The sequence below is a fragment of the Embiotoca jacksoni genome, unplaced genomic scaffold (genome assembly GCF_022577435.1).
Source record: "Embiotoca jacksoni isolate LCO1_2020_lvr unplaced genomic scaffold, fEmbJac1.0.p SCAF_32, whole genome shotgun sequence".
Classification (NCBI taxonomy): Eukaryota; Metazoa; Chordata; class Actinopteri; family Embiotocidae; genus Embiotoca; species Embiotoca jacksoni.
In genome coordinates, this window is record NW_027185384.1 from 910,985 (window position 1) to 971,932 (window position 60,948).

Here is a 60,948-nt window from a genome sequence, read left to right on the forward strand (position 1 = left end):
GAGTCTGCTGTTCACTCAGACAAAACAGGGCTGTTTCATATCTTGAAATTGCTGGTATTGGTCTTTGCTGCTGATCATCAAATGATGTGTTAAACGGTTTACCTGAAAGTGGATATTTTTTCCTAAGTCATATGGTTGCGGTTTCGATCAGAGGGGAATGATGTATCAACTTAGATGAAACCACATATCTGTACTTGTGATTTCATGGAAAACAATACCCCTGCTGTCCAGAGGCGCTGTGATCGAAAACAGGATGGGGTGAATATGCTTTGTCCTCTACAAATCCTGACGGTATGTGATGAATCTTTCTTACAAGATTCTCTTGGTGTGTACTGAGATATTTTGCCAATGAATTTACCCCTTGCAACAGATTTATTGTTCATTTTTTGTTGTTCAAATCAACAAACTAACACCTAAAAAATAGATCATTCCAGTACTGTAACTGTAAAATAAGGACTTACCACTTTGCCTGTTTTCAGACAATACACTTTCACGTGAATAAATGTAAAGGGAAGAAGGGACTTATGGAAATTGTCCATGCCTTGTGTCTTTCTTCCCTGATCTCCCCCTGAGGGATGAACTGTTAACAAAGCCAGAGTGAATGCTGCTGAAGTGCAGAAAAAAAATTTATGCACCAAATCCTTTTTCGGCTTCCCTCTCCGTCCGTAATGCCGTTCATTTCGCCTCAACTTTTTCTCAGAGAAATTGGGTGATTTTCATATTGCTTTCGTGTGAGGAGCTCTGGGAACACGCCTGTGTTAATCTCTTCAGGATTCCCTCCGTTTAACCCAGCGCTGTGGCATCCTGATGAGAGGATTTCTCCCTTTTTTTCCTCTGTTGCGTTGAAATAAATCATTTCACCTGGCATAAATGGAATATACTTTCGATATGGAAAATCATTATCCTTGTACTCATTTACAGTGGTGTGAAAAAGTGTTTGCCCCCTTCCTGAATTTCTTTGGATCTCGGCATGATGTCTAGCTTTTGAGGATCTTTTGGTCTACTTCACTTTGTCAGGCAGGTCCTATTTAAGTGATTTCTTGATTGAGAACAGGTGTGGCAGTGATCAGGCCTGGGTGTGGCGAGAGAAATTGAACTCAGTTGTGATAAACCACAGTTATGTTTTAACAGGAGGGGACAAACACTTTTTCACACAGGGCCATGTGGGTTTGGATTTTTTTTTTCTCCCTTAATAATAAAAACCTTCATTTAAAAACTGCATTTTGTGTTTATTTATGTTATCTTTGACTAATATTTAAATTTGTTTGATGATCTGAAACATTTAAGTGTGACAGACATGCAAAAAAATTGGAAACCAGGAAGGGGGCAAACACTTTTTCACACCACTGTATTACTGCGGGAGTCAATCAGCTTTTCAGTGCCTTTGAATTTATTCCTGATCTATGACAGTCAAAAGGATTTATTAGCAGCAAAAAGTAGTTTACAATGAACCACGGCAGCTGGCTTTATATGTGCAGTATAACGTGAAAGGGTTGATGAGCTATGTCATGAACTGGATGTGAGTCGGAGTTGACGATGGTCAGAAGTGACAAGTGTGGTTGTTTTTTGTGATGGGCTTGATGCTATTCACCAATGACAGGCCCAACGATTTAAACTACAATATGTCCCCCGGAGGCTCCTGCAGTAGATGGTTTAGGGGAGGGAGTGATAATGTCTGAGAAAGACCCAGGGGCTGTGAATAAAAAGAGATAGATAAAAAAAAAAGACAGAGAGAGAGAGAGAAAGCGAATTCCACCCGTGATGCAAACCCCAGCTCGGGGCACGCATCGCTCACATGTCCAGCAGAGAATGAAACTGCAGCGGCCCTGATTTGTGCCTAATAAAGTTGTCACATCCTATCAGGAATCACATCTACAACAGAAAGCACAGGCCCCCAGTCAGGGCTAGTCAGGAGTGATCAGGGGCAGCCGGTAGTGGACAACACCTCAGAGTGATGGATGGTGGGATGAAGCACTGCCTGATGGAAGTTTAGTGGGGGGGGGCGCACAGGTTGTTCTTGCTCAATTTATTTGGGGTTGTAAGCGTCCAAGAATTATAGGGATGATCCCTGAGTCTCCTGGTAAGCAACTTCATCACAGAAAAACACAAGTGACTCTTTGGAGATCCGTCCACTTTTTTTTCGAGGCGGCAGAGAAGATGTCTTGGACTGCAATGTCTTTGAAAAAAAACGCTCACATTCACTGTTGGGGAGCCATGAATGCGGTTCACATCAGCGTGGCTCTGTGTGAAGACAGATCATGTCCTGTGCCTTGCTTATTTCCTCCTGCCCACGCTTCCATTAAGGGAGGCAGAGTCTGTGGCCTGACCTCTAGGGGGAGGTAGCGCGTGGAGTCACAGGGAGGCAGCACACGTCTGCCCACTGAGGCCACGTAGACAGATCCCTCTCACAAAGACAAGTCAGCCGCAGATAGATGAGACCGAAAAGGATATTTAGAGAATTAGCTACTAGTGGTGTCCATTTGTTGAAAATGCTACCCAGAGGGCTTCAGGTCCTGAAAAGTCTCAGGTCCTCTTTAAGAACACTCAATCACAGCTTCTACGCTTCTTCTAAGCAGCCAGTTAGAGCGAGTGTTGCTTTGTAGCATTATGCCTTTAATGTGCAGATGTTTCCAGGAGCTGTTAAATGATATCGCCTACAGTAGTTATGTTATCAACTATCTGGGATGACTGTCTATTGCCTCATGAAGTAATATTCCTTTATTTCTGCATTGCAGGCATCAACAGAGATTTAATTTCTCTTGCGATTACACTCCATAGCTTGTAGGTCTATTGGATGGAAAATGATTGACTACTAATGTTTCCTCTGCTTTGAAAACAAAGCGCACTCTCCTCCAGTTACCAGTTTTATTACTTTTCCAAACTTCTTTTTTTTTGCTGCTGTATAAATTCATCAGAAAGAGCTCTCGAATCTCCTTTTATCAAAAGTTTTTGAATCACAAAGTGGAAAAGCCAGATGATGCTCGCCCTCTCTATCATAATCTATTTCCAGGTTAGAAACCAAATTTGCCCCGCGTGCAATATCTGAGAACAACAGGCTAGCTGTGATTGAGAGGTTGGAGGTCTAAATCAATTGTGGGTGGCATGTTACAGGAAGTTAGGGAAATTGCTCGCTCCCTAACTTGGAGACGGTTCTTTTTTGCATTAAATCTGTGATGCAAAGCAGATGTTAGAGCACCAAGTTCAGTTAAATAAGCTTTTGTGTACAAAAAAAAACCAAAACTTAATAATTATTCATCATGCTTTTCCTGTGTGCTTGGGTTCTTTTAGTAATAGCACACCTTTTCTTGTCATTTCTTTTATTTTAATTACACAATCTTTGAGGGCTGATTGTTCCAGTGGTAACAGGTAAGTACATCTGCACTGTCAATTGAGTATAATCCTCAGGAATGGTTTGAATTGCTGGGGAGGAGAGAATGTGTTTTCAGCCGAGCTCCTTCTGGACTTTTTAATGGACACGGTTGCATAGTGGAGTTCTGCTGCCTGAGCACTGCTAAGAGACTGAAAAATGGAGGTGCCATGCTGTCGTGCCTATGGACAGAATTACTTTAACATTTGTCAGGTGGAAAATTTCTCTCTGGCTTTTGTGCATTAGAACAAATGTATCGTGCTGTTCACTCGCATAACAGGGGCTTACTTTTACCACAGTGTCCGCTGTACTTTTTTGTATTGAAAAATTCTATTTTAAATCTGCACTACAAATAATAACATGCACATTCAGCTGCGAGAACTCATGTCAAATTAATTACTCATTTTCTAGTCAGCTGATAGTCATTTCGATGTAGGTTTGAGGATATGTTATGAAGCACTTGAAGAACATTAGCATGCACATGTCAATATTATAGTCATGAATATTTGCATTTGAATGCAATTGATTTAAGCTTCATATGGATTTATAGTTACCCATTCTGGGAGTCATTTAAGATATATCATATGAGCATAAAAAGCAGGAGAATTCTGGGTTGTAATCATCTGTGCCCTTATTACCATTTGGGTGTAAAATCTGCAACATATATTAGCAGGACAGTGATGATAGTGCGACAAGACTTCAGTCATCACCTCTGTTTCACAAGGAGAGGCTGCAGAGAGGATGAATAAGGCTCCATTGGAGGAATGAGATTGATGATTGGGGGGACAGGTAATTAGAGAGAGCAGATGTAAAATCTCCTAGTGTCAATGCTGTGGCAAAGAGACCGCTGTATGGTTTTGAACTTACAGCTCTGCATATGATCCCTTACAGATCAAGGTGAAGTAATTATTGTTTCTTCCACGCCCTTCTTGTCGTGTTGCTTTCTGCAGCTGATCCTATTTATCGGGGACTGATTGAGCAGTTCTTCAAACGGCATATGACAATAGAGATGGCCCTGAAAGTGATGGCCTCCAAGTGCGGCACTGAATGCTTTGCTTCCACGAGTGCCTTGAAAATAATGATGCACAAGCCAAGCTCAGCTGTCACATCATTCATAAGAACCTCTGGCTGGATTATTTATCTTGGAAAGCACGCACAAAACAGGTACTTTCTTTATTTACTGAGGTCAGAGTGGGAATTGATCTTCAGGCGCTGAAGATATTTGGTGTCTTGTTAAAAAAAAAATTGCCACAGCAGAACGGGCTCTTACAGACCAAAGTGAAGTTAGTTTAAAAATGTTATATTTGACAGATGTTCACTGCAGTAACTTTTTTTTTTGTTTTTACTACACTGGACAAATAAGACACAAACAATTTGCATTGGATTTTATTTCTTCTAAAACCCAAATCATCCGATAAAACAAATTTGATGTTACTATACATATATTGTTGTTGTTGTTTTTTCTGTTTCATTAGAAAAAGTAAAGCTTAAAATCACGAAAAGATGCTCGCTTTGAACTCGTAATACAAAAATGCGACCAGAACCCAAACAGTCTGTAGAAACCGCAAGCATTAAAGTTTATAAAATATAAATAAACACGTCGATATTCGGCTAATATGCCTTCCGATAAGAATCTCCGATGCCCTCGTTTCCACATTTGCACCTAAACGCAGCATAAACCACCGTTTAAATAATAACTTCCGGGTAACGGCATCGGAAACACTTCTGGTTTGCAGAAAAGGCGGATCCGCGTCTGTTACTTCGCCTCTCGGAACTTCTCTTGAACCCAATTTTTGTTATTATTATTATTATTTAAAAAAAAAAAAAAAATTATTATTTTTTTTTTTTTTTTTTTTTTTATTTTTTAAATAAAACCTCTCACTCCTCGACGGGGGTCGTAAAATCCAACAACAATAAATAAAAAAATTTAAAAAAAATTTTTTCCTCGCTGGACTGTTGAAAACGGAACACCGCAACCCGGTCGAGCGGTTCCGACGCCGCAGTCACCGCGAACCACAGGGCGAGTTCTCTTCCGCTCCGGCTCAAGCGCTTTTAAACTTCGGTCGGGGAAGATGGGCGATAAAGATCTGATGTGGGCGTTGAACACCGGGGACCTGGACGAGGTCAAAGCCAAGCTGGTAACGGTGAGATTAAAAAAAAAAAAAAAACAACAACAAAAATAAATAAACTCATTTTGACAGGTGTGCGGCTGAAATGCTAAAAAGGTAACGGAGGCTAGTTAGCCAGCTAGCGGTAGCTGCGGTGTTTTTTGGGGGGTAATGCGGAATTGTCACACCGATGGAGCTCGGTTTGATGTTTTTTTTTTTGTAAATCTACGGACACGTAACGGAGCTCAAGTTCTCGGCGGAACATTTCGACCTTGTGTTTTTTTTTTGTGTTGTTTTAATGTCGGATGGATTTAAAGGCTGTGACTACGGGACCGTGTGTAGCTCGGCTAGCAACCTGTTGGTAAGCTAGGCACTAGTAGCGTCCGCTGGACCAAGCAAATAACGTTGTTTTTGTTTTTTTTAGTTTTTATTTTTGTTGTTTATTTGTTTTGTAATGTCGCCTTATACAACAACGTAAGTTATTTGAGAAATTATATATATTTTTTTACAGTCGGTGTGACGGCTGACCGCTGTGAGATACGTGTAGCTAACTGTTAGCGGCTAACGGGGCCCAGGATCCAGCGGTGTCTCGCGGGGGGGGGCCCCTCGGAGGTGTAGGTGGAGGTGGTGGGGCTCGGCTACAGCAGACCCACAGGCACCTTCAACTCTCCTACGTCATCTATTTGGAAGATATTGATTAAAAAGTCTTTTAGGCCACCGTTTAGCTGTTTTTTATTTTTATTTATTTATTTATTTATTTATTTATTTCATAAACGCGTTATCTAAACAGTCTTATCTTGAAGTTATTGTAAACATAGGCTTCATGGTTACTTTCATAGTTGATTTTTCAATCGCTTGTGCTCATTACATTTACTCTGATGAAACGTCTCCTCACTTGTCAATAAGGCTGCAGTTATCTTTACAATCCAACTTCATCTGTTTTCACACCTTAACGGAGGCTAAAGCTGCTTCCCCCACTGGCACGGTTCGGCTTAACTCGGCTTTACTTGGATAGTACCTGATCCTTTTTGTAGTTTTTTTTTGTTTCCTCTACATTCAGGTCCCGAGTTAGCTCAGAAGATACTAAAAGATGATGCCAAAAATAATGTCGACCACAGACGCAATTGTCTCTTGAATCATCACCGTTTTCATTGCCATTACTGAATCAGACTCAACATGGCGAAATCATCACACGGCTGTACTTTATTTTATTGATTGAACTACGCTCTGTCAATTGAAGAGATTCAGACCTCCCTCTGACTGGTTGCCGATGAAAGGAATAAGGTTGATACACGGACCTCGGAAAAGTTTGGGGTCTATCTGACTTTTAAACCACCAAATGTTTAATTCTACTATATGATTACAGTTGCTGCATGTTGAGTGGAATCTAATTTTATTTATTTATATTTACACAAGGGGTTTTTCCATAGGAGAGTGCTGAATTTCCCCTTGGGGATTAATAAAGTATCTATCGATCTATCGATCGATCTATCTATCTATCTATCTATCTATCTATCTATCTATCTCTCTCTCTCATATCTGTTGTAACATGTGGCCATTTAATTAATTCTGGGTATAAACAGCTCCAGTGCCTTATCCTTTTCTATTGTGACTGTGAACCACTCTCTTATTTTATCAGCCACTGGAGCTACAGCCATACATTTAAACACTATTAGAAGAGGTAGAGGTTCGTTATCCATCATTGCTAATGGATTCAGTGGGTTCGGGTGTGAAATGAAGAATTGTTCAGCACGTTGAACTTGACCTTCAGTGGAGTTTTTGATGAAGGTAGGCAGGCAGGCAGGCAGTGGTGCAGCCTGGATTAGGGTGTTGTTTCTGAATTAGTTGGTGGTCACAGAAAAGGCTTTTTTGCGCAACCGGTCTTCACATTCATTCGAGGCCAGGGAAGGGGAAACGGATAAAAAGAAACACGGGAAATTTATAAAATACCACTTGCAGGTTTTTGCCCCTTTCTGTTTCCATTCATATTTGATTTATTACACTTGTATTACAAACAAATCAAATGTATACCATAAGTGATGGTTTCATTTAACGGTCCATTAGAAATGAATATGAGCAAGAGCCAGCATCCAGGGCCCAAGAACTCACCCATGTAACTGGACCGCTGGCTTTGTTAACACATTGTGATTTCCTGCCATACGAATTCAAACTGAAATGAACACTGAAATCCTCAACCTTCTGCAGATCTTAATCTGCCTTTCTCACAGCAGACACTGTCAGAGTAGATAAGTTCTGAAATCTGTATCATTAAACCAGAATAGTAGGAATTAAGATCGGGAAAGGACACTATATTATTATAACCAGAATTCCAGATCATATGTAATCTCATATCAGTATGATATGATATTATCCCTAAATAATATCTATCACTGCTATTTGCCCATTCCCTCCTTTTATTGGGATCTCCGCTTTATTAGATTTGCTCTAATTGCCCCAGGGGAACCAGATAGCCAAGCTAACTCTGTCATCCCCAGCTCAGGTGTTTTAATATGAAGGTCTCGTGAAACAAGATATTCCTCAACCTTCCAGGGCCTCTTCTGTTCCATACTTTGCTATGGAGATGGAGAGACATTTTCCAAGCTAATCAATGATCTTCATGGCATCACCCATATGCAGGGAACTACTTAAATCATACACCGTTTTGATAAAAGTTGGAATTGACAGGCACAGCCGTGATGGATTTCTCTTGAATTAGGTATTGTTATGTGAGGGCCACCTGGTATACTCTCGGTTGTGTGTGTGGTTAGTATGGGAAGGAAACAAGTGTGTGTGTGTGTGGGGCGAGGGGTTGGGGTTGGGGGGGAACCGTGGGAGGTCTCGACACCGCAGAAGGGAAATAAAGGGGTTTGTTGGTGGATGCTTGCAACCGACTTCTATTGCAGGCAGTGAAAATTTCCGTTCCAAGTAAATGGGCATTTCAGATCCCCTGTAAAATGCATATCGTTGGCTTGTGAGGAAATTGAATCAATATATTTCCGCTCTGTTAACCTGTGCTTCTCCTCTCTGCCAGTCCGAAGATGTCAACCGGACCCTGGATGGTGGGAGGAAGCCTCTGCATTACGCCACAGACTTTGGTCAGACGGCTGTGGTGCAGTTCCTCATTTCTAAGGGAGCCGATATAAATGTAAGCGCCACAACAACCATCTCCCCTGCCACTCTTTTTGAATTAATTTGCCTTCTCACCAGGGTCACAGTGACCACAAAAATAACTGCTGGTGTGCCTGCTTCCCTTCACAGTCTGAGCCCATTGTCAAACTGCTTGATTTTTACACAAGTGTCATCGGTTTGTTTAAACAATGGCAACCTGGCTGTTAAAACCACGTTATCTTCTGCTATTTCAAACTTTGTCCATTCTCTCATTCAGTGATTGTTTTAAGTCTGCCAGACTTCACATTTAACCTGATTGGGCCACTGAGCCTCAGTAGTTTCTTCCGGTGTTGTAATAGTGGGCTGATCAGTGTCAGCTTAACTCTTTTGCAATTTTCAACTTTTTCAATTTAATCTTATCTTATTTATTTGGGGCCAAATCGCAACACAAGTTATTTCAAGAGGCACTTAACATAGTAAAGTCCTTACAACATTGCATACAGGAACCAAACAATTCCACAATTCCTACATGAGCGACAGCTGGAAGGAAAAGTATCTAAAGGTATCGGATGCCTGTTTGGTAACTTGCAGGACTGAATGTGCAAAATGGCACCTTTTTTAAAGTCTGGTTCACTTCTAGGTATAGCAAGAAACAGAGCCTCAGGATACCAGTGAAACCAACTTATTTGTAGATCAATACTACTTTTATGAGAAGTTTTTAGGCTGTTTCGTTGATACCCAATGCGCCCACATTAGCAAGGTGCATCTCTCCCCTTGCTTAAGATTGGACTCCGCAAATCACCAGCCTGGACCAGTCTTCTCAGAGAAATGTGCAAACATTCTGTGGCTTGAGAGGCCAAGCAGAGACTGTATGTTAGTACAACTTTAAATCCTTGTGTCTGTTTGTCATGTTCACTACCTCAGCTACTGAAACAAGGGAGATCAATATCGTGTTGAAGTGCACTACCCTGTCGAAACTTTCTGAATGTGATGAGGAAGGAAAACCTCTCTAACTCTCTTGCAGGAGCTATTTTTCTTATTTATATTGGATAAAAGAGGGATTACGCCACTGTGTAGGATTTGGGGCTGCGCCTACGATCCGCTAAGATATGAAGCTTTTCTTTGTATTTTCTGTTTCTTTCTCTTGTTATTGTTATTTTAATTTAAAAAAATGTTTGCCTCCCACTCATACCTCTCCCACCCGCTCCCTCTCCAGGCTCCAGACAAACACGGGTTCACTCCACTGATCTCTGCCTGTTTTGAAGGTCACCTCTCCTGTGTCCAGGTCCTACTAGAAAAGGTTGGTACCCTGATTCAAGCGTGCATTCATACATGCAAATACCCGGGTGTCCTTCAGCCGTCGGTGCATGTTGATGTATCAGAGGCTCCACGAGTGCTGATGAGGTAACTCATTGGACAAAAGGCCCTTTAACACAGTCCTGTGGAGGCTGTGCTGGAATGTTCATAGAGCATCACAGCAGCATCGCCACTGTTCACTTGTTTGTTTGTTTGTTTGTTTTTTGTCTTTGTTTTTAAGCCGTTTCATTCATAGGTGCGCAGCCCTTTTGCTCCATCCAAATGTCTGCCCCATCCTTCCACCTCGGTATCCCCATGGGTGTTTACCTCTGGAACCATCTTAAATGCTACCTCAGTCGGATAGACGCACGCCGCCCTGTGCATATCTAGTCCCAGCTGTGAGGAGAGAGACAATACCGAGTCAGGCACAGCTGGCATTGGCTGCAGCACTTCAACCGAATAACAAGCACACAATAATTAATGTCCAATCCAGCCAGAGAAAACAGATTGGTCCGGTTCCATCGCAGTCAAATACAAAGCCTCATTTGTAAGTGAAGGATTTTAGAAAATTTGTTCCACACCTTACCTGAATTTTTGACTCGCAAGTGCATGCACGCCAGTCATAAATAAATGGCAGATCCTCCGCTCAGCCAAGCTGCTCTAGCTCGGTTTCACCACCGTCCAAATGACTCTGACTGCAGGGAAATTGATGGCCTGGTGGACAATAAATGTCACACAAAGTGGGCCCACAATAGCTACTTTTCTTTCAGTACCCCATTCGTTTATTTTTTGTGTCTGGTAGCCTTCGGCCATTTAACACTCAAGATGCTTCAGTAGAATAGAACAGGTGTCTATAACTGACAGTGTCCTGTAATGTGGCACATATAACCCATAACGTTTAAGAGGAGCACAGGCTCATTTGGGCACTGATGTGAGGAACACGAGCTCGTCAGTGGGCTCGGCTTAGCTTTGTAACTACACATCTGTCAGCAAAATTGATGGTCAGTTTTTACTTGAGATGTCATGGCGAAGGCTCTGGTCAAAGGCTGCTCCAAACTGAATTGTGTATATGAGGGGAAAAAGATGGATATTTGGGAGGCCGAGGGTGAGTGAGCAGCTGTCTGTTCCCAGTCAGGCTAAATGAGGCAGGGTAAATGAAAGTTCCCCTACGCAGCTGTTTCACAGTCGCATCATCTTGGCTCAACGAAAGCAATGAGAAGCGGGGAGGGGGCTTTCACAAAGCTAAGTCACACTAACGATTAGGGAAGTCACTCTTTGCACTCGCATTTTGCACCACTCAGGCAGATTTTTCAAAAGGTTCGACTGCACTTTGAAGCAGGCGTTTAAAAAGAGGAAACCATAATCTATGAATAGGAAACAATGGTGTTAGGTTGGTGGGACACTTGCGCGGTACTCCATGCTATCTTATTCCTGTTGGCAGTCAGTTGTATTAATCCCCCCGGTTTTCATGAAGTCAGGCACACGCCCCGGCACTCGCACTAACAAACCAGCAGAGTCTTGCGAGCAATCGGCCAGCAGCTGGCAACTGCTGTCAGCTGGCCGTCAGTGCTGCTGGCTCGGAGATAAACTGAAGGAAGCAGCCGATGCCAACATGGGGGAAACATTTTTTTTTACAATTGTTTCGGTAAGCTATTTGCTTTAAAAGTTGCTCGCACAATGTCTTCAAGCATAGTCATGTATATTGTTCTGACTTGACTTATTTGTACTCGATTCAGAACTATTCTTTAGTTGTTTAGTTGATATCTAGAAACTATTCTCTACAAGCCTACAAGAAGTTTTAACTTCCACATCACAATAAAGAATTTGGGTTTAAACCCTGCATACTGTCCCTTATGAAAATACAAAGACTTCATTATCCACTTAAGTCATTTTTCTGTAATTCCGCTTCCAGACACATTCCTACAGCGACAGTAAATCCACCTGAAAGCCAGAAGCTCTTCTGCATCTGAAATTGGCAGCTTTGCAAGCACCAACTCTGCTTTGTGAATGAAAGCCTATTGGGCAGACCCAAGAAAAAAAACTTTTGCCTATGGTATCATAAGGGACGAGACAGACACCCATGGCTCATCTGAACAGGGATTATGGTGGAAGGCGAGGATTTAAGTGAACCCATGGGTTTGCTTCGCTGCTTCACTCCGTACTCATCTCTACTAAACACCAACAAGGATTAACACCCACATGCAGCCAAAAGGTCAACAGTCTCCACAGGGACCAGATCTCGATATATCTACCCCTGACAGCTCTGAAAACATGCCATATGTCTTAACATGAGATGAATAGATTGTCCCAGAGCCACACCACCGATTGTGTTGCTATATATCCTGTCTGTCTGGCAGCACCTGTAGCACCACTGCCACCACATTGCAGTGGATAAAAGGAGCCTACTGGGACTGTTGGGCTGTCAGACATTCTTGTGTTGGCAGACAAAAATGGCTGTGCATCATGGGAGGTGACCCCCCCTCACCGCGTGCTGTGCTGTTGTTTGTAATGAATTATGAAAGGCCATTTTAACCCCAAAGGTGACCCAGCCATAAGATCCTGGCCAAGAGTGCTGACGACAGCCTGCGGCGACCCGCCAGTTAATTTTAAGTCAACAATGAAAGGGCACACACACAAATACACACTCGCTCTTTTTCGTCTATGAGGAGCTCTGCACATTACCATTGACTGGGAAGAAATGCAGTGTTATTATGTCAAGTTAGCGCCTGCTGTTATCTGGTCTTTTAAACTTGGCTCCACAAAGTGAGCTTCTTTTTGTTGTGCGTGTGCCATTTAGTTGTACTTGAGTCCAAATGTATAAATTGTAAAGTGAAACAGCCTGGTAAATAATCTCAGAAAAGCTATATGATGATAAAAGATGATCTCAATACTCCTCTGCAGTGGCTACTCGTCTAGTCCATTTTCAGTCGATAGAAAATGAATTCGAAATTGGTCACTTAAATCATTTCTCCAGCGAACATTCTCTGGTTCCACCTTCCCACATGTGACTAACTGAGTGTCTTTGGGTTCGAGCTGTTGGTCGCAAAAAAACAAGACATTTGATGTAACGTAGGGCTTTGGAAAATTGTGCCTGCTCCGATACAGATATTGATCTTTCCCCTTTTTTCGTTTCTTTTTTGCGGTAATGTTTGACTGCTGCCATCTGGTCAATAGTCTGTTGCAAGCATTGCATTTCAAATAGGGTTTGAGTGAAGGTCTAGCCCCAGTATTTGAAGACTTATGCATGCGAGACCTTTCAACTCCATTCACTGGTGGCATAATGAAAGCTTAATTGACCCTTTGGCAGGTCTTTGGCATTATGTTACTGACCCAGAGCTGCTCCGAGTGACTCCATAATTTGGGATGATGGTGATGATACTTCTCGGTTTGACTGGGGACACCCTGGGAGTCTATTCTTATTCATTATACCGTGTCCCACTTGGCCACTACTTTCTGTTTGGACAGTGAGGTGTTCATGGGGGGTCATTATTCAAGTTGAGGGAAGCTCATTACTGTAAGTGGTGTCAGGAGTGTGCCGCTGTGCTTGTTGGCCATTGGGGAAGGAATGGTGTATACGGAGAGGCAGCAACAGGGGACGGGTATGTGCCAGAGTTATTCTCGGAAATCAACCATAAGTATCCAAACTGAGTATAAATCTGACTCCAGATTGCTGCTTTGGCGCGATATTTGTGGCGACTGGCAGCAAATGCTCATTATGAGATTGTTTTGCCTCAAAGATAAGGTATAAAGTTTTGTTTATCAGACTGATGGCTCATTTGTTCCCAAGCAAGCGCGGTATTGATAGTTAAAGGGCTAAAGTCAAAGTGTATCGCTGTTTCCTGCCATCTAAATGAAGTCTGTGGAGTCGGTTACTGGGAATCGTCTCGAACCAGCTACTAATGACTTCCCCAGAGCTGGAGAAAAGAAGAAAGAAAAAAAAAGGGGGGGGGGGGGCGGCCTTCATCCTATCTTGTTGTCCTCCCCTTCAACCACTGAACCCACTAGAGTGGAGAGTACAGTGATTGTTTACCAGGAGCCTGATATGAATGAGTCAGCAGCTATTGGAAAAGTTTACTGACACAACAAACACTTAATCACAGTTTACTCTTTGATTCCTGCAGTATTTTTGATGGATAATCTCAACATCAGACACAACGTCAGAGAAACATTAAAGCACTATCAGAGCAGAGTGATTCAGGTTTTCCTCCAGGAATCTGTCCCGTCTCTGACAAGATAAATTACACTGAAGGAACCCTCTGTGTATTTGCAGATGAAATAAGGATCATTTTCTTTCCTTTTTGAAATTTGAAGACCCGGGGCCTCATTTGTAAAACACCACGTCGGATTCATACTAAAAGTTTACGTGCGCACAATAGTAAAAAAAATGTACGTCCGCCAAAAACAATTATATTTATAATTATTGTGCGCACACATCAGTCTTATATCCCACCCTCTACACACCCACACTCAACCATAAACGGCCAATGCAATGCATACCATGAATATTGATGACTAGACATGAGCCTGCTGACCAGTGGGTCTTGATGGTGGAAAAAATAAAATAAATAAATCAATGAATGCATTTTTGTGTTGAGGTGGAGGATAAAAAAAAAACCTGAAAAAAAAAAAAAACAGTCGTGTTCCCTTCAGTACCTTTACACACGAAAAGTACACCAAGTGATATTTGCACAGTATTTCGAAAGCACTGTGGATGCTCTGTTCTGAAATTCTTCAATGCCGTTTGACGTTTTCTTGGATTTCTACTATCGATCGTGATAATTTAATCACCTCGCCAAGTCGGTGCGGTTGAATTCATTTCCACAATCTGTCTTCAATTCACAACCGCACCATCTGTCTCCAAAATACGTCTCTTTTAGGCCCCGTTTTGTGTGTAAACAGCTGATATAAATCAGGCCACTGGACACCAAAGCCTCCGTAACAAACCTGATTTCACACTTTGCTTATGATTTCTGTGTTTGAATACATGCTGCAAGCATCCTTTTTTTTTTTTTTTTAGTTACGCCAGGCTACTGTTCCCTTCCGTTTCCAGTTTTCTAGTCTGAGCCAAGTTAGTTGACAGCTTGCTTCGTATCCGAGTGATGTCGACCAAAAATTCTACTTCCCAAATTGTGAGTTTTTCTTTTCCTTTAAAATATAGATGCATATATGTTCCTTTTTTTTTGTATTGACAAAAAAAACCAATCTACCACAAAAGGGTATTGGGGCCCACCAGAGTCATCACAGTTCAAGTGTTACATAACAGGACTCTAACATAGCTGAAGTGTTGACAGGTGCACACTCCCAAGACATGTGAAGCATGTTGTGAATTGACAAAAGTCTCTCCCACTTGGTCTTTCATCTCCTCACCAATTAGAGATGTAGATCTGACAGGTTACCCCCTCAGCCCTGCTAAATCTCCCTCGCTCAGGATACGCTCGGTTGCTCCGGCGGCATTGGAATCTGCACCCAGACAACCATCCTCAACACCGCCGCGAACTTGAACTGGGTCATATTGTTTTTGACGCCCTGCTTCTCCACGCAACAATGGACTCCTCTCTGCCATGGTTCTGTAAGCCCTTCGCTAAGAGGCTAAAGTTGGCAGGCCAAACCGAGGGGCGGCTCCACTCCTCCGTTGCCCATTAAATCTGTTGTCACTACAAGTGAATTCAACAAGTTGCCAGTCTCGTTTCCTGCGTCTGTTTAACGTCCTCAGTAATGGGTTCGGGCCTCAGCATCTGTGACTTGGTTTTGCATGTGGTGTCTGGATAAAGAAAAATTCAAGTTTTGCTCTCATATTTTCTTTGAATATAATAGTAGCTGTTCAACAAGGGCTTCTGCCTGTAGGCCAAACATTTGCAATAAGCACTACAGACATGTTTACCATAGAAAGCCAATATTTTGGAGGTTTACAATCCAAGCACGGTCTGTCCACTACTGTTGGTTGCAATTTAATTTTTTGGTATTCACTGGACTACACGACTGATGGCAAACCATGCTGTGGCCAATGGAGGAGAAGCAGACGTTCCGCTGTTCGGTTTGTCACGGTAGTTTCACGTGGTGCCGCTATGATGACGAGCTACACCGAGAGGTTGCTATCTGCCGTGCAAAGTGAAATCCAGAAAAGTAGCAGGGAGAGTTGAGCGGCGTGTGAAACACGTCGTAGAAACACGGCTGAAGTAGAAGGTCCTGACTGTTAACTTTGGGCTGACCTCTTCTCCTTCCATTCACTTCCACTTTTGCAACCCAGTCTCTCGAGAAGTTCCTTTCATCAGTCTGTCTGACAGTGAAACACCTTTGCGGGGTCTACTTTTCATACTCTAACATTGGCAATTCGTTTGTTAGCATAGAAGAGCAAACTACAGCTCGAATGGCTGTGCGGCATCGTAGATTCCTAATCATGACTTTGTTTCTTCCACATCCATCACGTCAACGATTTTACTTTGGTCTTCTATCGTTCGCGGTGGCCCCGGAGGAGTCTGCTCGGGGTTCAGTGCCGGGCCACGAGCTATCGTGTGCAGAGCTGAACTTTCCTCACCTCTCAAACAAAAACCTCACAGCTGGTACACCTTCTGTGTAGAATTCATTTGTAGAACTTGGATACAAAACTTTGCGTTTTGGTCTGTAGTCCTTTATCGTATTGATTCCCTGATCGTCACAATTCTTCAGATGTGTTTTTTTTATTATTTTTGTTGTTGTGTTCCAACTTCTGAACTCAGTTCTGTAGCTCTTCAGCACCTGGAAATATTTGGATCCCAATGTGTATATATGTGGACACTTTGTTCGTAAAGGGCTATGGATCCCTGCCTCTGCTCGTCACTGTAAACCCCTGAGCAGGTGTGAGCCGGACTTCACGCTCTCACTAAGCATATTTAATATTCACGTCCCTTCTCCTTCCACAGGGAGCTGACAAAAACCAGAAAGGACCGGGCGGCATCAGTGCCTTTGAAGCTGCCGAGAGTGAGGCCATAAAGGCTCTGCTCAAGTGAGACACCACAGTGTGGGAGGTGGCTGGACAGGTGGGTGAACGGGCACACAGATGGATGCAGTGGTCCCCTGACAGAAGATGGACTCGCCCCCTTTTTACCCTAATCGACCTCTGTCTTAACACTGCTTTTGTCTGTTTGTTGGAGGTTCATTTTGTCTGTCTGGTAATTTTTGTTCTTTTTTTTTTTTTTTTTTCTTTACCTTGTTTTCTCTCTTTTTTTTCTACCCCTACCCACAAGTATTTTGGGATAGGTTTTTCTCTTCTTTTGGCCTCCGTTTGTAGCCATTTAACAGAAGGACTTGTCAATTACACCTCCCTTAGGGACCAAACACTTGAGGGCGCGTTCTTGAACTTGGATCCCAAAAACACTGCTACAGAATACAAATCGGACTCCATTAATCGAAACGCGAAGCTCGCCACTTGCAGACAAATCTCCTCTGTGCAGTTGTCTCTTAAATCTATAGAGAACTCAAACGGTAATAGCTCGATAGCGTGTTGATATTTTTACAACTTCAGTATAAGTATTGTAAAGCCAGGACCTAATCTCATGAACAGTAATTGCACTGTACTGTACTAGATAGATTGAAAAGAAAGGTTGTAAAGTTTCATGAACCTTTCACTGTGTGGCCTCTTCATGTATCTTGATTTCTTTTTTTAATAGACCAAACTCTCCCTCAAATCCGATTTTGAAATTATGGAAGTTTTGGGTTCGAGAGGTCCAGCTGTCAGACTTTCCTTTTCTACTTGGCCCTGTGTCACTTGCATATCAAATAAGGGTTTTTGACAAAAATATACATTGTTCTTAGACCAATCACCATGCTGGCTAACTAGAAAGAGTTGAATGTTGCAGTTTAAAAAGAAAAAAAAAAAAAAAAAATCTTTACACAATCCCTTTTTGAAGCAATGTTAACAGCACATAATAGGATTAGGAAATGTAGAAATTACTTCATTTTGTCGCCACTTGAGTGAGATTTCAGAGCAAAAAATACTCATTTTTCGTTGCAGCTTTTCTGTGTATTTTGTAACTGATGGGCTTTAGGGGGCTGTGAATGATGGGTAAATAAATAGGGGTTAGAGTTGAAAGCTTGATGGTGGGGGCTGTTAGTATTCCTCTTGCCTTGGATTTGGTTAGATGCCCTGCCTGTTTTGCTGCATGTCAAAACTGCCTCTGCTTTTATGCTATGAAATGGTCACTGTCCTCTCTTGGTTGCTTTCAAATGAATTACTACAGTGTAATGGACAAAAAAAAAACAAAAAAAACAAACATGATGCTCTTGCTGACTTTGTTGTGACAAAAGTCTGTAAAAACAGAAATAAAAAATGTATAAAAAGAAAATCTGTCATCTCAACCCATTTTGCTTGAAAACGTTGAAGTCCATTTATTCTAACAAAGACGTCAACCGTCCCGCCACTGATTTTTCAGTGTCATAGACTCGGCTGAATAACTGAGGTAATCATGCCGTTTGACGAATTTTACCTTTTGGTATTCTCGTTGCCTTGAGCGATCTAATCAGTGTTTGTGAACTAATGCAGCTCCGTCCCAAACATTAAAAAAAAAAAAACCTGTCAGGCTCTAATCTTTGTTGTCGTACCAATCTACCGCCTCGAGCGCTTCCATTATAAATCACTGGCTGACTTCGACACCGGCTAGATTTGTCTGAATGTCTGGATTCCAATAAGCGCCGCATCATAATAGGACAGTCAGTTCTGATTCCGAGCGAGCGCCGCCGTCCGTGGGAAATTACAGCAATCATACAGAGTTTTGTCACGGTCAGTTTCTTCAATTTGTGTGACCGCTGCATCGCAGATTAAACTCGTGTCTTCATGATAACGGAGGTCTAACCACTGAGCAGCCTCATTGTAAAAAAATACATAAATTATATTTATAAGCAAATGTGGGTGAAATTACCCTTTAAACCTGCAGCGCTGAACTTTTGTCTGCACATTCTGCCAGAGAGAGCAATTACAATAACCCTGTTGACACCTGCTTACATGTCGGGACTCCGCCGTGGGCTGCTCCGCCGCTGCTGCAAAACCACCGTGAAATGACTCATTTCACTGATCTGATAACATTTGAAAAGGCTTATCAAAGCTGCACGATTGAATTATTTTATCCCCGTTCAGCAAAACCGAAAGTTGGCCAGCTCATCCTGTAGAAACCTCTGGCGCACAAGCTCGGCCCTCGAGACGATGCGGAGTATAAATTCAACTGGCCGGCGCGGGAACGTCTCTCCGGGCGGCAGATTTAAAACCTCTGACATGCAGAGATTCATCTGACAGCGATAGGCTTAATCGGCTTTGTGTGAACTCGTTTGACGGGGGCTCAAATGTAACGGAGAGATTCATTCATAGGTAAAAGTCCCGAACTATTGCTTTAATTATCTAAAGCTACTTGCAAAATGTATTTTTGACGTGTCGGCTTCTACGTTATTCAGCCTACAATGCAATCTGACAGCCGGTAGCTTGTCGCTTCTTTATCCCTCTCCCGACCTGACATAAACCGGGAGGAACTCGCCGTGCTGCACGTCTTCCCCGTAGTTGGAGAACCACCTCGTAACGACGTGGCCTCGCGGTTCGCCAGCCGGACCATAACCAGATACCTGATGAGTTTTAAACTACTTTGCGCTCGTACCGATCCCCCTCCACCTCTGTGGGAATTGCGTCGGGAGCTCTGACCGCCGTCACGGAGATTCAAAGGAGAAGAGAAATGACCAGTTTCACACCAAATGTTCCTCAAACTGTCTGCATCCACTCTTAGAAATGCATTCCTCCATACTGCTACCGGTAGTATAAAAACCCCACCCGCACTTCTACTACATATTCGACTTCATTTTTCTGCCACTTCAAGGATGCTGCGTCATGCTTACTTGAAGTCCGCACTTCAAATGCAAAATAATTTAACCTCACTGCTTCAAAATGGAACGTTTTTGGATGCCTTTAAACTCACTTCCCACATATTTCCCAGTGACTTCGGCCTGGCTCCTTCGGGATCGTTGGGAAACGTTGGGATCTCGAGTAGAATTTCAAATAAAGTGTACGTGTGTTTGAACACTTCTTGTCCGCATGACGCGGGTTAGCGGATGATGGAGCTGCCGTGGGGGGGGGAGAGAAGAAAAAAAAATCGATAGGAGCATGAAACCGAGTGCGCAGCGAAGAGTTGCATCAGGTCCTGTCAAATGAGCGCAGCCGAAGGGAAGCTGCAGACTGAGAAATGGCGAGGAAAGCTCTGTGATGTACTCGGCGAGCGCTGCGAGGCTTTTGTTAATCAGAGCAGACGCATGCCTCTCTGGGCCACTTGCCATGTTTGTGTACTCGCGCCCGAGAACAAAGACAAATCAATTATTGCAGTGTGGGCAAACATCAAGATAAAATGACATGGCCGCACCCTCCCGCACGCACACACACACACGCACACGCACACGCACACAACCCGTACCATCTTATTCCTGCTCATTTTTAAATTACTTTCAAATTGAGCGACCGGAGGAAGACGGAGGTGTCCGCTCTCGGTTGACAGTGACATTCTTGTAATATGAAAGGCACATTTCTTTTCCTTTTGTCTTCGTCGAGGCAGCAAGTAATCTTGATGGCTGCCGAAGAAAGCGCGCGATTCAGCCTGATGATGAATGCGAGATGAAAAAACTGCAATATATTTTTTTTTCATTTAGTCCTCGAACGGTTTCGCCACGGGCTGCACAGGATCACTGGAGGATTCCTGCGCTTTCGAGACGACACTAATCCAGCTCGGGATCATTAGTTTGGCGTCATCATTCATTCAGTGCTTCCCAAAACCCCTTTTTGTATATTTTCTTTCCTCTACAAACAGTACAGAGTCCCAAAAAAAAAAAATGAGCTCACAACTCGCGGGAGGTTTCATCATGCTTCTCCTGACGAGAAAAACACAAGCGCCTGGAAACGTCACGCACAAGTTGAGCTGAACTCTGCTCCCGCCTGCTGTTTTCCAGCGTTAACTGCGAGACATTTTCTCCTGAAATGGAGGTTTTTTTTTTTCTTTTTTCTTTCCCCATCATTGTTTTCCTTTAAGAAATAAAAAATAATGAAAAACACTTATTGTAATGATGATTTGTCAGTCAGTGGAAACGCATACAGTATCCACTCGTGTAGACTTAGGAATAGAACCTAATTGATTAAATGACTTTAGACTAATTACCAGATGGGATAATTAGCACATGCGTGACACACACACACACACACACACGCACGCGCACGCAGCCTCTCCATGTGTCTAATCTGCTCGTCTTCTTTCCACACAGTTCCTACAGAGACGTTATGCAGCGCCACCCTGGTGATCAACCAGCTCAAAATGGTGGTTAATGAAGTAGCAAATCCAAATCATTAGCATAATTAATACGGACTCCTGATTGCCTTTCGGGTATCTCGCGTTCTCCCCCTCTCTTTCTAATCTATTATTGACTCCTTGCCTTGTGCATTAGTTGAGCTTATGACAGATTTTTCAACAAATCTATAACTTATTTCCCCAGTCGTAGCGCAGCAGTCATGTCACCCGAAGGTAAGCCATCCGTGAAATCAACCATTAAATCAAGAAGGATCCGACAAATTGAAAATCATTCACCGAAATCTGTGTTTTGATTAAACATTTTGAATTCTGCTGGTTTTCTATGTGATGTTTTGAAAAGACCAGTACGGCTGAAGGGGGATCTTTTAATGGGACGTTTCAGGTTCGTGAGGTTATTAGCCCATCATCTTTTAAAAAAAAAAAAAAAAAATTGAGAAGTGGATTTAACCTCTGGCTGGGAGCTCAATTATATTGTAATGTATGCCGAATCCAACAGCCGGGATGCACAAGAGCAATGAAGTCACATGCCGAGTCATGCTTGACCGTCTGTCCCTCGTGGCTTCAATCTGTTGCGGTCAGCAACGTGCAGCTTTGCCTCGAATTGCCACGAGTGTCTTAACTAAATTCGTAATAAAAAAATTTGTTTTAAAAAGTTAACACTGAAGTACTTTTAAAGTAAAAAAAACAACAACAAAAAAAAACAAGGGAAAAAAAGTTGTCTTTAATATTTTTGGTGTTATCCCCAAAGCATGAAATGCACCTGTCAGTCAGCGTGTTCACCGCTTTGCTGAAGCCGCGGCGCTTTCGAACGACTGCGAGCAGGTGACACCGCATTCACCCTCGCTCGTTAATTAGCGCAAAAACACAAAGTGCAGAGGAGGTTGATGAGCGTTATTGGTTGTTGATTCATAAACAGAAGTAGTAAACAAAGTCGAACGTTGCACGACGTTACAGAGAAAAAGTTCACCTCCGTTATAACGGTACATCCTGAATGTGACACAGTTCTAGTTAACAAACTAAAATTGGATTCAGACACATTTTTTTGCTTTTTTTTTCTGTCCACTTCATCATTTTTCCCTTTTGACAGTGCTTTTACTGTTCTAACTTTTTGAATCGGATGAAAAAATGTTTTCGCTGACACGACGGCGTCAACGCGCGACAAAACGCCAGCGTTCAGCCAGACAAACAAGCCGAAGCTCGACTCCCGTCTTATTAATCTGAAAATAAATCCGTTTTCTGACGCGCCAGGTGGCTTGACGGATAACATGACAATATTTCTCCACAGCTGCTTACATTTTAGAAACTTCAGCTGTGACAAGTCGAGTCTCTTCACAATTGCCAAAACGCACAAATGCAATGTTCTCAATTTAGGAGCTGCGGCGACCGGCTGTGTTCCGCTGAAAATGACGCACGCGGCGAGAATAGAAATCATCCAAATTAACATCTGGGAGGCTTCTGACTGCGCAGCCCCCCCCCCCCCAAAAAAAAATCCAATGAGATAAGAAAATGCGTGTTCCCTGTTTCTTCCTCGACTGTACCTTTACACCTCGCGAGCAAAGTTATTAATTACAAAGCCAAGCTAGCGTATGTTTTTTTTTTTAAGATGAATCGCCAGCGCTGTACGGATAATGTTTTGAAAGGGACACGCTGAGCGTCGGAGCCTCCGGCGGGGCCGTATATCCTCCGCATGCACTGTGAGAGCGCATGAAGTGGCTGTAAACCTGCGTGACTGCAGGAGCCAAGTGTTGGTTTGTGTATTTAGTCGTGACTCTGAAGTACACGGGGCAAAAATAAGAGGCTCTTAAGCGATAGCTCGGCAGAGGACGGAGACCCGTGTTTCTTTTGCTGGCTGCACGGTTATCCGGGTGGATCGTACTGCGGGGCCTTTGTGGGGAGTCGAGCGTTTGTGTATCTGTCTGAAGCGTCTTCTGTTAACATTTTGGTTTGCCTCTGGGTGAATGGCTTTCTGTTGTTGGCTTTGTCCACTGACTCATTTGTCAGTCAAAGCTCAGGGAAAAGTTGTACGCTCGGATAATAAAGTGCGAGCGTGTGTGTGCGTGTGTAGGTGGCACGCAAGTGTGTTCCTGTGTCTGTGTGTAATGGGTGTAAGTGGGGCTTCATCAAAGGTGGCACACACACACACACACACACACACACACACACACACACACACACACACACACACACACGGGACTGCTTCTCCATCATTTGTTCCTGCAGAGGACAAAGATAAACACAATATAACTTGTCCTGTGATTTGGAGAGAGGGAGCTACAGTAGCCTGAGAGGTATATAGGGGGGGGGGGGGGTACAGCAGGGACACTTCCCCGAGAAACAGGAAGTAAAAGCAACAACATAAAAGAAGCAGCTCAGTTAGATACAATTAATACAAATACACCTTGGATAATAAGTGAAAGTTGCAAATACAAAACTGAAAAGAGAAACTAATTAAAGTGCATTTTCAACTCCTCTACATCGTGTGTAGGACAGGAGAGGAGCTCGTCTTCAAACTGGGAGGAATCTGAATTTCCACCGCCTGTCAGCTGTCAAATAGACGCGATGATCGCGTTGATCCCCCGAACCCTCTCCAGGTCTCTGCAGCTGCAGGAAAACAGGAGGTGGAAGCATGGAGGGCACAGCTGGCTGGAGATTTCCATCATCACCGGTGTCTCTGAAGTCCATTGAGCAGATATTGAAGGCAGCAGCAGGCTTCTGAAAAGCAGGCGCTTGTGATCTGACATGGTCACACACACATGCACAAGCATAAAATCTGTTACGGGCTATTTACTTATCAGCCCTTCTTTGTTCGTGCGACGAGCCGCCGTCCAAACTCCCACTCGACGCCTCGGTGCAGAAGTTCTCGGCCGAACGGCCATTTGTAGTGAAAATCGATGGAACCGCAACGCCATTAGGAACATTTTAATTGGAACTAAACGCAGATTCATTATTACTGTTATGATGGCTGAGCACATTGAATCTACCGGGCTGCTTTCTGTGCAGACTACTGGAGATAAACACACAAAGCTACACCTTATAGGAATATGAGCATGAATCAATATCAATGTTCAAAAAGACAATAAATACAACACAAGGGATAATGTCCTGTTGCTATTTACCCAACTAATCCATCGTCACTTGCTCTGTTTGCAGATTCAACTCCCACCCTCCACAGTTACAGGTAACCATGGTTGCAGTGAACCACCGACACCTCTGGGCTACCTGCGCTGGTCCTGTAATAAGTACAAGACAATCTGCTGCAGGTTAATTTTTCAATCAGTAGGCCGGGGCAACGTGCAATTAAATAGGTTGTGTTCACTTATTCGATTTTTGTGGAGGTTAAAGTTAAAGTTGTCCTTCACGGAAGTTCAATGTGAAATGAAGGGTCGAGTATTGATTGAGAAATGTTTGCTGTTTTTTTTTTTTCTGGAGACATATTTTACAATATGTGGTTTGTAGCTTCTCTCTACTTTCATGGAGTTTGCAGACAGGGTCGCAGTGTTGAATTGCTGCTCAACAACATCTTAGAACGAGGAGGGCAATTGCATGATCACCGGGGACGCCGGCGCTGGAGAACCAATCGTGTGCAGGGAGGCGTCTCGGACAATCACCCGTTGAAGTGCCGGCGCTTCAGGCTGCGACAGACCGCCCCGAGTTACGCTCCCGTCCCGACGGAGAGAGAAAGCTAAAGTGGCCGACTCGCGCTCCTGTCACCGCAATTGGACATTTGAGGAGCGAGGTGACGTGCCAACCGCTTCAAATATCGTTTATTTTTCTGTCGTGACATGTTGATGGCGGGGGTGAGGATTTTGGTGTGAAGGGGCGTGAGTCCGTGGTTCCTGCTGTGTCTGGGGTTAACAATGCAGGTTGTGGAGGTGTTTTTCCTTTCAGTATCTGTCGAGCTCACTCGCCACAGAGACAACAACGCTGGTGCCGATCACGTCGTGGCTTTAGTCTGCCGATTTCCTGCAAGAGGGACGGTTGAAGACGTGAAGAAAGGGGTGGGATGTGAGGTAACGTAAGCTCTGCACCCTGTACAGCGGCAGAGAGCTCTCGCTGTTTGGTTGGGTTGTTTTTATGCTACATTTAACTGAACACTTCTGTGTCATCTGCCCAGTTATAGGCAGAAAGACTTGCCCAGCAACGAACAGCCGACAGCTGGCTCGCTGGCTTCCGCGTCTGCTGGCTTCTTTTACACTTTCTCTGCTTTTAATGCCCAGAAATCAGTTAATGCAACTTTAAAAAGGGGCTGTTGTGAACTTTTCCCGGGCCAACCCGTTGCACCAAAACCCTCTCAAAGACTTGAGAAGGACTTCTATCATCCATTTCCCTTAGTCACTGTGAATGAGGACACCGTACCCTCTGTGTCTCCAGATGGAGTAGCTGCGTAGCCCGTGGTGCTGCGAAATCTCTGAAAGATCGTCTTTGTTTTTCCTATTGATTCATTTATTTTCTCAAGGCGCTGTTTGTCTGTCTGTGGCACAGTGATGGAGGGAACTGAGTGACTAATAGCGCAGGTAGCACTTGAGGCTAAGACGGAGTCTATAACGACGGGGCTAATGTCTCCACTTGTGTTTGCCCCTCTGAGTAATGTCAGCAGCTGCCAAGCTGCCACACATTATGATCATCTCTCTTCTTGCCCGTTGATGACAGCGTGTCTCCGTCCTCTCCTCCGTCTTACTAACAGCCGCGGAGGACTGAATCAGAGGGACGGGCTCCGCTGAGGCTCTCTCGCTCTCCTTCCTGTTATCCGTCGCGTTTAAGTAATAGAGAGTCTTCCCTTCTGCTTTAATAGGACTTTCTGATGTTTGTGGCCTTCGCAGTGTGAAAAGGACACAAAGAAAGTGTCACAGAACAAAGAAGGCCGTCGTCGTAATAGAGAGAGAGAGAGAGCGCACTGTTAAAGAAATGCAACAATATGACAGAGGGAACGTTTCAGGAGCTTAATCATCAAGGAGCCGCCGTGGCCTCCGTGGCAGAGTGCTGCCTCATTAAGAGCAGCACAGTAAGCACATTAATGCCCTTCAGACACAAATACACTTCTGAATACAGCCGTTCAGTAGCCCGGCTCTTGTGACGCCACACTCTGGACAAACAACAAAAAGTATTTTTTTTTTTTTTTTTTTTGTATTCAGACAACACGACGGAGAATTATCTCCCCCGAATTCTGTAAACCTTGCAACAGAGAGGGAAAGAGAGCAGCCGAGAATAGCGATGAGTTCTCTCTGCAGCCTCAGACGAGCTGCATGTCACGGCATTGATCAGATAATTAAACGGTCAGCAGTTTATTATGGTTGTTGTTGTTGTGTGTGCACTGTTTTTATTGCACGGCAAGTCCACGGTGCCCCGGGGCCCCGTTAAGCTGGCCAGGAGCTGTCCGAGGAGGAAGAGGACTTCGTCGGCCGGTGAGCCCTTGACACTCCGCTATCATGTCATTGGACACCCATTATATGTGATCGCCGTCTGCTTCACTGACTCCACATCATGAAACATACTTCTTCTACACTCATTGATTTGTGGCTCTGCAACTTCACAGTTTCACCTCTATTCAACTTTATTTATCCTTTATTTATGGAGCACCTTTCACACAATGCATCCCAAAGATAAAAAAAAAAAAAAAAAAAAATACACAAGAAAAACAAGAAAATTGTAAAACAAACAATAAAAACAGTAAACAGTAAAACAACAGCGCCTTAAATTTCCACTCGAAATGAAAACCGGCAGCTGGAAACATCTGGTCTCTCGGTTGTGAAGATGCTTATGCTTCCCTTTTGCCTAGTTTTATTTTTTATTTATCACACTTGTGTTTCTCAAAATCGGCACATTGCAACTATATAGTTAAAGTATAGTTAATATCAGAAAACGATCATGGGTATCCCAGATATGACAGGTTCAAAGACTAGTTATCAGGTTGTTTGAAATTATGAGTTTGTTAAATTGTCTAATTAAAAATTCCTCCTTCTCACATCAACATTTTTCTGATTTCCAAACCAACAATCTGACCAACACTGGTTTGACTCGTGTGGAAGTGAGAAAGTAAGCAGGATTCTTCAACCCCTATTTTTTTATTTATTTATTATTCTTTCTTCGCTATTCTAAGTGCAGCACCTTTATTGTGTGAGAAGAGATTAAAAGTGTGCACTCCTGTCTACATTTGTATAATTTACCATGGCCCTTTGTAAGTCAGCAGGGTTTTCGTGTTTGAGTTTGACCTAATTGACGCCTACTGAACCTTTCACACAAATGAAACACTTAATTGGAGGAGGGATTCTACGAGAACTAAAGCCATCTTTACTGGTAGGACATAAGATTTGGATTCGCTTCAGATGCTCCGGCTCTAACCGCCACACCTTTGACTTTGATCAGGAATCCCTCGCAGCTGCATAGAGTTTGGCGACTGTGGAAGACTCTGCTTATCCCAGCTTTAAAGGAGGATACAATTGCTGGTTGTTAATTATTTGTGTGTCTGTTGAGAAAGCAGATGCCGCACATGAATTGCCCATGTAGCACCACCACCACCACCACCGCCGCCGCAATCCGTTGTTCACCGCCACAAGACAGACAGTATCTCCTGAGCTTAAATGAGGATGAAGTTTGAGCAGCTTCCAGCAATGACTATTCGATTTCTGAAATCCACACACCCCATACTGCCGGCCGAAGGTAGCGGGGTTTCAGGCTCAAATCAGGAAGATTCATCGATACGGCGGCCCGAGGGACTTCCACTCACAGCTGTCAGACGGATCGCAGCCAATTACAGGGCTTTTTTCAAATTATCTCGGAGTCCTAAACATCCCCATGCTCTGTCAGAGCTGGCACGGTCTGCGGTGGCTAATGGCCGCTGGCAGCCAGGGGCCCTTGTTTAACCCATCAGCAAAAAGCTTCTCAGGGGGACTGATTACGCTTGTTTGCATCTGTCTTCTTTTTCTTTTACTTTGCCGATGGAATTAGAGGGAGCCGTGCGTATCATGGGCGCCGCGGCAGCATGCAAAAAGATGGGGCTGGAAATTACGATGTCAAAGCCAAATGATAGCAGAGGCTCGGGGTGTATAGAAATTAAAAGGAGCACGTAAAGAAGTCACGCTCCAGTGGTGTTTGTGCAAAGTGACTGCGGCGCAAATACCTGTAAACCAATTTTCGCTTTTGTTCTTTTACCGAGCTTTTCCTCCAGGCTCGCAGGGTAATTCAGTTGCAATCTATTGAGAAGAATAGATTATGTGCACTCTATTAACCTTTTCCTTTACTCCAGTCTTTTAAAGTACACTTTACGAATATCACTCCTGCATCTCGACTCAGTGTTTGCCTCCATTGCCTGGAATGAATGCTGAGAATCTAGGATTAAATGAGTGCAGCTGGATATGCAAAGGTTCTTTTGTTGTAAGCAACTAACAGAACAAGGTTGTCTGCGGGGTAGAAATGAACTATTTTGCTTCGCAATTACAGTCAAGTCAGCTGTTTTATAGCACATCTGCTTTACATGGAGCCTCAGGTTTGATGCGATTCTTTTAAATGTGCTGGTTTTGGCTGTTGGCCGGGAATATTTGATATTTTTAAAATAAAGCAACACTTTTTATTGCATTATTTTGGAGTGTTTTGCTCTTGTCATCATCACCGAGGCTTATGAGTGTTATTAGTGAAGTGCTGGTGCTTTACAAGACTGTTAATCACTTTATAATGGCTGATATGCAAATTAGAAATGAATTTTCTTTTTTTTTTTTCTTCTTCAAATATTCTCCAAATGTCCATTACAGGTACACGAGAGTAAAACTGTTCAGACGTATCTGGAAAAATGAAGAGTATGTTTTGTGAATTTCCCCTCAGTAAATGTGAAAACTCCTTAATTCAAAGCGGCAATCAAGTACTCAAGGCAAAAAAGAAAGTGCATCAAGCAAAAAATGACTGCTGTCTAATGGTCAAGTGCCTCGGCCCTTGCGATAAGTACAATATTATGTAGGAAAGACTGCAAGGAAAAGTTTGTTTGAATAAACACATGCAAAATATGATGTTAATTCACTTGTGGCACTTCAGGAAGCACCGTGTTAAAGAGGACTTGAAATTCCCTGGTGAGTGCTGATTATTTAGACCTCTTAATATTGGAGGTACTTTGCTGAAACTTCAAGCTTTGAACTGCAGGACCTCACATGGCATGAATGTTTTTAATACTTACACCTTTTCTGTAATGAGATCTGGATTTATTATGAACTGTGTTTAAGCCTGCCGTTATAGTTCAGTCATTACTGGTTTAACTGTATGTGCTGTATGTTGGGGATATTTCCTGTCAGCGTATTGTATTGTTCGTGGGTCTGTGTCCAAATTCAACCCAGTGTCAGAGGATACAAAGGACATTTTTTTGGCGGTATTATAAGGTAGGAGGGTGGCGTGGTGGCATTAGTCATGGACTGCCATGTCGGATGATGAGGATTGAATCCAGTTGGTGAGAATGGTTTTGTTGAGGTGTTTTTTTCGTTTTCTAACCCCAACCATATTTTTTCCCCTAACTCCAACCATGTGCTTATTTAGTAACCCCAACCACTTGTTCTAGCTATAATTTCCCTGTAAATCACATGGCTCTACACACGCAGTAGGTTTCCTTTTAGTCCACCACAGGAAATCGTGTAACTGTCCCGCCTAGACAGGCCGAAGCGTGTCTACTTCACGTTCTGCTGTAGTAGACCAGCGTATCTATTTTACGTTTTGCCGTGATACCGGGTTGCCTAATTAGATACCAAATGGCTAAATTACCGTATGGACTACTAGTTTTTCATATTTACATCACTTGTGTGATGATGTCACGTTTACTGTGACGGCTGTCAGTCACACTGCCACTTTAAAGTGTTGATGTATGTTTCATCTCCCAGATGTTCCTCCAGTTCACTCACCACCATCCACCATTCGTTTCATGCTGTGCAGCTCCGATTACTTCCTTGGTGCACTGCGTTGTGGAGACACAGTCGACCCCGCATCAATCTTTTTAGAAGGCATACTACTTTTATTTCAATTATATATATTTTGTCACTTAAAAGCAGCTTAGTATGGTGTGCGGGATGGGACACAACTATCAGCTCCACTGATTGAGCCCAGATTGACATGTCACTTTATAATCACGTGGGATGATGACGACTTACAACGTATCTCTTCAGGATGATAATGACTGGATGTAGAAATCTCAGATGTTTAATCTGTCCACTATTTATTGTGTTTGACATTCCGACAAATTAAGTCTCGCAGAGGAACATCAGACCCAAGTAATAAATTAAGACTGAGCATCTCAAAATGATGAGTCAGTTTCATTTAGTCTCATTTAATCAAAGTCTCTGAGATTGATGATTAAAAGGCTCTCTTTCAGGCTGACGAGAGATTCAAGAAACTTTCAGCACATTGAGCTTCTGAACGCTGGTGACAGAACATCTTCAGTCACACTTCCTGTATTGCTTCATTTGAAGATGCACTACAGAAACTAATTGGATACGACAGAAGTTAGTTATTTTCTCCAACTGCTAATAATCCAAGCAGTAATGCAGCTGACCCTTTACAACAACTTTAAAAGGACTTTGGTGCGAGTGACACCGACAGAAGGGATGAGACTCTATTTTCACAGCCATGCTTCTCCTTTAAGACCATTCATTTCTAAAATAACTTCACATTAATTCCTCGCAGTACCACCATCTGGCTATTATCTTTACAAGTGGTAGACAAAACCGAACAGCAGGCATGCAGTAGGTTTCTGGGTTGTTGTTTTTTTTTTTACACATTTTTTAGCGCATTGTTAAAGCCCACAATTTATCCTGAGGATCTTTGGGAAGCTCCTGCAGACTTGAATCAATGTTTGAAGGTTAATTTGATGGCAAATGCAGTTATTTACACTCCTGACCTCCATTATGAAGTGAAAGGTTCACATATGACTATGATGGGAATGCGTCAGTGTTGCGTAGATTTCTGACCCATGAGAGCATCGTGTATTACCAGCTATAATTATGATAAGCAGACTATTAAAGCTGATATGTGTTCAGCCTTCTTTCCTATCTGCAAGACTTATGATGTGCTGATTAGACCTCTTAGTCATCGCGCAGCCCGCACTCTGACTTACACGTGTCACATCCATCACCACGAACCGGGCCATTCAGCTCCACCATTACCTCTCTGACCATCATTTCCCAGGACTACGTCAAAAACAAATTGCATTGACACCTATACATAACTCGGGAAGAATGACGATGCTCCCTATACAGGGAGAGTGTGACTTTTAGTTTGAGAAGCGGGTGGCAATTTTCACTTCGCTTCAGCTTCAGAGTGCAGCGGCTCCTTCGACAGAATTGGAGACTGGCTTCAATCTCCTTGTGTTAATCAGTAGTCTGTGCTTTCAGATGAGATAAGACGAAGTAAAACAAAAACAGCAAGAGGAAAAAGAGGAATTTAAGATGACCAAATGGAGAGGTAGCATGTCCAGATCGAGGACTGAATATTAATTTTCAGAAAGTTATTTGTGATTTTTCTGCCACAATTAATTCCCTGTATATTTCCAAGAAATGGCATTAAAAAAAAAAAAACAGCAGCAGCAAATGTTCTAATTTTTAAATCAATATGTCATAAGGTTTACCGCTACTGATAAAAATAGCTTCCTCCTGAATGTTTCTGAAGGAATGAAAATATTTACTCAGGTCAATACCACCAACAGTGTCTCCAAGTAATATCTACAGCATCCAAACAGATTTGGCAGTTTAGGTCACACCGCTTATTTCCTGAAAGTCTTTATGTATGATGTTAATGTCACACAAACATCTTATGAGTATCAAATTTTAAATCATGACGTGTCATTCGACCTTACGTGAATCATTAACTTTCACGCGATAACACGTTTTATCTCTGCGCGTGACAAAAACTGCACATAAACAGCAGCTGTCGGTGGCGAACCCAAATTGCTACACAGATGTTTGCAATGTTATCTACACAACGTGGTTTCTTTGACCAAGACGGTCGAAGGTCATTGAAAAGTAGAGCAAACCATGCTGACAGAGGAGCACCAGCTCAGGAGAACCTGGAGAGGGAACAGGTGACCTTCGAGTGATTAAAAGAAACAAAATAAGGGAAAAGGGGGAGGTGTAAAACCTCAGCTGCTCTGCAGCCTCTGTCCTGTTTTGTGCTGTTTGAAGTGTTGGAGAAGGATCTCTACCTCCAATCAAAAAGAGAGCCATCGTTTGGAGGCTGATGTGTTGGCTGTTAGGTGTCAGATAGGTGTTTTCTTTTGAAGGGATGGCAGCATCACACCACCAAACAGAAAAATCGCACCTTTTCCTGGATGGATTGCCGTGAAAATTTGTAGTCACAAGAGGATAAATCATCACAACTTCGGTCATTATGTGTCGTTCCCACATGAGGTTCACATTTGTGTTTTTTGTGACTCTTTTCTCTTAATTATAAAATTCAGACAAATAAATAGACTGCTGTTTTAGTTTGATTTATTTCATCCTCCCAGTGAGGTATTGCAATCTTTGGCTAATACAAAACGCTATTAGAAAAAAAAAAAAAAAAAGAAAAAAGGAATTAGTCCAGAGATCCCTGAATCAGCAGGATAATCTGTGTGGGGAAAGTAAAAGATGAGAGAGACTCTTAACATCCAGATGCTCCAGTGAAGCCTCTCGGTGACCAGAAGCTCAGGCTGGTTGTCCACTGGGCAGCTTCCAGGTGTGAAATGTGTGTTAATGTGTGTGTTTGATCAGAGAGTTCTTGCTGACTAAATAAAAGTGAAAGCAAAGAAGGAGTTTATGATGTTTGGCAGTTACAGCGCACCACAAATATCCGTGTTAACCGGGACAGCAGTAAATGAGTGTAGGTCAAATTTAACATAGGCTATGTGCTCTTTTGTCACATTATGTGTACGTCCTTGTTTCCAATTTGACATTTCATCACTTTCAATTAATTCTTCGTATGCTGCTCAGCTAACCGCATTCCCCTCTCAAACGACTTCTGTTAACTCCACAGAGCGGGTCATTTGTTGCTGTTTATCGATACTCCTGGACTGAACACATCCCAAACTTTTCAATTTGAGTGAGACAGCAGCAGATACCGTCTCGGAGACCGAAGGGTCGCTCGGCCTGACTGACGGGGTCTTCGGTGTCGCTTCACCGTTCATGCTTTTTAAAATAAATCGAGCTGGAGTCAACGCCGCACCGCTAAAGAATAAGCATCCGGCATACATAATTTGAGTTTAGAAAGCACATCATTTGTGGCCTTCTTCTAGATAAGATTCCTCAGTAAGTATTGAGAAATGAATACTATTATGTGTGTTTATTCTATCCAAGTTTTAAAAGTCATCAGCTTCAAAGGGAGACGCACATCGACGATAAAAAAAACAAAACAGGCCAAGACTACTGACAATGACAATGAATGAATGACAATATTTAACAGGCTCAAAGAGAGTTGATCTATTGACACAAAGATGATTAATGACTGTGGCAGACTTGATATTCAAAGCATTTCAATTTTAATGCCTCACTAATTTCCTTTTCATGTCTTTCAGTTGTTTCTAGCTGTCACTCTGCCGTTTCATACACAATATCTCTTCAAAAACTGCCAATAGACAAATAATATCCAAAGGATATTGTCATTTAGATTTATTTCGGGCTGTTTTTGTGTGGGAATGCATTGTAAGAAGTGTGGACTTGCATTGAAGTAAACAAATACTGCTTCGGGTTTGCAAACTAAAAATCGTACAAATGTTCTAATGGAGTATCTCATAAGATTGATAGAGCCTGGCAGGATCAATATGATCTAGATGGAGCTGACTGCTCATAAAAATGCTTCCTGTATTGACTCTCTGTTTCATTTTCCACCCAGCTGTAAAACAGACTGTCGTGTTTTACATTTAAATAATTTGTTAAGAGCACTCCTGTTGGCACCAACCACCTGATTAATCTGTAGCTGTGGCACTGGTGGGCTTGGTGGAACGATGCAAAGTATGGAGTAGTTGAAAGGCGCTGCACTCTCGGGGTGGAACACGGGCTGACAATTATTGATTACATGTGATGGAGAGCTCATTTGGAAAGGTTAGAGCCGTGTTGCCCAACGGGAACTCCAGTCATTTTGTTTGTCTAACAAGCTGTACAGCCACAAGTTGGTAATTTTTCTTCATTAAAAAGTGAAAATTATATTCTTGATTTATGTTGAATGCGCAGAAGGGTTGCACATATTACCATAAAAATAGATGCAGGGAGACAATTATTCAGGCTTAACACACATCGCAGGTGACACTTATTTAAATGCACAAACAGGCCTCCTTGAGTGTGTATCTCAGTATATGGTGAGTGTGTGTATGTGTCCCTTTATCTAAATAACTCCACACCCAAAGGACATTTCTATCTGCTGGGAACTGAGTCACCTGACCTGTGGAATGAGTCTGACTGACCTCTCCTATTTCATCCAGGACTGTTACACAATAACTTTTCTCAGTGGCTATGTCCCAGTTCAGTGCCTGGATGATCTAATGTCTGCATTTGTAGATTGAATAAATGACTGGTCATTAAGCTTTGTTCCATTTCAAAGAAAGAATGTTTCAATCGCAATTATTATTATTATTGATATTATCATTATTCATTTGGTCACCTGGGGGCAGCAGAATAAGCTGTAAACACAACTGTCAAACAATATTATCAACAATATTATCACCTTATAAAGTTGAAACACTGAGCGTGAGGATGCGCCGGGTGCTGCAGCACCTCCTGGCGGTCGGTGGAGGACCTGCACGTTCACAATTATAAATTAAAAAAGAGTAAGTAAAAAAAAGTTTGATTTTATTTTTGTTGATTATGTTCATATTCTAAACATATTTTGAATTCAATGAGAGTTTTTTTTTTTTTGGTGGATTTTAGGTTTCAAACGTTTAATTCGACCGGAAATTACGTTTTAGGTCAGAGGCAGGTCAAAGGCCTCACGTGACGTAAACACGAACAGACGCAGCTGGACCATAATGAGGGCAACAGGACTTGAAAATGGCGACGCAAAGGCGGATTTCGGATGTTTTTATGATGCCAACAAAGAAAACAAAGCCTGGTGGATCGCAATCAACAATTGACAGCGTCACCTGATGATAAACAAGTACCTCGGAGGACTGTTTGCTCGTACGAAAGCAGGGAGCTAATAGAATTTTCCTTTTTTTTTTTCCACACTTGCAGTGATTGTTTTCGATTTATCTGTTAACTTGCGCATTATGCATAGAAGAAAGCTATTCAGAGGTAAATACGAGTGTTAATAGTTAGAATTGTCTCCTGCTGTCCTTCTGTCTCCTCCTCACACATACAGATGGTTTTCTGTACACACAAGGATGAGTGCACACTTTTCTTTGCTTTTTATTTGCTCTCGTTGGCACAAGTTGGTGATTACTGTATGAATTTTAATTTGGGCTCATTTCACATCACAAACAACAACTTTATGCACTATTTAAGCTGCTGCGTTTTAAAAGTGCCCTCCCAAAAAATTTTAATCGCCCCAATTTTTTTTTTTTTTTTTTTTTTTTTTTGGACAGTTGGCAGCCTTTCAAAACATCCTCCTCTGACTTTGTGTGCGCTTACCGTCAGATCATCACCTGTTTTGCGAGTAAATAACAGTGTCGGGTGTCACTGTTGTATTAACATTTGATTGGTGTAAATCTGTCTTTCCTGTGAGCCGGTGCCCAGCTGCTGTCGTGTTGCGAGTAGCCTCGTGCCTTGTGCATGTTTTCTTCCATGATTGTTATTCATTTCATAGACGGATATCGTATGTCGCAGTGCAGTGGCTGTCTTTACGTTCAGTCACAGATGTAGAGATTGTGATTGTGGCTCGCTGCAAAGAGGGCTTTGTTATTTTTGTGCTCCTGAAAAATCACCAGACGACCGATAGTATTTCTCCCTCTTCCTTAATGTTGTCCTGACAGTCTTTATCACCGTTAGAAACACAAGCAGTCCAATGATAACATCCAATTTAAGCGTGTAAAGTTGTTTAATTTAGCTTCCGGGCAATAACGTCTGTTTGAGGGCAGCTTCTGTGTGAAATTTCCTGGAAATGTTCAACTTTACTAGTTAATGAGAGGCGCCTCAATGCATCATTAGTATAAATATCTGTGAGATTTGACCATCTGTCTCAAATTCTTCAGTCTTGCCTTCAGGTAATCTGAAGGGTTGGCGTTTGTGGATCCAGAAACAGACTACAAGCTACTCCTCACCTCCTTCCTCAGCCTCTCTTCTCCACACGTGTTCACATATCGAAGGTAGAAAAAGGTCATTTTAGGAGCATCTAGATCATCTCGGCACTTTTTGTAATTTACTCGGTGTTCATGATCCTCCCTGCACTCCCTGTCAGTATCATTGAAACAGTAGGACAGTTTTTCCTCTAAGAACACCTTTGGCGAGATCCTGTCTCATCTTTGTTCCCTCTATTCGAGCCCTCACTGTCAACACCCGCTGGCTTTTAATTGCACAGGGCCCCGGCTTTGATAATTATGTTGTCAAACGCAAAAGAGTAGTGAGTGCAAATAATGTGAATGGTAGAGCGGCTGGTCTCTCTCTGCAGGGCTGATCCACGTTGATAGCCCGGAGACGTCACTGAAACGAGGAAAAAAGCAACTCGGGGAGCAATTGAGCATACAAAGAACACTGTCAACGCATTTGCAATCAGGAAACTGTGGAAAATAAAGAAACTATATTTTCCTCCACGCCAGAAATAGAGACCGTGACAATGTAGCTCCTGTATTGTTTTGTTTTATAACATAAAAGGTTCGTATCATGTTGTCAAGGAAAAGTGATAGTATAGGTCTTAATTACAGTGCAGCCACTTGGAGTGTCTTGTTTATCTGTAGTTCTTCTCCAGTCTTTTGAGAAAAGTTTCACTTTCATGCTAATTTGTCCTCATGGGTAGAAGTGCTGGAGCTGGCGTTGGAGTTTCTTCCTTTGTGCTGAACACAATTAAATATTTGCGTGTGACACAGTGTGGCGTCTTCAGAGAGGAGTTTGTCTACCTGTAGGTAGGGGGCTTGAATTCATGTCTGGTTGGTTTCTTGAACAATGGGGAGCCCAAAGGAGAAGCTGCGAGGTCATCCACGCACGATGAAAAAAGGCTCAAATCTCGTGATGTCATGAGCTCTCCTCTCCTACTGAGGAGTTTCTTAAAATTCAAGGTTTTGGGTTTATTTTTTTTCACCTGACATAAGTTCATTGAAATTATTCAGTCGTGCTGAAATAGTGGATGCAACAGAAAAATGTCATTTTCGGTATGAAATCTAACCTTTAACTTCTGTGGAGCAGAGCATGGCTCTGTGCAACTCATTGGAAAATAAACAAACTCCAGACACATCATCTAACATTATCAGCTTCATTGACGTCAACAGATTTTTGAATAATACATAAATAAATAAGCTTTGCTGCTCTGTATCCAAGTCAATATCATTTCTCATCTGTTCCACAAGAATTCTATTGGGACTCAGAAGCTGTTTGCCGTACTCTGTGCTGATAAGGCCTTTGGATTTAATAAGTATTCTTCATGTGATTTATTCTATGTACGGTAGTAAAGTTTTATCAGCACTAAGCAAACCTCAGCCGGGTAATGCAGGATTATGGGCCCACCGTTGCCCGCCCGTGCCCCGGAGTCCGTTGCCGGCTCAGAGACATTGCGAGGGATGATGGGGGACTTTGTTTGTTTCCTGTGTGAGAAGTGATCAATGGGAGCCCCGGCTTCGCCAAGCGAACTGCACAGGGTCACGTTTCCCCTGTGCAGTGGGGAGTATCAGCAGAGGGGGGGGGGGGGAATCCATACTGTGCCATTGGTGGCCTCATTCTCTGTTCACAGACACGCATGCGTGCCTGAATTCATAGAAAATGCGACACGAGCTTGCAAATCCTTCGCCTGTGGCATCAGCTCACACATGGAGATGGTAACCCTTAAGGGTCAACCAGGGGGCCGTGGCAGCAGAGGGCAATTGATCATAAACACACAACCTGATGCACCCGAGCGACGCGGCCAGAGCCGCATAATGAACCCCATGAAGGATCCTGACCTGCACGTGCATCTGCGGTGTCTTCCTGCGCTGAACCCGAGGCCGGGTCAACTGTTATAGCCGCGAGGAGTTGTCTGTGATTATATCTGAAAAACTGACCTTGAGGCTGCAATTGATAAACCTTGCGAGCACCGAGAAGTAGGATTAAAAGAGGTGGGGGGGGGGGAGGGGGTGGCACAGAGAGGCATAATGGAATAAGTTATGAGTTGGCAAGATGGAAAGATAGAGAGCAGGGAGAGATAAATAGCCGCAACGACTGCTGGTGAGGAGACACACATCCAGGGCAGTGCTTTTTCACATTCTGGGTTAGTATGCAAAGTTGTGACACAGAGAGATTAAAATGAATCCAAAAGATTATCCTGAAAAAGAATTTGGATTTTGAGCGAGTACGTTTCACATTTTTGTTGAAATTTCCTTCCATTGTTTGTGTCGCCATTTCCTTCCCAAGCCCTCCGTATTGTAAGGACACAAAATGCTGGAGGCCAAAAAAAAAATCAAGAGGGAAGCGTGTGTTTTACGAGCTATTTACGTCCTCAGAAGCAGAAGTAAATCGAGGGGGAAGTTGTTGGGAGAGATTTGATGCAGCATACAGTATGACTGGCAGTTCTTAGTTTTAGAGTCCTCAATATGACAGAAAACAAAAAAAAAGTCATGTAAAATAAATGTAGAAATATGGAAAAGGACGCAACAAAGGCTCAAGTTCACGACATCCATTTGCATAAGCCCCCTGGGTGGCTCCAAATTCTCAGCCCTCTTGTTTTTTTTTTTTGCCATGTCATCACTACTTAATATACAACTGTTCCAAGTACTCCACTATCACTATTCTCATTCATGTTTTAAGGCAGTATATATTCAGCGTACCATATCCTGGGAGTTTAAACGGATGTACGGAGTCGTTGCTATGGAGATGTTGCACAGTCCCGTCGCGTTGCTTTGGTATAAACTGGTTGGTTTCAGTGTGTTGCAGGACTGATGAACTGAAAGGAGTTGCAAGTTTCAAGTCATCACGTCGCAAAACTTTGGTCTGAACTGGCCCTTAAGGTTAGTAATTAAAATGGTATATAGAAGCTTGTTGCCTGGCAACCCCATGATGAGGGAAACACTTCATGAAACCGCCTCTCCTGGTGAAGAAATAGTCCAGCACATAACATAACCTCCATTCAAGCCAAAAGTTGTCATTTCTGTTTTCTGATCTTTGTTTCCTACAGATTGGAAGGAAGAAAAAAAAAAACGAGATATAAGATGTCCGTTGTTGAGCTTCGGTTCGGGAGTGGTTTCTACTTTTTACCTTTAACTGTCTTCTCAGAAGCATGTGTGTTGTTGCACTCGGTTTAACGCGGGAAAAGTGACAGAAGCAGCTGATAAAAGATTAAATAATCTCTGCGCACTTGGCAAACTCATTCCTGGTTTCGGAAATTGACAAACTGTCTGATACGGCCTTCTGACAGGTATGTCGGGGGCGGGAGGCGACACTGTTCAGTGTTCCAACACACACTTTACTTGAAATAAGTTGGTGATGTCCGATGCAAGGACCTGACGCTTCCTCTTTTTCCACAAACATGCTCTTTTGTCCAAAACGAATAAGTCAAATTCGTCTCAGGACATTTTTAGTTTTGCTCCCAGAGCCAGAACAGAGTCGCTCTCTGAGGAACTGATTCGATGACAGATCTGTGACTAAAGACATTTGGACGTGTTAAAGAAATATTCCCCCACTAAGGCAATCGCGATCAGATCCCCCCCGGCTATCGACTGTCACTGTCTGGTCCTGAGGATGTGACGGGATGAGCAGAGGAGAAGCCTCGATGGAGGAAACTTTGAGAGGCGACGTCACAGCGGTGCGGCAAACGAGTCGAATGAATGAGTCGGCGGAGAAAAGAGGAGAGAATCGCATTCACAGTAAATATCCTGCTCACCAGCACAAAACTGTGATAAACTCATAAGCAGCTTCTCGCATTTCTGATTCGGATGCACGTTCCTCCTTAAGTGTACATCTTTGCTTAGACGAACTTTTACGTGGTTTTTTTTTTGTGGTGGTGGCTGTTGTTCATTTTCATAAATCTGTATGTTATTTGTGCTTTGATGAAGGCTTAAGCTTTCAAATGCAAAACCGGAGAGTTTAATTGTATAATCCTGGGGATATGGCAGGATAACCGGCAACAGATCTAAACTAACAAGGCACTTTGCTCCGCGGTGGACAGCTTTGAGAGGATTGGAGGGGGGAAAGAAATGCGAGATTTTAACAAGGGAGAGATTTGGATTTGGTTGCCATTGTGGCTGCTTGACAGTCACAAAGATGCGTTCACAATGAAGATAGAAAGGCAGGTTCAAGCTGAGCTCCCCCTCTCCTTCCCTCCAGATGTTGTTTTGAAATCAGATACGGAGTCAAAGCTGGAGCGCTGTCAGTGGCTGAAAAGACGAAGCCCAAAATCCAGTCGCAAGCTGAGAGATGAAATGTATTGGAAAGACGGTTTCCTTTCTTCCAGCTGTTCAGTGCGTTAGCTCTCATCTTGTTGTTTGCGTTGTGTTGTCACAGTGTGCGCCGATCGGTGAGATATCGTCTGATATGTTTCTAATAACACTCGTACCGTCGTGGTCACTTGTTGAAACTGGATTCGAAGTAATAGCATATAATACATATTTGACTTTTATTATTCATTTTGCTCAGACAATAATTCAAAGGCGTGTCTGTACATATCACATCCAAATTCACCCCATTTTCTTCAGCCCCCATATCTGACTTTAAATTTTTAGGTAAGTTTTATTCTGAAATTTTAGGATTTGGGTGATATGGCCCAAAAAAAAACACACAATTATATTTCAGGGTATTTCTGCAATATTTATACTTTTGACAATATGACAAAACATCGCAATATGAAAAATATGATATCAGTAATTTCAAGAACATACAACTGCAAGAAAATAAGTGCTATAGTTTTATATGGCAGCATAAGTGTAACAGTTTGCCTTCAAATATCAGTTAAAAGCAACATATTACATCTGATTGTTTGTAATCAAACCACTTCCACTCTACTGAAGTGGTTCCACATTTTGGAACCAAGGAATGATGTCATTGGGTCAACACATGGGAAAATCGGCATTATCATAATATTTTTTCAAATCATATTAAAAAAAATCTCATACCAATATTGTCGTGAATTTTAGGATTTGGCGCACACCTGTGTTACAGTCGTGTTACCGCACCTGTCGACCGTCTAACTGACGTGCTGCAAGCTGCTGCTTTCTGACAGGTTTAAGATACCGATATTCTTCATCTGAAGCGTTGAATCGCAAGTATTGTGATTTGTATTCCAAGTTTAAACTTCTCTCTCCCTCTCTGGTTCTCTTTTTTTTTTTTTTTTTGCACACAACAGTTTATGTCACTTTTTGTGTGAACAACCCAGTTTAACACAAAGAACATTTTCCCAGAGCAACTGGCTGAATATTGGCACCGTTTATGCCGATAGTTAAGCAACATCGCGTCGGATACGCTGCCGTTGTTGTTGTGGTTCCGGGTTTGATTCAGAAACTGCAGATCTCTCCCGCCGCTCAGAGACTTTTCTTTTATTCCGCCGCTTCTGATCTGACGTGGACGTGGCATTAACGCGTCCTGCAAACACTCTCTTTAAAGAAAAATTGGAAATAACTCGCTAAATAACTTCTTAGACTTTTTTTGTACATGGAGCCTTTCCTTTGAGGCGGAAATACTTTGAGCCAGACATCGCACACTGTGTGCATGCGTGGTGCATTCAAATAATTATATTTAAAGAATTCATGCATGCAAAGACTCTCTTGTATTTTTGCATCAGGTCTGAGTGACCTGAGTGATGTAGTACCTGCATTTGTCACTCTTCAAACTTTTGATGTTTCTATTCTGTGCCGGTTGTTTTTTAGAGATTTATTTGCTTCCATCACTTCAAATCTCTGTCGCTCAGCTATTGTGATAAAGTAGTGTTTCTATGAAGAAGTCCTTTTATGGACTCTTAAAACAAAATCCACGTAATATTATTGTGCGCTTTTAGTTTTTTCGAATCAAATTCGAGATCCCGTCCGTTACCCCTGATGTAGAAAGACTAAAGAGCCACACTGTCTCCCCAGATCTTTTCTCGCTGATAAATCACCACAACAGACCAAGATAGATTTTCGTCTTCCCCTCTTCCTTTCTTTGTCATGCCCGTTTAGCGTTTTCCAAATGCACGTTGGAAATGCCGTCCCTCCGTCAGTTCCCTTTGGAGCGCTGCATGATGGGCAGAAGGCCATCTGGGGTTCTGGGCTGCAGATGCTTTTGATGTGTTACACAGCGCTCCATTTCAGGGCCACGAGTAAACACCTCCGCCCACTTCCCCCGAACTCACCTCCCACCTCAGTCTCCTACCTCACACGCACAAATGATATCACGCGCACACACACACACATATATATATATATATATACACACACACACCGCACAGCTCCCCCAGAGCTGATCTCATCTGCCGGCTTCAGCCCGTGTCTTTCTGCTCTCCATCATTCATGTGTCCTCGTCATGTCTCTCAGGACTGCAGCTTTGTTCTGTGCAGGTGCAGGAACATTTGAATCCGCTGAGGTTGAGGCAGCCGCCACAAGAGACACAGGTGTCTGGTCGAGAGTGGAGCAGAGCCTCCAGTGTCATGCTTAAAAAAAAAAACACACAACTGAAATAAAGTTGGGTTTTATTTGATCACATTAAGCATGCAAAGATACAAAGCCCCAGAGAGGACGCGCAGGAAAACATAATACTTGTTTTTTGGTTGTTGGTTTTTTTTACAAAATTTGTCCTAATCTCAAGAAACTCTTTGCTTTATTTTGAGAAATATTTTGCCTGTGTTCAGCCAGCAGGAGAGCAACGGGACTTCAAGCCTGAATCCCTCAAAATAAGCAAACACATAAAAGCCAAAACATGGAATGGTGTAGTCAGAGGGATTTAAAATGCTATTTTCACGCTGTGTAATAATGTTGAATTGACTACCAGAGGGTTTTTGCAGTCTTTGTTTGTTTGCCTGGACACCTCAGTAACTCAGACTCATCTGATCTCGGAGCTCAGCAGGAACTTTAAGTTCCTTCTCATATTACCTTCTAGTTTGTCTTGTTTTTCTTCATCTGTCCACCCTCTTCTTTGGCCCAACTTATTATAATTCCCTGGTACAAGCGAACACGAACACCTCCTGGAAAAAAAGAAAACACTCCACAGCGTTATTTACTACCAAAGCCTTTTTTTTTTTTTCATTTACCTGATCCAGTGTGTTTTGCCGCCTCGCGTCGTGACAACTGTCTCCTCTGGAGTGGGTCAATATCGAGCTGCTTGTGCTAAAGCCCAGAAAGCAGATCGTCATTATTCATGACCGGCTGATGATCCTAACCGCAGATCTTGAGTCCAGCTCATCGGCCAGGATCACGGTAACAGATGTTGCTCCGCCCGTGTGTTTGTCTCTCACTGCGACTCCATAAGCACCTTTCATTAACATGCAGAAGCTCGCCGATGCACACTCGAGCATGAGCGCTGCACTGATTATACAGGAAATGAAGTGTGTACACATCCATCATTATTCTTGTAATTAGGCAGCGGCGGCGGGGTGACACAGGAAGACGGGACGACTTTCTTTTCGACTAAATCCTGCCTTTTCCGGCCGACCCTGAGATTAATAGAATATGCGTGCTAATTTTCACTCCGGCAGCTGATGTAGCCCCAAACAGTAAAGGGTAACTTTCTGAACTCTGCTTTACATTTACTCCGGGACAGAATCCTTGAGAAAGCCTTTATAATTCAGTGAGGTTTCCATATTTACATTAATGGATTTCTTTTTGCGGTGCGAGTCAAGAAAATTAGTGTTGCATAAACCTAGCTTGCTACTTTATGGTATATTTAACTGATCTCTCAGGTCTTGAAATCTGAAACATATTTAGAGATTTAATAGGTCAGGAATTTATATTAAGGGGTATTTGCAAAGTTAATTGTGAGAAGGCATTTTACGTTTAGGATGAACAACGTTATATCATATTAATGTTTTCATGTAACATTTGACATCATTTTGAAACAATAGCGTTGTTGTTGTTGTTTTTTTTGTGATTTTGCTGCAGACAGAATCCAATAATTCCGTTGTTTCATTTTTGTTTAAGATGTGCAACCAAAACACATTTTGTTTTCTGTTCTGTTGGTGTTTTTTTCTTTTTTTTTCTTGTGCCCAACATCATTTTGTGGACAAACCTGATTTTTCATTAAAAAAAACAGACAGCCAGAGAACACCGGTTGTTGCCGGGAGCTCAATAGTTCTCCTTCAGTGGATTACCGCCCTGCCCTACTTTTGCTGCGTATTGGTTCGTCTATGATAATTTGATGAATCACGTTTTTTTTTGTGTTTTTTTTTTGTTATGTCAGCATAACAGTGACTGAAATATTAAAAGGTTTTAAAACCACATTAAGGCCCTCAAGGGTTCATACTTCCAACAAACTCTTCAGTTGATCAGATTTCCGCCACGTTATTGCTGCGTAGATAACCCGCGGCCTCTGGAGCCCATGAGTGGCCACGGAGCATTTGCTAGCGTTGTGCAGTAAGATTGTTTTGTCAACAACCGCTTCTGAGGTCGAGTGAACTGTCAAACTAAAGAAGCCTGCAAAGGGCTCACAATGACGGAAAGTCCTGCAGTTCCTCTACGTATTTGAATCTCCTAATAAAGGATATGTGATCGTGTGTTTCCTTCTTGTTGCATCTTCTTGGACGTAGAACTCGGGTTCATTTTGAAGCGTTTGGAGACGCCTTCAACCAGTCCATGTTGATCACTTCAGGCCTAAGTTGTGCACGGAAAACTCTTCCACTGCCACTTTTGTTGGATCTGGTTGGTTTGTCCGTCAGAGCGGCTGAGCAAACCTTAATGTGAACAACGTTTCCAGTTTATAATCAAAGCAAAGACTGAAGCGGTGAGGAATAGGTGGGCGGAGCCAAGATGCCGTGATTAAATCGATTTGTCAGAATAGAAAAACGAGAAACAAATTATGATCAACGATAAAATCATTACGTTGTGCCTCATGTCACTGAGTGCATTCACGGCTTTAAACTACTGGGACAGTTGGTAATGTTGTTTTGCAACACTTAGTAAGCGGCTGCCCTCTGGACCACGAACCAGGTCATTATAAATTAATTGGTCAAAAAGGATAAGCAGGAGAACAAAGGAGAAAATTAGCAGCATTAACTTCACAAAGACATTCTATTAATTTCCCCAACAGCTGCAAAGCTTTATTTACTCTCGCTAATTGCGATATTGTAAGATAATAAATACTGTGTGCCGCAGTAATGAGACAGGTGGTCTGTTTAGTCTGGAAGGCTGCTGTAGCTGTCTCCTCTTCAGTCTCTAGTATCTATCAGGCAGCTAAGCACCTACCTGTCGGAGACACCTGACACCCACCGGGGCCAACCGTGATAATGTAAGCCGTCTACGACATGTCAGCGCCGTTTAAAGATTCAGTGCTGAGCTGTGACTGCGCCTCTATTCAGATGAGCCTTGATGAAATTGTTTTTGCCGAGGTGTGATGGACAGTTGAGGTAATTATTGTGCCGGAGGTATGATGATTAGGCCTTATGGTCGAACTCTCGCACACTCTTGTGTTTCGTTGAGTTGTTTTGATGTGTGACGTGCCTCCTGCCAGCCAGGCGGAGATGTGCGAGACAGCCTGTGCTCACGCTTGTTGTGACGGCTGCCGTGCTGCCTCTGCCTATGGTCAATCAATAGATCTTGGTTTTATACTTTCAAAAAGTTCATTTACAACTATTCACAAACTTTCTCAGTCTCCCCCTCCCCCCTCCTTGAGGCCCAGCTATCTAAAGTCCTAATTATCCTCAGAATACACATTTCCCTTCTTCCCGGTCACTCTAATTTTCTTCTCGTATCCATTCATTAACATGAATGTGGTCTTTCAAAATGTTATTGACATTCGTTGGTGCTTTTGTTGCAACTTTGTGGATCAAGCAAGAACAAACTCTCATTTACTATCAAAGTCTGACGAAGGCGGAAAGCTTTTCAGCAGAGCTTGGGTTGGGGATTAAAACTAATTAAACATTCGAACCCCAAACCTCTTAAATGCCTCAGCTTGGTTTAACACAGACTATGAACACCGCAGAAGTGAGCAGCAATTTGTATATTAGCAGTATTGTAGGTACTTGGTTCTTAGCTGGAGGCTTTTTACTCCAGGAAGCTTTTTACATGAGTTCATGGAGTCTCCTGCTGGGATCTCCAGGCTTCAGCCCCCGCAGTCTGTCATAAACAATATTCAGTATATCATAACATGGCTTTAACGTTGAGCTATCCAAACACGCACTGTGAATCACATTCCCTTGGCTGGTGAGAAGTACCAAATCTTAGCAGCACACATCTCAGCATTTTCTATATTTGTGCAATCAGGTCAGGTGTTTACGTATCATCCCGACTCACAGCATTGTGAGATGAAACTGCAGCTGCAGACTTTTTGTGTGATTGCAATTTGACTATTAAGTAAGCCTCATACAAGTTCAGATGTACAGCGGCCTCATGTGAATTTACGTATTTGAGACATTCCAGTGATTTACAGCACAGAAGCAATTAAACTAAAGGATGTCTCGAGGGTCCCCACCTGGTTTGAACCCAAACAGCCCTTTGATCTCTGTTAAGTGGCTGCATTCATATTGCCAGACCTTATCTGACTAGAATTCAATTATTTCTGAATCCATGCCGCGTCACAGAAAGAGTTGGGACGCAGCAGCAGCAGCAGCAATCACTGCAGGATCTTGAATGAGTTGGATAGCTGTGAATCACTCAGGATCTGTGTCGTAACACTGCCCCCTCATGGTCTCAATGGCAATAACATTTCTTTCATAGTGCACAGGTGTGGACTGTGTGCTCACCGCCTCACACTCTCCGGGGTCAGTGCCATCTTTCTTGTCCGACAGTAGTTGAATCGGTGCACCTGCAGGCGAACACAAAGGACATGAGCCGCAGAGAAGAATGTTTTTATTTTTGCCCTTCAGAAGGCCATCTGCCTTCGCCTCATGTCTTCCTCATGTGAATCACACGGAGACAAGAGTTTACGGTTTAGCCACTGAGGCGTTCGTCCAGGTTCTTCATCCATGTAAATGTATTTTGTGTTCTGGCAGAACAAAACAAAAAAAGAGAAGGACATCGTATACCTTCGGTGCCCATCTGCTCTGAGCAAATATCCAATCAAACATATGGCGGCTGTAAAACAAAATTACATTGATTCATCCTGCTCTATGTAGATTAATCAAATTTTTGAATGTCACTAGATTAACAAGATTATGTTTTATGTCCCCTAATCAAGCAGGCCAAGCCGTGTTTTATCGTGTTAGGCTGTAAAATCCCTCCCGTCCCATTCTTCACTTTATTTACTACCATCATATTTTTGGAGTATTAAAATGGAGCTCGTGCATCCAGCGTTGTTGAAATCTGTCTAAAAGTATCCAAATGTTGTTCCCAAATGTCCACTCGATATTTTTATCTGCGCTAAAATGAAACGGGAGCACGGCTTGCCTCGTGTGGCCATATATGGCTGCAATTTGTGGCTTGATTTGCTGGTGCTTTGGTCAACAGAGAATATTTGTCTGAAAAACTTTGTTGGCCCTCCATTAAAAAAAATAAGAAAAGAAAAAAAAAAGTGGACGATAACTCTTTGGAGATACCAGACCTCGTTGTTTATTCAAACAACATTGTGTTAATGAGGGAAAATTACCTGTTATCAGCTCCATATTGTCAGAAAAAACATTTAAGGTTGATATCTACGGCCTTGATTTGAATCATTAAACGTTGCTCTCTAATCTGCTCGGGCACGAGGGCCTTTCTTTTCACACAAGGCCTTCTCTGGAATAATGTATTTTGGCACACGCAGCATCGGAGGATCAGCTATGAAGGCAAACCATCTGAAATCCAGAGCACCTACGCAGTCTATTATGTGCTTTGGCACCAGAAGGAGGTATGTGTGTTCATTGCACATATTCTGTGACAACAAAGAGCAGAAGGCGGCCGTGGACGAGAGGATATATGGAGCTGTGGAAAGACTCCTGACAGCCTTTAATCAAGATGCTCTCAGGGGTCCTCACGTTGTTGTTGTTGGTGTTGACTCGCCGTTTGTCTCCATCTGTCTCAGTCTGAATGTCACTGTTGTCTGCCTGATGTATGCTACCTGCAATCAAACAACCCTTTAAAGTCAGGAGTTTGTTTCTTGAATGCAAGGTTTCAGTGAATCAACAGAGAGTTTTAAGTGTATAGCTGCAAGGACAACGTGAAAGTAGTTTAAAACAAGGTGTGTGTTGGAGGGAGAAAGATTATTTCCATTTTCTTTCGTGATTCAACAGAATAGATTCAAGGATTTCAAAGTTATTATAATTTTGGCCTTAACTTCTCTCGTTTATGATACATTGTAATCGGCAGCTGCTGAGATCCGGGATCACAGTTGTGCTGTTTACAGGGTGAGACCATAAAGTACGGAGAAAACATGCCTGATTTAAATGTGGCCACCGCCTCGATCAATGGTCGTCCCCTTTGTGTTGCGATACAACACCCCCAGCGCTCCTGTCACTCCTTGGAAGTCCTGTTCTGTAAGCACATCAAACGCCATCTGTGATTTGTGCTGGATCGCCTCCACAAAGTCAAAACAGCTCACCTTCAGCTCGAACTTCATTTTAGGGAACAGAAAGAAGTGCCAGGGGAGTCAAACCCAGCGAGTAGGTGGTGTGAGGAGCGACGATTGTGTTGTTGCAGGCGAGAAACCCGTGCAATGTCAGGCCGGAGACGACGTGACAGTTTAGGTCATTTCCGCCAAAATGTTTTCTCTTAATTGCCTCAAAAAGTCACAGAAGTACTCAGTGTTGACAGTCGGACCCCGGGGGAGGAAGTCATCGCGCCCAACCCTGCAGATTTTCAAAGAAAACCCACCTGGTTGCGCTCTTGACCCGATGCCGCTTTCTTGGACCTCTTCAAACGTGACTGCCACACAAAACACCTCGCCTCAGTCATGGCCTGATTGTCGCAGACTCTTTTTTTTTTGTTGATGCATTTCAAGGGGCTTCACTGCTGATTTCCCAAAAGTGACACCAAAATTTAATGTGCCCTCTCGGCCCAAGTTTCGGTCCCACGATAAACTTGAAAATGTTCAAGTAACAGTGGTCGCAAAAAACGTGTCCCAAATGTGCTCATGTCATTTCGAACTCGCTGCATATAACGGTGCTGCCCTCCTTTCGTGCACAACAAGAACAGTCTCTGAACTTTTCGATCGCACTAAAAGAACAGGAAGAGAAACAGTCAGACAATAACATCTAGGTTTTAAACAAGTAGCCAGACAGGAACAAAGAAAGGCAAGTGCCAAAATCATTGTCAACTTCCATCCTGGGACATTGAAAGAACTTGTCAGTGCCTTGTGTTGTTTTTTCAATTGTTGCATGTTAGCCAGGTCACTAAAACATCCAAATTCACTTAGAAAGTAGTCCCAGTATGTGAGTGTAATGTCACCTGTGTTAGTTAAACAACGCTCCATCCATCACACTTGACAGATCAACCTCCACTTCCGACTTATACCTGTTTAGTTTTCCTATAAGTTATTGATTATGAGCAATATTTCAGGTGCACTCAGTTTTGGTTACCTTTAACTAAAGTGGGAGGTAATTGGACTTAACTTTTGTCTTATTTTTCAAACTGTCTCATTTTCAGACTGCTCGTTTTTTGGCCAGTTCTAAAAATGTCTTCCTTCCCAGGTCTTAGTGATTAACCTGCTGAGCACAATGATATCTTATAGAAATAATTGAGAGACTGAGATTATCCCTTCGCTCGATAAGGATGATTGATCAAACTGCTGTCCTTTTCCATTTGGCCACTGGTTTGGTTCTGGGTCATGGGATGCCATTATGCTCGTTCAATCAGTCATTCAACCAGTTATTTACGCACCTCGTGATCCACTCAATTGAAGACAGTAATTAAACTAGTCAGCCAGTCAAGCAGTCATCCAGTAGCTGTGAAAAAAGTCCAGCCAAGAGGGTAGGCGTTCCCCCAAATCCTGATCATTTCCAGATGAGAGCCCAGACTGCCTGGCCTGAGAGGAGAACTAACACACACACACACACACACACACACAGAGTCAAACTACCAAAAAGAAAAAAGAAAAGAAAAGAAAAGAAAAGAAAAGAAAAGAAAAGAAAAGAAAAGAAAAGAAAAGAAAAGAAAAGAAAAGCAGGGAGTGTGAGGGAGGATGGAGGGAGGGAGCAAACAGCAAAGGGAGTACAGCGACTGAAGAAATGACCCCGCACATTAAACCAGCGTGTGAGATGTGATGTTCATATATCACTGCGATTGCATCCCGTGAGAGAGACAGAGCTTTACAATAACAGAGCACGTGCTGGTTTGTTTGTGTGCAGATGGGCGCGAGGACCAACATGACGCAGCGGTGGGCTTTACTCGCCGTCGTTTACCTGTCCGTGTGCCAGGCCGCCGCTCAGCACCGCAGGAAAGGTAGGTGGACACACCTGCTCTGCTCCTAGCAGCTGATAAGTCCAGTAAGTAAATAAGAAGAAATAATGAGTCTTGCCATGTCTTGTGAGGCAAATAGAAGCTCATTACCGTCGCGAGAAAAGAATATTTACATTATCACTCGTTGCGGAAATGGCTTTATTTACGTGTCCTCATTTAAAGGTTGGTAGGAAATAGAAATGAGCGGTCGTGATGGTCCGGGCTCGGGGCTCGTCTGCGCTGCGGTGAAAGAATGTGTTTGTCTTCTGGAGTTATCAGGAGCGTTGCGACATGCGGGACATCAGCGGATCATTTTCCAATGAAAAGCAACTGGCCTGTTGTTACTGGATCGGCTCTCTGAGGAAATTCCTTTCTCAAAACTCACATCACTTTCATCTTTGGACAAATCGTGTCATGCTAAAGCCAGCTACAGGCGAGGCGCTCGTTTAATCGCTCCCAGTGTACCTTTTGATTTGTTTTTTTTTAACATATTTGTTTTAGTGCAAAGTTGTTTTCTATGAGGTTTCTCTCCTGTTTGTTGGGTCACTTTGGGGGCAGCGTCAGTCGGGAATGGGCATTTCAAGCAAAACTACGATTCAAAATTCGCTCTGAACTATTCGATTATTATTATTCAGTGACTCGTCATCAGGATTTTACCCTGTTCGAACTGCTCCTCATCTTCACTCGTGTGTTGAAGGAATTCCACCCAGAACATTTTAACAGCTCTAGTCGTCTTTGCATGTTTCTCCTGTTCGCACCGCGGCATCTAATCTCAAAGCGCCACACAGTTTTGCGTGGCAAAGCTCCGCAGCCTGGCAGCCACATGTTCCTCTTATGTTGTTCAATGGCCACTGGCAGACAGCTCTTAGGTGCATTACTGCCACCTTCTGACAGGTGTAATTTATTACAGCCAGTCGCCTGTAAAAACAGGGGAGGTAAGGAAGCGCAATAGTCACGTATACTAATCGATTTTTTTTATTTTAACAACTATTCGAATATTGGAAAATCATCCACCATCGCTGGCTGTAAGCGTAACTGACATGCCTTTATAAAGCAAACATGCTGGCAAATTACACATCCAGCAGGCATGGAGCAACATTAGCGTGTTAGCACTTTGTGTTTTTGGGCTACCTGATGAATATAAATACAATGTTCGTTGCTGCTTTAGCTGTTATGTGGCCTCAATTGGCTCATGAAGGGAATATCTGGCACTTTATGCTCCACTGTATCCACCAGCTATTTGCTAACTTTGTGTGTCTGCCATTGGTTGTTGGACAGGTAGCACGCTGTCAGTTTATCAGAGGCTTTCTGTTGAGAACAGCTGCCTGCTGCTGGAAACAGAGGATGAGCCCAGGGAGAGTGAACCAAAAATAAAACAAACACAATGAGCAGAGAGATGCTCAGACACTTCACAGAGCTGAGGGGAGCTGCAGACTCAGGTGATTATTTTCTGTTTGGCTTGTCCCTCCAAGTAACTGCATTCACATTACAGACTGTCATTTGATCCATGAAAAAATTGGTTACATAACAAGTATGGACTACAGCTGTATTTTAAAGGGGGACAATGAAAACGGGGAAAAGCCACAGAGAAAGGATATGAAATTGTAATGTACTGTAAGTATCAATAGATCAGAACAATTGTGTTTTCAGTAATTATGGTAATTAATGCCGGCCCCATAATACAGGATATTCGTGCCGATTAATGGTCCCGATGTACGAACAATCATGTGGATGTTCCAGGTTCAAGGCAGATCTGAACTGATTATTTACCCGCCTGATCTTGTGGTGTGAGGGGTTTACACACACGATCTGTTTCTGAATATGTCAGAGTCTCCCTGATTTCTGCTTATAAAGATCAAATATGTTTGGTTATCAAATTCATGTTATGTAATAGGGACAGCGAGAGAGAAAATGTGCTTTTTCGGAGCAAAACATAGCACACGTGCAAACATCCGACAACAACAGGCCACCTCCGTGTTGGATCACACACGTTTCCGCGAGATCTACATTTGTTACGATTAAGTTGTCAAAAAATCGATTAAATATGTCGTTATATATGTGGTCTCCCATGGTTTCGATATCGTTTAAGATTTGAACTCGTCTGCACCAGCCATTAGATTTAATTGACTGTTAATTTACAGTCCAAGCTTGTCCTGCAACATTGAAAACCCTCAAGTTAGCGGTCCAACGAAAAAAAGAATCGGATGGACGAAACGCAACTGCAATATAGTTGTGGGTCATAAAGGGCTAAGCTCACATAGTCCTCCTGAGGGTCGGTGATATGTGACCAGTAGAAACGGCAGATATGTGAACCTTTCTCCAAAAGTATTCCAATATCCACACTGTCAAATCCGACCAGCTTCCCTGCCAGTACTGCAGGACTTTACTGCAGCTTAGCCTCTGGTTGATTGGGCTCACAGAGGGAACGCTGATGATGATGATGAAGTCTGCGTTTACATCGCAAATGGTAGATTTTGAGTCTGACTCGCGAGATTGCTGTCATTTGTTTAGACTTTAACAATCATTTGGAGAATAATTGAAATGCAGAAGACGGGCCGTCGCGGTGATGATGATGTTCTTCTTTGCTGTGTCCTTTTCACCCTCTTTTATCGCATGCCGGAGGGATCCAGACATCCATTTTTTTTGTTTTTTGTTTTTGTTTGGTTCTTTCGCACGCCCCCCCTCTCTCTTTCCCGCTCTCTCTTGGCAAGACATCCCTCCAGCCAGGAGTACCATTTAGCCCAGCTAATTAATGGATCTTTGTTGTTCCCTCATCTCCTTGCAAGCAGTTAGCGGGAGATTACAAGTTCCCTGCCTCTACATAATGACACTGGGGGAAGCCTGCCCATCCAAACATTGATTGTTTGCAGTGCCGGAGGGAGGGAGGAAGAGAAGGAGAGAAGGAGAGAAGGAGGGAGGTAGGGAGGGAGGCGGAAGCATGGTGGATGGATGGGCTTAGAACGAGCAGCAGGGAAAGCTGAGATGTTGTCAAACAGTAAAGGACATCTACATGAAATATGCAATCCGAAAATGAGAATGCAAATCAGCTGCAAAATACGATTTGTTTGAAGTTGATTTGTTTCCCTGTAAAGCTTTCAAATACTTAAACCTAGCTGTTAACAGTGTTGCATGAATATTCCTTATGTATTCCTCATTTAAATACCTGAGTAGCATCAAAACATAGATGCAAATGTCTGAATATAACTTGTTTCCAGCTCAGTCGACCTCGCTCATGCCAAATTCTGACATCAGAATTACCCGTTTCTGACTTGTAAAAACTTTGTCCCATCCATGTCGAAGTTGTAGAGGACTCCGCTGAAACTCCGATAGATCCACCATGACTAAATAATACAGAAGTGCATGAATAAAATATATCGACAGCATCAACAGCCAAAGTCCTCTGTTACACATGAAAACATCTGAGAGTGATTAAAGTTCAGCTGTCACTTTATAAACATGAGAATATTTCTCTACCATCACGCATAAATACGGAAAATCGTGGAGGTCCCAAAGACATTAGTCGGTTGCATCATGCACATTATACAGGATTTCTATGAAAAAGTAAAGGTTACGAACAAGAAGTCATTTCTATTTCACTGCAACTCCACGCTCATCAGTGCCGACGTGCAATGATAATAATTCTGAGGAGTCTGAAAGGTAAACTAATGAGGAGTGCTGAATGCACTTATTATAAAGTGATTTCGCACACAACCGCTCATTTTCATGTCATTTCCATGGGTGTCTGTTATTCCCTCCCTGCCCCGCAGCAGCCCTCAGATTTTTCACACCTCTTATCATCCATCACCTGACCTCCACAACCACCTGTGCACCTGTTCCCCATCTCTCCTTCAGCTCCTTTGTATGTATACCTGCTCCTCTCCTACAGTTGCTCTCCACATTGTGTGCTGTGCAGCCACTCTAGTGTTGCAACCCTCTTGACTGCCTGAACTGCAGACCTCTACCTCTTTTACTGACCACATTTGCAAACATAAAGTAATTCGGTGTCTTTTTTTTTCTTTTTCTGGCCTAATAAATGTTTTAATACTCCTGGCCCATCTCCATCTACAGCAGTGCAGCTCCACCCATAAGAGCATTAACCAGCAGGAACATTTTTAATCCAAACTGCTGCTCCCGCTGCTTAAAAAACACACACTTTCCAGCATTTCAAAGGACTATTGTGTTACAGTAAACAATGACAGAGTGTTGAGATGCCTTTTTTATGTAAATTACAGATTATTAATTTTGAATGTAAATCAGCATTGGGTTGGCCTCCGAGCTGTCGTTTCCTCTCAGCTCCTCCATCCTTTAACAATATAACCCTTGTTCTAATGAGCACTCTTTCCCCTGGGTGTTGTTTTGTTTACACCGGCAATGGCCCACTGCAGCCGCAGGGTCTCTTCAGTGTCTAATATGTTTGCACAGGCATTCCTCATCTGCTGTTGACGATGCGTTTGGGAGTCACTCACTCGATGAGGAGTGTACATCTTCAGCTACAGGTTGCAATGCACTGACAAGGTGCATGTTGTGTTGGGAAATGTCAACATTGTTCTCTGTCGTTTGGGGGTTGGAAAAACGTCCTTTTTCAGTCAATCCTCGAAGCCTTCGACATGTAGAACATCTTGAAACAACATTTAATTTGGCACGTCAAATCAAACCAGGCAACACCGATCAGAAGGGGCGAATTTAGCTCATGACACCATAATGACTTGTGGGGGAAAAAAAATTCAATTGCTTTTTGAATTGGAGTCTATTAGAGCCAAAGAGTTTTGGAACCAGCCCCGAGTGGCTGTCAGTGGTATTGAACGCTGAGGTACTCCTGCATTAGCTTCACTTTTCAGACCTGGAGACTGCTTCCATTTTTACATTTTGCATGCAGTCTATGATTTTAATGCTAAAGATAGATTGACATTTTGGGATTTTTTTTTTTTTCAAAAGATTGTGGAGTGTGGGACTCTTGACCCCAGTATTTATGAAATTCCGGCTCCGGCCCTGTTTTGTTGGAGCAGGTTGAACGGGTAAAAGTTTTTTAAAAAATGCTAAGGAGTATCTAACGTGTGGAACTGATCATTCTCACAGTGGAACTCAGAGCTATAGATTTTCTTTACATTCTAATTGGAGAAAGCTGGAGCTGAGACTGGCAGTCACTCAAGCAGGAAGGAGGTACACGGGGAGATCAGCCAGTGAATGTGACTTTGGCTGGCCTCACCACTGCTATAAAGCTCAATATATCTGGCCGGTGAGGCTGCGGGCAGTGGGGCTGATCATTACTGGCGAATTGGCGAGCCAGCAATCCGTCGATGCCGCTGTAGGGTTGAGGGAGGATTTGATCCAAATCAGATGAAGCCCAGTGTTTATACTGCATACCTCATTAAGATCTGCGTGTGTGATCTGTGCGATGGCTCACACGCTGAGCACAGCAATAGAACATGTGAAGCAGTGGAAAAAGAGATGCCTGGAGAAGCTCACAGAAAGTTTGACCTTACTTCATTATGCTGTGAATCCACTTTTAGTGCAAATCAGATTTGCCTTTCAGTTCCCTCTCCTGAAGCAGCGCCGACCAAATGGCTCTCTGTGTCTCACAGAATAAATGTAGTCATGATGTGAAGACATTTTAAAGAGTCTGGGCAGCAATAGTAGACATACTGTATTACAAACTTCTTTTTTATTCCAGGCCTGTATATACTTGACCTCACAAAGACTTCCTATGCTAGTAGGAAATAATGCTCATTATCACACAGGATATTTGAAAGGCACTTCTTTGTATGAATAAAGGTAAGAGGTTTTCTAAAACATCCTCGCTTTCCTCACGTTCACGACTGTTTCCAAAAGGTCTCGATACATTTCCAAATAAAGTACTGATGTTCGGTCATTTAATGGGACGTTGTCAGTAAGTTGTGAGGGGATGAACTCGGTGATAATCAACATCATAAAAATGTAATTATAATAATAATTTTAATAATATACTCATAATTATTATTTTTTTATTTAAAAAAGGGACAAATGACGATATGTAAGGCTTGCACGTAGTGACAAACCCACACAGAAACTTTGTTAGTTTAATCCTGCGGTTCTCCGAACCTTACAGAGCAAATTTATCATCTTTCAACTCTTTGATTTGTTTAGTTTTTTGGCTGACAAATTGGTTCCGTCTCACCGCTCATCAGTCTCATTCCCAGACAAAATAGGCACCTGTTTTAATTCCCTCCCAAAAAAGAAAATGTTCTAATAAATCCACTGTATGCAAACTGCACCAATCAGAAGCCAGACAAAGTTAGAAACTAAATAACTACAGAACATATTTTTTTTTTCCCCAATACTCCGTAAAGAGCTCAGTGGAGCTAGAAGAAGAGTAAATACTGGATGGACATCCCTCAGGCACATTCAGATCCGACTACAAAAGATTTTGCTCCGTGTTTGCTACATGTGCAAAACAACGATTAACAACAATAACTTCATTGTTGGGAACAAGTACACTAATTATGTGTTTCCAGTGCATTCTGCTGCCCCCATGTGACCAAAAAGTAATAATGCAGCTATTTCCTGTATTGGGTGAAACAAAAATATTTCAAAATGATGTCTTGGGTAAATTCCTCAAAACTGTTCCCGAGCGAAGTATTTTGGAGTAATGTACTTAGTTACTTTCCACCTCTGGATAAGACGTGTGTGGCCATGTGGAATTGCCCCTGGCTATCGCCTCCAGTAAAATATGGATTTCACAGCATTTTATCCTAGAAGTGAGGAGCAGCTCGTTCCGCTAGCTGAGAGCGAGGGGGGTTTAATTCCAGCCGTATCAGGACACCTCAGATTACCCGGCTCCTGGTCTGTCACACACATAGACTGACGCTTTGAAATCTGACCAAATGAGGTCAGGTCCACCTGCCCCTCTGTGAGCGACTAAGCAGATATCTCACCTGTGGATGCACCGCCCGCTGACACTTGTAAATGTAGGAGTATCTGTGGATCTGGTCAAAGACCAATTACCCTCTTCTCAGCTGGAGTCCGACTCTCTCCCCTTCTGCACAGCATTTGAGCAGTAATGAATCTGTGTTGACTCAACAACCTCTGGCCCACCCACGTGAATGTCACATTGAATGATGTGGTGTCTAATTGCTTGCGTACAAGGGGAATCCTATAATCCAATTTCCTGCTCTCGTGTGTTCTAGCTCTGTATCCATCTGCGTCTAGGATAAAGCGCGGGACGTATTCGCTGATCAACCCCACGTTCCAGCGCTCGGTAGAGGACGTCAATCTGCTTTTTGAGGTCAGTTTGGATCTTCAGTGCTTCTTCACTGAAAACCAATATACGCTGAGAATGTGCAGAAGACGTTTGTGATCAGCCTCCCACTGCTGATTAATAGGAATGAATGTGAAACGCTGTTTACCACTTCTGTCCTGCTAATCAATAGCAGAAATGTGAAAAATGTGTTTACCCAAAGGCTTCCTGACATAGATTGAAAACATTTTTAAAAAAAGGGTAATTTGTTAAAACTGCATCATGTTTTCAGCTTCACATTTAGATAAATAAATGATTTCTTTAGGGAGTGCGATCACAAAGTTACAAGACTGTTTCTGTTGTGCATGAACGGAGTCATAGTGACACGCTTGGAGCAGGGGGAAGATAAAAGGTCTACTGTGACGTTCTGGGGTGTTTCAGGGAAAACATTCAGACCATTCAACTTTTTTCTGTTCCCTAAAGATTTGACACAAACTTTTATGTTCGCTCTCTCCTCAAGTTTTAGGTTGATGTTGAAATCGCAAAAAAAATGCACACATACCACTGCTCACCAAAAAGTGTGTGACTCAGGTGCTGTGCATGTGGATTAAGCGACGTACTTTGGAATACTTACTCACGAAAGTTACAGCTTCCCCCTGCTTCATGCCCATGACTGTTCTTGCGCAACAGGATCTCACCCTTGTTTCGTTTTGGTAAAGTACAGCTCAACTAGTTGTTTAATTGGTTGGTAAATATTTCCTGAGTATTTTTGTCTCCCAGATTCTGCTGGCTGGAATGCAGATCCAAGGTGAGGACCGCTCCCTGCTGATCCCAGACGAGGAGCTGGCCTCCCTGAGGAGCGTGGAGAAGCTGGAAGTCATCTGTGAGGACGTCCTGCCCAAGAGGCTCTCCGACATCCGCCGGCTTACGGCCGAGCTCGCCCAGCGGCGGCAGCCTCTGGGCTGGCAAGACTTCGAGAGAACAGTGCTGACCTTGGTGTACACCACTCAGACACTGGCTGGGATCACCGACCAGCAGCAGAGAGAGGTGTGGACGGACAGCCTGATCCAGCTGTTCAGAGCCGTTCAAAAAGACCTCCAACCTTCATGAGGAAGAATCAGAAGGTATTTTTTATCATGTTTCTATTGAGTTGTCTCTACAATTCTTGACTTTAGTCACACATACTCTACATATTAATTCTATGCTGTATACTATTTGCGATATTATACTATTTGCAGGTGCTGTACAAGAAATGAATGCTCATCAAAAAAACAAGGTCCACGCTCAAATTTTCCTGAACTTTCAACCACATCTTGTGCTTTTCCTCAGCTGATTGAGGTGAGTCCAATTATCAGCTCAAATCACAAACCACAATTTTTTTTTTTTTTTACAAGACACTTTATGTAAGGTCAAGAATGAACTTTCATGTTTAAGAAATCGGTGTAGTTTACTGTTCTGTACTACATGGAAATGTGGTTGGACCGCAGCTGTCAAACTCCACCTGGAATTTCATCATCACCGTCGACATTTTTTTGCAGCACTTCTTCCAATTTTCTTTTCTTGCACTGCATTGTTGGGCAATTTCCACCAAAAGCATATTAAGAGTCCCTTTGTCAGTATCCACACTTTTCTGTGCCACCATGTAGTGGACAAGTGTGTCCGTATCCAAAAAATGCCAACAGGCAGTGCATCTAACCAGCCCTTGATTCTTGCTCTTAGTAATAGCACGTCTGAATGGTGTTCAGAGCGGTGTGTCTTCCACAATTCATCACAATCTACAAGCAACAAACAAGCAGCAACCTCCAGGGCTGAAAAATGAAGCCGACACAGAAACTGCAGTCCCTCAAATGACCACTTGAGGCATAAATGAACACGTTTACAGCCTGGTCCAATTTTTTATTTTTTTATTTTGGACTCTACAGCTAATTTTCCGGGTCGGTGATAACTGTACTGGTGGTGAATATTTATATAACTCACCCGTCATTACCGAGACGACCAGAAACCCCCAGAACTGAACTTCAGAAAACCTATGGGTGACGTCACGGAGGCTGCGTCCATATTTCATGCAGTCTGTGGGACCACACCAGCCGCAAGTTCTGAGTTTTGGCAGCAACAGGTCAATAGACTGTTTGAGGACCAACAATCGACGGACATGAAGTTATTTTGTGATGTGCTGGATTCAGTCTGAAGATGATTCATTTCCTGTCAAAACTCCATGCAGTTATGGCAAATCTTCAATCACCTAATTTAAAAAAAAAAAATCTATTCTTGTTTAGACAAAAATGATTCAGCATACTTGTAAAAAATAAGCATTGCATCACGTCATATTATCAGTGATTGACATAAATGTTTCATCCCTTAAGATTTTGTCACAGAAACCATTTAAAATACTCTCACAAGTAAGTATTTTTTTATCCACAGCAGCTTTATGTCCTTTGAATAATTCTGTAGGATTTCTGTATTAACTGTATTTACTCCTCTCTGTGTGTCTATTTTTCACTCTCATTCGATTGTAACTCTAATACACTGTCTGATCCTACTTATTTGTACCTTATGTGAAAACTAAATAAAACCAACAGACTATCTGAGCTCCATGTGTTTGTGCAAGTCAGAGGATGGCCTCATTAATCAAGTATGTGTCCCAGCGAGCTTGAATACATTTCCCCAACTTCTACAGTCTTAACAGGCGCTGTTGCACTGTGGCAGTTAATGAAAATACATCCAACACACTGCAGATACCCCGGAGTGTGCTTTTTGAGTCTTATGCTCACGCTGATCTTTGACCCACATTCAAAAAAAAGAAATCTCCAGAATCAAATTGAAAGCGGTTCATTAGTTTGACAACTTGATGCAAAGTCACCTCCAGCCCTCCATGAACTGCCTGTGTACACGTTTGAAGTCATCAAATAACTTTAGATGCTTTGCTCTGTCCTAGAAAAAAAGATTGCTCAGCTCATTTGATTTGCCAGTAATAGCCCTCTGAATGAAACCCACAGACTTGTACTTAAGAGTCTTTGTACATCAATACCCTTGATTGCTCATTT

General features: G+C 42.8%; 2 protein-coding genes across 2 annotated transcripts; both read left to right on the plus strand.

Moving 5' to 3' along the window:
• The first annotated feature begins 5,222 nt into the window (after positions 1 to 5,222).
• mtpn (myotrophin) lies at positions 5,223 to 18,200 on the plus strand. Its single transcript, XM_069164803.1, has 4 exons — positions 5,223 to 5,511; positions 8,507 to 8,620; positions 9,800 to 9,883; positions 16,779 to 18,200. The coding sequence occupies exons 1-4, from the start codon at positions 5,440 to 5,442 to the stop codon at positions 16,863 to 16,865; spliced, it is 357 nt and encodes a 118-aa protein (XP_069020904.1). The 5' UTR covers positions 5,223 to 5,439; the 3' UTR covers positions 16,866 to 18,200.
• A 5,480-nt stretch (positions 18,201 to 23,680) lies between these two features.
• LOC138207526 (protein FAM180A) lies at positions 23,681 to 60,492 on the plus strand. The gene is made up of 6 exons (XM_069164804.1): positions 23,681 to 25,192; positions 26,515 to 26,584; positions 50,601 to 50,694; positions 57,855 to 57,952; positions 58,685 to 59,028; positions 59,143 to 60,492. The coding sequence occupies exons 3-5, from the start codon at positions 50,601 to 50,603 to the stop codon at positions 59,012 to 59,014; spliced, it is 522 nt and encodes a 173-aa protein (XP_069020905.1). The 5' UTR covers positions 23,681 to 25,192; positions 26,515 to 26,584; the 3' UTR covers positions 59,015 to 59,028; positions 59,143 to 60,492.
• Positions 60,493 to 60,948: the final 456 nt, after the last annotated feature.

What these genes read in the sequence shown, in the direction of transcription:
- LOC138207526 (XM_069164804.1), top strand. Translation starts at nt 50,601, where the DNA reads ATGGGCGCGAGGACCAACATGACGCAGCGGTGGGCTTTACTCGCCGTC. An exon ending in CGCTCAGCACCGCAGGAAAG is followed by an intron (nt 50,695 to 57,854) that starts GTAGGTGGACAC and finishes CGTGTGTTCTAG; the next exon opens with CTCTGTATCCATCTGCGTCT. An exon ending in ACGTCAATCTGCTTTTTGAG is followed by an intron (nt 57,953 to 58,684) that starts GTCAGTTTGGAT and finishes TTTGTCTCCCAG; the next exon opens with ATTCTGCTGGCTGGAATGCA.
- mtpn (XM_069164803.1), top strand. Translation starts at nt 5,440, where the DNA reads ATGGGCGATAAAGATCTGATGTGGGCGTTGAACACCGGGGACCTGGAC. An exon ending in CTAAGGGAGCCGATATAAAT is followed by an intron (nt 8,621 to 9,799) that starts GTAAGCGCCACA and finishes CTCCCTCTCCAG; the next exon opens with GCTCCAGACAAACACGGGTT. An exon ending in TCCAGGTCCTACTAGAAAAG is followed by an intron (nt 9,884 to 16,778) that starts GTTGGTACCCTG and finishes CTCCTTCCACAG; the next exon opens with GGAGCTGACAAAAACCAGAA.